Raw genomic sequence first — 72,089 nt, 5'->3', positions numbered from 1 at the left:
ACTCACAGTTTTCGAACTTACTCATATTTTTGACGATTTTGGTAAAGAAGTTGGGTTTTCACTGATATACTTGAAAAGGGGAACTATTTTTGGAAAACTATGAAAAAGCTGAGCATTTTATCTCTGAGTTACTTCTTTATTTATTTGTTTTACGTTGTTATGAACTGTTGTTGGCTATTGGTGTTGGACCCGACCTTTGTTCTATCTTGTCACTACTTTCAACCTAAGGTTAGGTTTGTTACTTATTGAGTACATGGGAGTATGAGCATCTTGAGTGCAGATGTTGACTTATGATGTTGTTGTGTTCGACGGGAGCTGGACTTGAAGACGTACCTGCATTCCGGTTGTAGCTGCCTCTTGTTCATGGTAGCTTTAAATTCATAAAACTTTATTTATGTACTTTTCATACAAATGATGTATTTATTTTATACCAGTTTTATAAATTCTATTCTTAGACGCTAATGATTTGTACTACCAGTCCTTGGGAAATGTATAAGATTAAGATGCTTTCTTTTTTTATTGTTTCATTAAATTCTATTGAAATTGGATAGAGAGTAATTGGCTTACCTAACGGGTTGGGTTAGGTGTCATCACGACTAGTTGGATTTTGGGTCTTGATAGAAGATTCTTCAGGAATAATAAGCTCCTGAAACAATGAGCTCCGAGATGTTAAATCTGGAGCTCATAAAAGAAAATCAAAAGCTTCCAACACAATCGAAGATCTCTTGATTCAAAAGAGGGAGCAAGCGAGCTCCGAGATGTTAAATCTGTTATGTGAGGAACAAGAAGAAAGGGAGAGAGAGAGAGGAAAAGTATATTGAACTTAAAGCTAATTGTATTGACAATGCACTAATTCAATTACTACCTAACTAAAATGTAACTAAATCCATGTGTTTCAATACTTTGCACCTTCCAAACTTTCCATTACCTCTTGAATATTTCCATTCCAGAGGAAGACTGTATATAGCTTCTATATATCCTACATTCCTACTATATATGTTTCCCCTCCAAGCAGTTCTGGGAGGTAAAGTCAAATAAATTAATGGAGGCAAAATACATAAACAGGTTGGTCGAGATATCTCTCTCACACTCCAACTTGCCAGATGACCATACAGACATTTCAACTTAGCACAAATGTATCATGTGGACACCTGTGTCTGTAAGTTTACCTGCGTAAAATACACTCTCTACTGACATGTCAAATCAACAAATGAATTAATGACACGTGTAATTTTAAAATAAAAATATTATCACCTTAATAATAACTTGATTAAAAATACTTAAAAAGAACAATTCTTCCTTCTTCCAACCATACCTGCTGTCATCTTCACCAACGACCCCTCCTTGTCGGGGAAAATTAATTTCTGGCCATTCTTTTCTAATTTTGTCTTCTTCTCTAGAAATTTGATCCTTTTTTTTTCACATTGGAGCTTTCGTCGAAATTTCTTTGAAAGTTCCAAATTTGATACTTCTTCTTTAGATTCACGAAACTTCGCCAGAAAAATGAAGCTTCGTCGGAATTTTTGAGATATAAATCTGATTTTTTTTTTCAGATTTAAGTCACAAAGATTAATTTTGTTATTGTTGAGAAAAAACGAAACTTCTCTGAAAAAAATAAAATTTCGCCAAAAATGTTATTGTTCAGATTTTTTTGCCGAAAATGTTACTGTTTAGATTTTTCTTCTTCTTAGTTTTTTCGTCGGGAATGTCATATGTTTGTTGTTAGTTTTAGGCTGAGAAGATGGTGATGGGTGCAGGTTACATGGTGTTTTTGTGCTTCTTGATGGTAGGCTATAATTATATATTTTAGTCGCTTATCGCACTTTAATTTACTGTACTTTTATTGTGTTTGAGCTTTAATCGCTAGTGTTTTGTACTTATTATTTGTTTTATGCTTTGTAGGAGTGATTCCGAGTTATGTAGATATTTTGGAACTAATTCGAGCTATTTGGAGCTTTGAAGTCTCAGTAAACGACCAAGGGATTAAACTGGGATCGTGTTCGGGGATCGAGGATAAATTCTGGACGTCAAAATTCATGGAAGAAGCAACTGCTAAAGAAATGCACTAGTGCGAGGCAAAGTGCGATGCATTAATGCAAATTTTTGTCAGAAATTTCCAAAGTTCAGAAACTGGGGTTTTGTGGTCTGACAGGAAAAAGCATGGGGTGACGCACAGTGCGATGCATGGAAAGCACTAAGTTTGCAAGTTTTTCTCTTTCGGCTAGGAAAGGGAGATTTTGTCTAGGCCCGACCCTTCTTAGTATAAATACATGAAAAAACGTTATTCGGACTTTGAACATCCTTTAGACCAAGGAAGAACACAAACCACGCCTGGAGGAGGCTTCTAACTAGTTTTTCTTTTCTTCTCTTCTCTTAGTTTCATAATTTATTAGTTCTAGAGTTGTGGGTGCTACATAAACGTTATAGTTTGAAGCCCGAATTGTTCTTATTATTTTATTATATTGGTTTATTTATTCAATCTTGCACTTAATTAGTTGATTGTTTGATCATCAATTGAATACTATCTACAAATTTAGGATTGAACTTGGGAGAGAAAATTTTAGATTGCAAATAAGATTGAATAGAGCAAGTTCTTGAACTCGAGCATCAGGAATGAATTTGCGGTTAGGATAGGGATATACTTAATCTCCTTGCTTTGTTATTATACAGGAATTATTGATGCGTTCTTGTTAATCCTAATTCCATAGGAATATAGGCATTAGGTTAGCTTGAATAGGCGAGTTATACTTCGGGAGAAGGCTACGAGAAATATTAACCCTGTTAACCAATAAACCAGATAAATTAATTAGATGATTTAAGTGAAAAACTCAACGGGATTGTTAGCTAACCCATAGCTCTGAAATATTTTCTCCCATTGAATTCTTCTCTAAGATTGCAGAATTATTTCCTTTAATTTCATAGTTTACTATTCTAGATTAGTTTTAGTTAAATATTCATAACTTTAGAAAACTGCTTGAATAGATTAATTGTCTTAGTTTAATTTAGTTGATAGTTAATCACAAGTCCCTGTCGGTATGATATCTGGACTTACAATCCTATATTACTTTTCAACCACGTATACTTGCATGTGCATTTTGGAGCAACAAGTTTTTGACGTTGTTGTCGAGGACTTAGAAATTAGCTATTTTTCTGGATTAGACTTTTACTGTTATCTTTACTAGTTTTTTTTCTTTTGAAATATTTTATTTTTATAACTATTTGATTTTTCTCTTTAAGTGTTTCTAGTTCTCTCAATATGACATCTGGGGATGAAGTACACAGAGATAAGGTTATTGATGAAGACGCTTGGTTGACGGAAGACTGTTAAGGCCCGTATTTTTGGGCTTGTCATAACGTGACATCTTGGAAGTCTGAATTTGAATATGGGAGTAAGAGTTGGTATTGTGATGAATATTATCGATTAAGGGAATATGTGCAACGGCGTTGTTTGCTAATAACGTTGTTGAATGATTGGTCTAAGAAAAGAGTTGATCGTGCACAAGAAATTGTCAGGTTTGGCTTGGCTGTGCGGAACGTGGATACAGATTTGAGTGCAAAAATTGATGCGTGTAACTCCCAACACTTTAGAGGTGAGTTGTGTAAAGTTGAAAAAGATCTTCAAGGCCAAATTGAGGAGTTAAAACGAGAATACAATCATTAGATCATGTTCTTGTTGATGATGCCGAGGTTGAGGGAGTATATAGTATTGAGGATGTCAAAAATAATGCAGTTTTAGAGTTGGGGCTTGTTGGTCCTCATTCTAAATATTTTTCTACATTATATTTGGATGGAGACATAGAAATAAAGCTTTTGGAGAGATATATAGATGAAGAGCAAGACCCTTACATTATTAAATTTACCATACCAAAAAGGCAAAGCGGCATACATCACTTAAGAGTCAAGAAGTGCAAGATGCGATATCTATTACTTGGTTCCTCTATTTTCATAACCCCACCCCAAGAACGTGGCAGAAAAGTTGATACGAAATTGGGAGCGCAATTCATATCCTCAAAGTGGAGAAAAAAGTGGTGAAAGTGATAGCATCGTGCCATGACTATAAATAATGTGCTTATTGGGAGGCAACCCAATTCTATTGTTTCTTTTTTACTTTTGTTTATTTTTTTTAATTGTGTTATCTTTGTAGTGTTATTTTTGTGTTTTGTAGGAGTAGAAGCATGGAGTCAAAGACAATAGGCATGTGCAAAATCGAGCAGGTGATTGGAGCTATGTGTGGGGTGCCCACACAAAGGACCATACTTGGGGGGAAGTCTGAATACCCGTGAGCTGCTAATTCTTCCGCCTTTGACCTAGGGAGAACACAAACCACAGTTGGAGGAGGCTTCTAACTAGTTTGTCTTCTCTTTTCTTCTCTTAGATTCATAGTTTATTAGTTCTAGAGTTGTGGGTGCTACATGAACATCGTAGTTTGAAGCTTGAATTGTTCTTATTATTTTATCATATTGGTTTATTTATTCAATCTTGCGCTTAATTATTTAATTGCTTGATTACCAGTTAAATACTATCTACAAATTTGGGATTGAACTTGGGAGAGAGAATTTTAGATTGCAAATAAGATTGAATAAACCAAGATCTTGAATGCGAGCATCGGGAACAGATTTGCTGTTAGAATAGGGATATACCTGACCGCCTTGCTTGGTTATTATACATGAATTATTAATGTGTTTTTGTTAATCCTAATTTCATAGAAATATAGGCGTTAGGTTAGCTTTAATAGGCGAGTTGTACTTCGGGAGAAGGCTACGAGCAATGTTAACCCTATTAACCAATAAACCAGATAAATTAGTTAGACGATTTAAGTGGAAAACTCAACGGGGTTGTTAGCTAACCCATAGCTCTGAAATATTTTCTCTCATTGAATTCATCTCTAAGATTGCAGACTTGTTTCCTTTAATTTCATAGTTTACTATTCTAGATTAGTTTTAGTTAAATATTCATACTTTAGAAAATCGCTTGAATAGATTAATTGTCTTAGTTTAATTTAGTTGATAGTTAATCACAAGCCCCTGTGGGTACAATATCTGGACTTACAATCCTATATTACTTGTCGACCACGTATACTTGCATGTGCATTTTAGACTAACACTTCTGTGAGCAAGTTGTTTGGTGGTGATGGGGCGGCTCGTTTTTTGACTTAAAGGGCTTATGTACTTGGCTGTTTTGGGTGTTAGAGTGAAGCTTGGTAAAGCTCATATGGTGGAAGACAAATGGAGAAGATCAAACATGGTGATGGTGGCTATGGCTTGATTAGGGATGAAGAAGGTGGGGTCCACATTAAAAAATTAAAGTAAAAATATAATTTTATGCATTTTCACGCGCTCAAATATGATTGAGACACACTCATTTTAAGTTTCTTCCTTAGTTCTCTGTCACGAACTGGGATCGCTCGCCAGCTAGTGCCCTTGAGTTATTCTCTTCGGTATCGCCTTCTCTCATCGTTAAAGGCGCCGCAAGGCACTCGACTAGAATTTCATTGAAACTTTTGTTTATGTCTAGGATCTTCATAAAGAGTTATTCGGGTGATAACAGAGACAATTTTAGAATATATATTTAGGAGCACTAATTTACTATACAGTTAGATACTCTAACAAATTGATAGTGAATGAAGATATTGCCTTGCCTAATCTAACTAGAAGAAGTTAGACTTATTACTTTATTCAAAGATGGTGGACAACATCTATAAGTCACAAAATGTACAGCAAATTCATATGAATCGGAGGAAAAAACAGAACATCAAACATAGCATCTTTGTGCCATATTCAATAAATTAACTGCATCATCAATCTAATAAAAAATAAACTGTCTCCTTCTCCGTAAGAAGCTCATATTTACAATCAAATTTATAGGCGTTTATGTCTTGTAATTGGCTATGCAAGGGCTTGCTATTCTTCATATACATTAAACGATTGGTGACATGTAACCATTTCAACAGTTGAGGTTAGGATGAGTTTCCTAGGATGACAACTCCATAACAAAGCATCCACAAAAGTTGGGAGCCCTCTACGTGACTTTATATACACATTTAAAACGTTTACTTGGGAGGGTAGCAACTCTGTGGTGAAGTAGCAAATCTTTAATTTTGATCTTATTGCACTTGTGAAAATTAAGGGAAACTTGACCAAGACATTGAGCTTAATAGGAATATCCTCAATTTACGGAACAATGAAGCATTTAAATTGTTCCCGGACTAGAAATCAATACGGATATGTGAGTGCTTCAATTGGCTCGACTCTTTTGCAATTTTAAGCTTAGGAATTTGATCGCCCGTATCCTCAAGTAATACCAAATTTGAAGCATCAATCTCTCCACCTATGTCCTCGCAATCCTTAATCTTCAAGAACCTTAGGGATTGACTATCGCAAATCTTAAATCTTTCCAACCCGTTACAGACATTGTCTAATATTAAACTCTCAAGGGATTGAGATCTAGAAACAAGGTGCTGGAGAAATCCATCAGATATATTCATACCTGATGGCTCTAAAGATTTCAGATTTTGACATTCGACAACATCCAACATAGGAGACTCTTCGAAAGAACCACAACAAAACAAGCGTTCAAGAGTTGGTGCTTGAATTTTAACACGTTGGTTTTCACGTGTCCTAATGGAAACTGACTTGACTTTTTGAAGATTCAACGACTCAATCTTTTCCAACCCCGGACAAAACTATTAAGTAGAGTCTGAAGCATGTTGTCATCCAACCTTACATATAATAGAGAGAGTTTTTTCAAAGAAATGCAGGTCGTCACACCACTAGATAATGAACCCTGCAATCGCAACCCTGTAGAACCAATTCTCTTAAAGATTTTGGTGCCAAGATTTTGAATACATGTAAAGGGTATGACGAGTCAAGCGTGTAGGGTCTCCATACACTATATGTTATATCTTTTATACCATTTTGAAGAGTGATATCAAGCCACTTATCAATCCGAGGGAAAAAAAACTTCATGAGAATAAAATTCTAAACAATTTGAAAATTCAAACATTTCAATAGGGATGTTGTTGTCCTGTATCTCTCCAATATTGTGTCCATTATTTTCGCGTTCTTCTGGTAACGAAATTTGAATTTTAAGTTGGGAAGAGTCAACCAAGCTTGTAGCCGTGTTTTGGAGAGAATACTCATCTTTACTGCTTCTTTAAAACTAGGGTAAGAGACTGTTTTGTGAATCAGACATTCAGGCAATGTTACTCTTGCCATGGTTGTGGCTACAAATTCACTCAGAGAATATAAATTGCGTTCTTTATATAACAAAGTCACACTCCTACAACTACAAGGAAAAGTAATGGAAACCCTTTTTTTAGGCAGAATTCTACCTCCCATAAAACCTTTTGATTTAATTAAGCCAAGTTAGGTGCTATAATTTAAAGGTTTTTGATAATCCCAAAAAACCTTGGACTTGGATTTAAATAGTAACTAGTGAATTAGTCGCGATCAATAAAAAGTTTTAATAATTTTAGAAATCGATCAGTTTGTTTAACTATTACTATTTGAGAAGTTAATAAATAACGTTAGTCTTGTAGTTTCCATCCATCTTCTAAATATATAAATATATTCCAAAAAAAAATTGAAATGAAAATTTAATGTGTTAACTTTAGTACTTGAATCCCAACACATATTTTGGGGAGAAATTCAAAAATAGCCAGATTTACAACTGGTAGTTCAAAAATAGCCCAGTTTCAAAAGTAATCAAAATTTAGCTACTTTTCGTGTAAAGATAAATCTGAGCGAAAACACTGTTCAGAACTTGAAAAATACGCCAGTATATTATACTGGAGTTCCAGCATAAATATGCTTGAACTCCAGCATATTATACTGGAGTTCCAGGATAAGTATGCTGGAACTCCAGCATAATATGATGGAGTTCCAGCAAAACTACACTAGAATTCCAGCATAATATACTGGAGTTCTAGCAAGTATAATTGTCCAGTATAATATGCTGGAGTTTGGAGCACCGATGCTCCAATCTCCAGTATATTATGCTGGAGTTAATACACAGGTGCACTGAACTCCAGTATATTATGTTGGACCGGTCTCTGTTGCAGCAAAATAGTGGCTATTTTTCATTGACTTCGTAAATGCTGACTATTTTTGAATGACCAGTCCGAAAACTGGCTATACCGTGCTATTTTGATCCTCCTTTCAGAATTTAAAAATCACTCCATCCGGTTCGAAATAAATGTCTTATTAACTTATCAAATTTGGTATTTAGAAAACAAAGTATTATCTTCTTTTTTCCTTAACATTTTTACCATTTTCTTTTGTACTTGTTTCTTCCTATTTAATGTATTTTTTCTTTTCACCAAAACAGAATAAGAAAAACGATATTTTTACTATTTTGTTTAGTACTATGTTGTTTTCGTCAAGCTGCTACAGAAAGTCAGAAACAAAAGGTTTTATGGGCCAGAACTTAACAGACTACTTAACTATGGGCCAGAACCAGATAGTCCGGCTAGATAATTAGGAAAGTGCAAGAATGTAAAGCTAGATGTAAAAGAAAAATATCCTGAAAAATAGATTAATAAACTTTAGAAATGAATAAGTGCATTCACTTTGAAATAGAGACAAATTAACTGCATCACCAATCTAATAAAAAATAAACTTTCTCACTCTCCGTAAGGCTCCTTATCGCTAGCTCCCCACTTTTGAGTTCCACAGGTTGATTTTTCCAGTCAAATTTGTAGGCTTTTACTTCTTTTAATTGACTACGCATAGGCTTGCTTTCATGAGAATTAGAATGACTTGAATTCTTCGAATACGTTAAACGATCGATGAAACATATAATCATTTTGACCGTTGATGATAGGTTGAGTCTCTTGGGATGACAACTCCATAGCAAAGCATCTATAAAAGTTGGGCAATTCCCGGATGATTTTATATCTACATCTAAAACGTTCACTTGGGGGAGAGCAACTCTATCGTGCTGTTTCAATTCTTTCCTATTTATCTCATGGCATTTGGAAAAATGAAGGGAAACTTGAGACCAAGAGGTCAAGTTTGACAGGAACCTTCTCAACTCATAAAACCACACAACATTTAAATTGTTCTGACAGTGAAGAACAATCTGTGAGTGCTTCAATTGGCTTGACGTTTTCGTAATTTTGAGCCTTGGAATTTGATCTCCAATATACTCAACTGATTCCAAATTTGGAGTATCAATTTCTCCTACACCCTCACAATCCTCAATCTTCAATACCCTTAGAGATCGACTCAAAATGTTAAACCTTTCCGACCCTTTACCAAGGCACACTATTACCAAATACTCAAGGAATTGGAATCCAGAGATAAGGTGCTCGAGAAAACCACCAGATAGAGTCACATATGATAGTTCTAAAGATTTCAAATTCTTACATTCAACAATATCCAATTTTTCCACAGACAACTGATAATAAGAAAAGTGTTCAAGAGTTGGTGCTTGGATTTTAACACGTTTTCGACTGCTTTTTGTTATGGAAACTGACCTGATCTTTTGAAGATTCCGCAGCTCGATCTTATCCAACCCATAACAACTATCAATGACGAAACTGACAATCAAGGGACAATTAGTGAGTAGAGTTTGAAGCATGCCTTCAGTCAAAAAGATAGATGATAAAGATAGCTTCTCCAAATAAAGGTTCGCCACACCACTAGATAAACAAACACTCCGTAGGTTGCAACGTGTCAGAACCAATTCTTTTAAAGATTTTGCTGCCAAGATTATGAAAATAGGCAAGGGGCATGCTAAGCCATGAAATCTACAATCTTTAACACCATTCTGAAGAGCTATTCCGAGCCACTTCTCAATATCTTCAAGAGAACTAGAATCTGATGATAATTCAAACTTGTCAATAGGGATTTTTCTGTCCCTATATCTCTCCATGACTTTATCCACCATTTTCATGTCGTGGCGATAATCAACTGTGAATTCCAAGTTGGGATGAGTCAACCAGGCTTGTAGCCATGTTTTGGAGAGAATGCTCATCTTAGCTGCTTCTTTAAAAGTAAGGTAGGATACTATTTTGCGAATGAGGCAATCATGCAATACTTCAATTGTAGTTGTCTCCATGGTAGTGTTGATGTGTGCAGATGGCCAATGCAATTACTTCTTTGATTTACTGGTTATTGCTGCATTCTGTAGAGTAAATAATTGTACTTACTTATCAGCTCTTGAGACAATAAATTTTTATAAACAAAATAAGAAATAAATAAAGAGATTTTGAGGCATATGCATCCGTTTTTCAATTATTTTTCTGTAATAACTTATCAATGGTAAATACATGTCAGAGGCATAATGTAGTTGATCTTAAAAACGGAATTAAATTTTAAAAAAAAAAAATACAAAATAAACAAGACTCAACGGGAATTAGCACTTTCTACTTCTCATAATAATATGTAACTTGTACTCCACTTTTCTCATAATAAATATATAAAAAACAAAAATATAAATTTTAAATAATAATCTCAAATAAAGAACAATTATACAATAGAATTTTTAAAAATAATTCCATGTCTTTGTAATAATGGTTTTGCGCCTATTAAAGATTCTAGTATAGCAATAATATGTCTTACATTCATTGGTTTTGTGTAAACGTTGCTTGCTGTAGTAAGTTTTTATGGAACATTGGCTGTATCCTTTTCTTAACCTATGAATGCCAGCCTACAATTAGTGTTCTCTCTTCCTGTAAGTAAACTTCATTTTTCTTTTGATAATGTTTCCACTTTCATCGATAAAGTTACAACATTGGGCGTAGCTAGAAGCCGGGGTATGATCCTACTAACTTTTGCTCAAACAATGTATTTGTGTTAAGAAATTCATTAAAATATTTATAAATATTAAATTTAGAATCCAATTATTAGCACTTGAAGTCATCATTCAAAAATCAAAAACCATAAAGTTGAAATTCTAGCTCAGCACTGTTTTTCACCATATTTTTTTGCTTTAATTTGGAGGCAAGCTAAAACCAACAATGTCATTAATTTGAAAATGGAGGATAGAAACGTCGTCGTCCTCGAGGAAGAGGAACACTGCTGAAAATCCTGCTAAAACATGGTAATTATGCAAGAGCAGGTTGAATACCAGATAATATGGCCAAATATATGAAAAAGATCAAAATTTACAGTCAATAATCCCTTCCCTTTGACAGATTAAAAACAAAAATTTACCTGAAAACACCAATTCAAAAGGGAAAAACAAAATCTTCAACAAAATATACATACCTCTTCAGGTGGATTGGGAAGAAGAGAAGCGGCTGCTGCTAGGTTCTCTGTAATCTCTCGTTTTTCAGATATCTCTGCTTTTTCCCACCTCCTTTTCGCGTGCTCTCTTTATGTAGTGGGTGTGGCATCAAATCATGTGTTGGGATTAATTGGGGAGCAAGGAAAAAGTTATACTCCACTAGATAAGAGAATCAAATAGAAGAGAACAAAAAATGACGTGTGAAATTGTTTAGGGGCAAGAAAGGAATATTGTGAGTGTGTGTGCCTGTGCAATTAGGAATATCTAGCAAAGGATTGTTCCAAAATCGGATAGAGTGGAATCTTTTCTCAATGGCATCATTTAATTGGTTAGTTTCTTTTTCTTTTAGAGTTAAAGTCAAAAGGAAAAAATCACTAACTATTTTTAGACTAAAATAATTAAATGTAATTAACTTATTTATTAAAATACTAGATTAAAAGAAGATATATTTTTGTAATATTCTTTCTTTTTTTGTAAATGCAAACTAAAACTAGTACCAAAAATGTGATTCTTTTTTGTGGTTTTCAATTTTCTCAATTAAAATTCTATAAAAAGGTGAAATAAGTGCCAAACTAGGAAGATTAAACTTAAAATATATCCACATACTAAAAAGTGATGAAAAATTTAAATATTGTCAAAAATTAAGTGCTCACAAGTGATAGAAAATGCAACTTGCAAAATGGATCTTTGTTTCATGAATAAATGAGAGCGATCAAATGGCGGTATAATTTTAAAACACTTTGTTTTATCTTATAAGTAATGCATGTAAATTGATAATAAATTATGAATATATCATCCATATTTAGTTGTTAATCAGAAAACTGTTATGAAACATTTATTCCACAAAATTTTTGGGTTCTGGTTTTAATAAGGAGGGAAGAGGTCTCATACAAGCAGTGCTTGTTGTTTGTTGTGTGAATCAAATTAAAATTTCTCCCTTAGATGAATACATTCACCAACTTTGCACCCTTTAATTCGGCCTTAATTTATTTTTAGGTTTTTATATCTCAATTCCACGTGTAAAATAATTGGCAGCCTCTGATTAGGTCACTAATCCACGTAGTAGCTTGTTTAACTCACCCATTAGACCGGTCAGAAATTTGTGTTTATTAGTTCAAGTTTATACAAGTTGAAATGTCTGTATGTGGACTCCCAAAATTGGAATGCTTACTTGCCAGCTGAGGTCGAGTTTGAGTGCATGTTTATGTATTTGGTCGTAAGTTTGATAAGGCCAAGAAGAAGTTAATAGGTTTTCAATTGCATATTCATGAAACTTTTAAAACGATGCTATGTATTCTCTTGTGTTGATTATATCTTGTTCGATTCTATGGTTTACCCTTAAAATGGATAATAATTGATTTGTATGCGGTTTTAAAAATATGTGGATTGATTCAACACAAATAATCAAGAATGTTAGGTAAATGAGTTAAAGACACAGTGAATAACCAAACAAGTCGCAACGTTATGGCCTAGCTTGAACTTGGGCTGCGCAATAATTTTTGCCCTTGGTTGGGTGAAGCTAGTCAAGAACAAAGAACAAAGAACAAAAATAAAGTAAAAACTTTGTAGTAGCTAGAGGCCGAGAAATAAGTTTGTATTGCCTTAGTATGTGTGTTACAATGTGTCCTATCAAAGAAAAAATTTCCTTTTATATAGTAGGAGAGTTTCATTCCTGGTACAATTCTAAAAAAGGTAAAAATCCTCATTTCTCATCAATTACTAATCCGCTGCCGATGTCAGGCGAGATCTACGCTGTGAAATCTAGTGGGGTACGGATATCACATCCCTATGTTAGTTGTGTCCACCATTGTTGTGTATTCTGAGGTCTCGAAACTTGTTTTGGTTTTGGGGAAGTTTTGTCTTATCAAGCCTGGTGGCGAGCACTCCGTTCGGACCTTAGTACGAGAAGTTCCCATTCGATTCCGATCCCATGTAGTCATGTCCTTGCTTCGTTCGACCCACCGGGAAATCGAGGTGTTCAGTAGTCCTGATTTTACCCGTATATAGATGGTCCCTTTATTTTCCAGAGAGTAGGTTTATTGAAATGATGGGAAACGATAGGTGAACCCCGGTTCCTTCATTCCCATGTTACAACAGAGATGACGGGTAAGCGAAATATCCCATCAGTCGCGTCGTTCTGACTTCGGAACGTGTCGATCATTAGCTAGTTGCCTTAGAATGCGAAACGTCCCGTATTTTTCCCTATAAAAGCTTCGCCTCTCTTCACTTCTTTCAATTTTTGATCTTAGCTCTGATCTTCAAACTTCACAAAGGCGTTCAACTTTCTCAGATCTTCATACCTTTCTTCTTGATTCTTCACATCTCAAACTTAAACCTCCAAGCCTTCATATATTTTCTTGGATTTTCAGCCCAGAACTTAATCTTCTCACTTCTAACCTTCAAATCTTCATACGCCTTTTTCAAATCTCCATATATTTCTTAGTTTGCGATGGCTAAAACTTTCAAATCGGTTCCACAGCAGGCTGCCCCTTTATCTTCTCACCCGACCATAGATGCCGAGGTAGCTACTCCCGAGGTGGCTTCCCCCAAGGTAGATACTCCTGAGGTGGCTTCCCTTGAGGCAACTACTGCTGAGGTGGCTTCCCCCGAGGTAGCTTCTCCCAAGGCCCCATGAAAAGCTTTATACCTGGGGGTTGTTCAATCGCAAATGACTTCAAAGTCGAGAAGGCTTCATCCAAATAGGACTAGGGTAAAAGAGCATGAAGATACATATGCTCCATTACTGAAGACACTCTTCCCATAGTCCGAGAGGACTGTAAATAGGAAGGCAAAGGCGTGGTTGTCCCCGGGCCTGAGGACGATATTACTACTTACGTGGAGAGGCATTTAAGTGTTTACACTTACCCCTTCATGTTGGGCCCGACAGACCTAGTAGTTTTGGCCTTTTGCAAGAGATACGAGGTGTGCCTTAGGCAAATCCATATGTCTCTTTGGAGGATCGTGATCCTTTTATGTTATTTTGTGAACAACACCGAATCTCCTTGGTTCACCCTAGACCATCTGCTCCGTCTGTACAGTCCCCAAATTTTCCGAGGGGGAATAATCAAGCTCACTCGCCGGGCCAGCAAGGCTCCCTTTTCGAGCATTGATGAAGATCGAGACCGAGGCTGGTAGGGGTGTTTTGTTCGGGTAAAAACTGAAGTTTTGATCCCTCCCAAATTCCTACCGTTTCTCGATAAGTGGAATGCATCTCGTAAGTGTAGCCTTTCCTTAAGTGTCAAGTTTCCTTCATTCCCTTTCTCATCGTCGATAGTTGTAGTGGTGTAGTTGTTGCCCGAGTTCCCAATGCAGTTCCCCCGACTTAAGCAGTGGATCAAAGGCATCTGCAAGCAGATGTCATCCTTCGAGCGTGCATAGCACAAACTTTCGAAGGGAAGATGGGAGGCCCGTTCTCATGGTAAGGTTCTCTTATGAATAGTCATTACTATGCCCCATAATTACACAATATTAACCTTTTCTTCTTCCTTCGCAGATTTTGATAAGACCATCGAACTTAGGCCACTCGAAGGGTATGAAGAAGTGCATTTATCCATTGATCTCTCCATTACAGGACAGCCCAGGGCTGCCGCAAAGGAGGACAAGAAGAAAAAGAGAAAGTCCTTGGGCTCCCCGGACCTCGAGGTCAAAATAAAAAAGAGGGCGGCCACCCTGACCCGCAAACCCAAGAAGAATACCAAGTCTAGGGTATCGGACCCTGACTTCCTTTATCGGTTCAGGGATGAGTCCGAAGAAGATGATATCTTTGTCACCCATGGATTGACCCCTACGTCATGCGACCTCTCAAGAAACTGCTCATGTCTTGAAGGAGCCGACTGACGTGATTGATATCATCGAGATGCCCTCCTACACCGAGTCTATACTCAAAGAGTCCCAAACGGGCAAAGAAAAATCAAGTGAAGAAGCACAAGGTGCAGAAAACTCTCTTTACTCCTTGTTTGATAACATGGATATGTCTATATTGGTAGATTTATCTGGGCTGGGCCACCTGGAGATACCGAAGTAGGATGTGCCTTCGAGAGCTGACGGGCTGAGCAGGAGCCCAAGATTGGTGAAGCAGTTCCCTGCGCCAAGCGCGGACCCCGAGCGTAAGAGGACAGTTGTTCTCACAGTCTCGAAGGATGCCCGAGTCCTATCTGCTCCGATAGGCATAGCCCGCTACCTCCTATGTCTGGTAACCGAGGAGGACTAGATAAAGATGAATGAGGTGTGCATGTTGAGTCTCTTCAACGAGGCACAACAAGTATTGAACCGGGTAAGGTTCTAATACCTTCAAAATCCTCTTATGAATCACTTAAAGTTTTCCTTTGATGTTTTTTACTTAATTCACTTTCTTTAGAGGCTTCAATGCTTCACCGCGAGAGCTTCCTCCGATATCGCTTGGAAACCAGCCAGCTCGAGTTTGAACTCAAAGAGCAGGTTCGCAATACGGACATGTATAGGCTTCCGAGCGAGCAACAAGATGAGGCCCTTAAGGACCTCCTGATTCTCCAGGCCGAGCTGGAAAAAACTCGAAAGGAAGCCTCGACCCTGAAACGTGATCATGCCAACCTGGTCAAAAAAGTAAGAGTCTTTGAAGATAGGAATGAGCAGCTTGTTGTGATGACTAACAACACGACTTCGCAGATTCAATAGAAGATGATGGATCTGATCGACCAGTTGTGGGTCGAGATGGACGAGGTCAAGGCCCACACCAAAGTGTGGAAGGGCATGATGGACTGACTAGCCTCGAAAAAGGAGGCTGCAAAGGCAGAGCTAGCATTAGTGGAGAACCAACTCTGGGTGGCGAAAGACAAAGCTGCCAAGTGGTCTAAACTTAATGATGGTCTTCCATCACAACTGAGCTCGGCCTTCGCAGAGTGGGATGCCCTTGGAAGGGAATATGAGGCACTGAAGTCCAAGTTGGACATAACCTCCACGATGCCTAAGAAATGGTGGCCCAATACAAGGTCTATGTGGAGGCAGCTGAGATCCGCCTAAAGACGAAGGCTGAATACATGAGGCGGCTGTCTCTAAGGGAGACCCTCGAAGAGATCCATGCTCGAGGCTTCGACTTATCGGCTGAGATCGAGGAAGCGAATGGACTCACAGCTGAGGCGAAAGAGCTCTGTGAGCTCGAGGATGAAAAAGGCTCTGAAGGATCCGAGGGCTCCGATGATTCCGGGGGTGAAGACTAGGAGTATATGCCTTAGTATCTTTTCAGTTTTTGTTTTTCCTTATATACATTTTTTTCTTTTATTTATAAGCCGTTATGTCGAGCCTTTGTGTGTGTGTGTATATATATATATATATATATATATATATATATATATATATATATATATATATATATATATATATATATATGAAATTTTCCCTTTATGGCAATGTCATGTTTTTACTTTTTTGGCATCTTTTCATAATTTCCATTCTTGTAATGTATTTGATGCCTTAGCATAGAATCAAATGTAGTTATAAGGGGTTGGTTTATCGGAAGTCGGAACAGAGCCTTGACTTGGATACAACTTTGTTTGCTCAAGGCTTCGAAAACTCGGTGTGACTGGAAGTTTTTTCAAGATACTTAAGTGATTTTAGACGATGCTTTTGCCGAGGGTAACCTTTTAGTAGGTTTTGAGTTCTTATAAAGGCCTTACTTTCTGATTACGAGCTTCGAACGTCTTTGAGCCGTTTTTAGGGTGGCCATAGCATTTTGTATTTAGGCACTACCTAATAGGTTTTGTGCCTCTAGGATTTAGTGGCCCGATTTACCCGTACTTTTTTCGGATGATAGTCTTCGATTAGGGGTAGCCCTTGGACTTGTTAGTCACCGAATAAGGGTAGTCTTTGGGCTCAATATCCCCAATAGGGGTAGCCCATGGGCTCTTAGAATTCAATATTGAAGGAACAAGAAAGTGTGTAATAGCAATATGGGACTTTCTTTCATTTTAGTGTGTAAATTACATGATCGAAAGCATGTAAAAGCTTGTATCAAGGCTAAAATGGACTATGTGGGGCACGGTTCATACGATCGTTTGGCCCTTACAATGAATCCTAACCACCGAGCCTTAGCTTCTAACATACAAGGTTTTTTTTCTTGCTAAATTTTCCTTTGCTAAAAACCTTAATCCGAGCGTAATGGCCCGCCAGTATTTGAGGTCGAGCTTGAGAAGGCTCAGATATTGTTGATGCGAAGCGAACGCCCATTGACCGACTATTGAATCTATGCTAGCACGTTTTACTGTTGCCTCATTAAAAACCTTGCCGAAAAGCCCATTTTGGGACAGAAATAGTTCAAGGAAAAAAGAGTATAACGTGTGCTTTCAGTCCTAATATCCATATCCATCCTTGGTCGTTTTCCTACAAATGTTAGTTCGATTCACAAAAGAGTAATTGGGTTCGTACCTTAGCATTAGTACCGCTTTAAGTGCATCACATTCCAGTTATTCGGCAGTTGCACACCATTTTTCTACTTCGCGTTTGTACGAGCCTTTACCGGTAATTCCGACGACTCAATATGGTCCTTCCCAATTCAGTCCCAGCTTCGCCTCGTTCGGGTTCCAGGTGTGTAATGTTACTTTTCTCCACACTAAGTCCCGATATTAAAGTGTCAGAGATTGACTCTTCGGTTGTAGTATCTTTCTATTTGCTATTTCTAGGCAGCTTCCCGCCTTTTATCTAGTAGTTCCAGGCTCGTGATCATGGCCTCGCCATTTGACTCTTCAGTCGCATATCGGAACCTGAGGCTCAGTTCACCCACTTTGACCAGTATTAAGGCTTCAGCTCCGTAAACTAGTGAAAATGGGGTGGCCTTGGTACTAGACTTTGAGGTCGTACTGTATGCCTAAAGACTTTGGGCAGGATTTCCTTCCATTTTCCTTTGGCATTGGCAATCTCTTTTTTAGGTTTTGAAGTATGGTCTTGTTTGTTGATTCCGCCTATCCGTTACCACTAGGGTGGTAAGGTGTTAATAGTATCTTCTTAATCTTGTGATCTTCGAAGAATTTATTTACCTTGCTGTCGATGAATTGTCTCCCATTATTGCAAATGACTTCAGATGCTATCCTGAATCAACATATTATATGGTCCCAAATGAAGCCAATGACTTCTTTTTCCCAGACCTTTTCAACGCTTGAGCATCGACCCCTTTGGAAAAATAATCGATCATGAAAAGTATGAATTGAGCCTTACCGGGTGCCCATGGCAGGGGGCCAATGATATCTATTTATTCCCCACTTCATAAATGGCCACGGGGACAAGACCGAGTAGAGTATCTCTCTCGGTTGATGGATCACCGGTGCATGTCTCTCGCAGTCGTTGCATTTTCGTATGGATCGGTCCAGTAATAGCCGACTGTGATTAATTTCTAAACCAAAGATTCTGCACCCGAATGGTTCCCGCAAGTGCCTTTGTGAACTTCTATCAAGGCATATTCGGTATCTCCCGACCCCAAGCATACGGCTAGTGGGACATCAAATGTTCTTCTGAACAAAGTCCCTTCAATCAAGCTAAATCTGACAGCCTTTAGGCACAAGGCCCTCGATTCTTTGGGATCCAAAGGCAGTTTTCCAATCTTCAAGTAATCTATGTACTTGTTCCTCCAATCCCAAGTTAAACTCGTTGAGTTTACATCGTCGTGGTCTTCTTCTATCACAGATTTCATGAGCTATACTAATGTTCCCGAGGTGAATTCATCAACGTCGACCGGCGACCCTAAATTAGCCAGAGCATCGGCCTCACTGTTCTGATCTCAGGGCACGTGCTGCAAGATCCATTCTCTGAATTGATGTAGGGTTACCTGTAATTTGTCTAAGTACCTACGCATCCATTCCTCTTTTACTTCGAACGTTCTATTGACTTGATTTACTACGAGGAAAGAGTCGCATTTGGCTTCGATTACCTCGGCCCCAAAGCTTTTAGCTAATTCGAGACCCACAATCATGGCATCGTGCTCGGTCTCATTATTAGTCAATTTCACATTTCTAATAGATTGTCTAATTACACTCCCCGTAGGTAATTTCAACACGACGCCGAGTCTGGACCCCTTTGCGTTCGAGGCTCCGTCCATAAAAAATGTCCAGATTCCCAAAGTGGTCCCCGAGGCAGTAATTCCCTTTCGACTTCAGGTATTAGCGCCGGCATATAGTCGGCCACGAAGTCTGCCAAAATTTGAGACTTGATGGCGAAGGGTTGATACTTGATATCGTACCCGATGATTGCGACGACTCATTTGGCCAAACGGCCCGAGAGCTCGGGTTTGTGCATAATTTTCCTTAGTGGGTAGGATGTTACGACACATGTTGGGTGACATTGAAAGTACTGTTTTAACTTTCTGGAGGCGCTTAGAAAAGCGAGCGCCAATTTTTCCAAGTGAGCATACCTTGTTTCACCCTCGCCTAGAGTTCTACTGACATAGTAAATAGAAAATTACGTACTTTCCTCTTCTCGGACCAAGACTCCACTTATCGCCACCTCAGAAACTGACATGTAAAGGTACTGTTGACAATAAATTACGTCGAGAAAATAAAATCAAGACCGAAAAATATTGCAACAATTGTAGTATTTTATTTCGAATATTTTAGTGTTACAATCTCTATGAATCCTCTAATTCTTCTTTTCAATAGTAAATAAATTCAAGGGTCTTTGAGCTTGATCTTTAATCTATGTTTGTTGTCACGAACGATGATCTTAAATTCAACTAGCACGAACTTTGATTTGAAATCTCATTCCTTGAACCTTGATTTGTTCTTCGTTCTTGAGCTTGAACCTAATTTGTTCTTCGTTCCTGAGCTTGAACTTGATTTGTTTTTCGTTCTTGAGCTTAAACTTGATTTGTTGAACTTGAATTGATTGCTTGAAGCTTGAAAGTTGTGGGGAAATTTGCGATGTTTCATCCACGAGCTCTCTCTTGCTTCTTGTTGTAACTTCTGGTGTCTTTTCTGAGTTATGAAGACCCCTATTTATAGTTGTGGAAGGGAGGAGTTGTGATAAGAACGAACACTTTCCGACCAATCAAATTGAAGTGCCGCATTTGATTGGCCAGAACTTGTCCCTTGCACACGTGGCACAATTTCATTGGCCTTTCAGTGTGACTGGACATGCCTTGTCATTTTGACACATGGCATGATCCTATTGGCTCTTCCGTTTGACTTGGCGTGCCACGTCATTTGACACGTGGTACCAAACTGGGCCTCTAGGAAGATGTCATCTTGGGCTTAATGAAGTGGGCTCATCACTTTAGCCCAATTAAATGGACTAGCCCAATGGATTAAGACTTATTTATTTAATCCATTTATATATGACTTATATAATTAATTTATTTATATATTAGTCCATAATATTTATTTGGACCAATATATCTTGAATTTAAAATATAGTCCAAATTATTTTATCGATTTAAATCCGATAAAATTTAAATGCTTATAAATGCCTCTTGCTTCAAAACTTGTCAAGATTCTTAAACTTTTGAAGACTAGGCTTGAAGTAAAAAGAAAAACGCTTCTTTTTAATATTTTTTCATGAAAATGTTCGTCATTAGTTTATTAGATAACGATCATTGTAGATCAAAATATCCAATACTAACTGTGATTAGCCCGAAATAGTGATGACATATATGCCATTTTTTCCTTTTTACACGTTGAAGTGCAAAATAATTTATAGCACTTTAAAAGGAATCTCCTTATCACTGTTGCTAAAGTAAGCCCTGATGGCATTCCTTTTAATTTGTTGTTCCTCATCAAATTGGACTTTATTTTTTAAACGGACCTGGAAACAATTGCTCCTAATTGAGTCCTTTTTGAAGTCTAACTGCCATCCAAGTCCATATTGGAGACAAGTTATTTCCACCGCCTTAGCCCTTATTCCCACATCGACAGCATCATTGTAACATCTTCTTTCAAAGGTCTATATAAACCTGCGTGCTCGTACTTATTAAGCATCCATTCACAGTATTTGCAAGCCATTTGAGTCTATTTTTGTGGATTTGGAAGTATTAACGCAAATGTAGTTTCTTTTTCTTTTCTTGTATTTTTTTTATTTTGTTGTCTTTTTTTCTTTTTTGTAGGTCAAACGAGACGAAGACCTTTAAAAGTTCGTGATGGAGATCTTTAAAATTTGTGGCAGCAAATTATTAAAGTTCGCGATAAAGACCTTTAAAATTTGTTGCGAGGACATATTAAAAATTCGCGTAAAGATCCTTAAAAGCTCGTGGTCAAGACCTTTAAAAGTTTGCGGTAGATACCTTTAAAATTTGCGGCAAAGACCCATAAAAGTTCGTGCAAAGATCCTTAAAAGCTCATGGTCAAAAATCTTAAAAGTTCGCGGTGAAGACATTTAAAAGTTTGCGACGAATACCTTTAAAATTTGCGGGGAAGACCCATAAAAGTTCGTGCGAGGATCCTTAGAAGCTGGTGGTCAAGATCTTTATAAGTTCACAGTGAAGACCTTTAAAAGCACGCAATGAAGACTCCTAAAAACTTGTGGCGAAGATCCATAAAAGTTCGTGGTAGAAATCTTTAAAAGTCGGCAATAGGGACCCTTAAAATTTTCCACGAGCACCTTTAAAAGTTTGAAGCATAAGTCCCAACATTTTTTTCGGATGCCTTTAAAATTCGAAACGAACACCTTTAAAAGCTCGCAACGAAAACTGTTAAAAATTCGGTTGCCTTTAAAAGTTCGAGACAAACACCTTTAAAAGTTCGCAACGAAAATCGTTAAAAACTCGGATGCCTTTAAAAGTTCGCAACGAAAATCGTTAAAAGAAGCCCGACAGAGACATCCTTTTTTAAGGCAGAGGGCGGATTTGGAGACCAACAAACTTGAAGGTTTGGCGAACCTGAAGACATAGAGAATCCCTGGACTTCAATGCAAATACTTGACATCCTCCTAAAATTGGCCATTGAAGATATCACTTTATCATGGAGGGTTGCCCCCTTTAAATCAAATGAGATCAAAGTTCAACAACTGGTAGCTGTTGTTGTAGGAAAACTCCGCTAAAGGCAAAAACTGATCCCACGAGCCTCCAAAGTCAATGACACAAGCTCGGAGCATATCCTCCAAAAGCTGAATAGTCCGCTTGGATTGCCCGTCCGTCTGAGGATGTAAAGCTGTGCTCAACTCAACCCGTATGCCCAACTCTCCCTGAACTGCTCTCCAGAAATGTGAGGTAAACTACATACCTCGATCCGAAATGATAGACATGGGCACACCATGAAGATGAACAATCTCCCGGTTATAGATCTCAGCTAACCTCTCGGAAGAATATGAGACTGCCACATGAATGAAATGTGCTGACTTGGTCAGCCTATCAACAATAACTCACACTGCATCGAACTTCCTCAGAGTCCGTGGGAGTCCAACAACGAAGTCCATAGTGATACGCTCCCACTTCCACTCAGGAATCTCAATCTTCTGGAAAAAACCACCGGGCCTCTGATGCTCGTACTTAACTTGCTGACAGTTCAAACATCGAGCCACATATGCAACAATGTCATTCTTCATTCTCCGCCACCAATAATGTTGCCGCAAATCCTGATACATCTTAGCGACGTCCGGATGAATAGAGTACGGGAACTATGGGCCTCCTCTAATATCAACTCTCGGAGTCCATTCACATTAGGAACACAAACTCGACCTTGCAATCTCAAAACTCCATCATCTCCTAAGGTAACCTACTTGGCACCTCCGTGCTGAACCGTGTCTCTAAGGACACACAAATGAGGATCATTATACTGTCGATCACGGATACGCTCCAATAACGAAGAACGAGCGATTGTGCAAGCTAACACACGGCTGGGCTCAGAAACATCCAACCTCACGAACTGATTGGCCAAATCCTGAACATCCAAAGCAAGCGGTCTCTCACCGACCGGAATATAAGCAAGACTGCCCATACTGGCTGACTTCCTACTCAAAGTATCGGCCACCACATTAACCTTTCCCGGATGATTTAAGATGGTGATATCATAGTCTTTCAACAGCTCCAGCCACCTTCTCTGCCTCAAATTTAGCTCCTTCTGCTTGAACAAGTACTACAGACTCTTGTGATCCGTGAACACCTCACATGCCATGCCATACAGGAGGATGGCATTTCATCTTGATCTTACATTCCTTAATACTTCATTCGAACAATAATTGGCGCAATATGTATCTTTCGAACTTATGCGACTGGACTTAGAATGAAACTCTAAGTCCTTATGTGTCTGTTAGAAGATCTCATTTACCAGTGGAATATAATTGTTGAAATTTGAATGTGGGTCGCTTCAGAGAGCAAGCTTGACTGTTGCGCGAGTGAATTGCGAGAATTGCAGAAGAGTTAAAGTACTAGATGATCTGTGTTTTCGCATGCTTACAAAGGATTCGAGTTAAATCTCACTATGGTATTATGGCATCAATAGAGTACAAGTGTTATGAGTTATTGAGAGTATTTTGATCTATGGCTCCGAGCCAAGTGGGGGAGTCTGCTGTGAGTAGTTGATTGCACAGTTAGGTGCTACGTTGGTTCCAGTTGGAGGCATGCAGGCGAATCAGTTATGGCTTGCGGAAATTGAGACTGGGGATGACTTGAGTAAAGGAAAAAAAATTCTTAACAAGGTATATAATTTGCTTCATACGTGTGTAAGAATCACGGAATGTCTTAAGTTGTTGTTGGTAAAGAATGCTCGGTGCATAGAGCAGGAAGTTGCTTGGATGTGTTGGGATGAGGATTTCATTCTGCAATGTCAGAGTGCTAATGAGGCACAGGCGGTACTGTTCATTTGATCAGGCTAATTGCAGTTTGAATAGGGTGAATGACTCTCAAGAATGGTTCTAATGTATTCAAGATTTTACATATAACTGTTGGGTAAGTTAAAGTTGTATATATGGTTAGAGACTGAGTTCTCATTGGAAGATGTCGAGACTTGTGGTATTTTCTTTACAAATTATGAGATTCTATGTATCAGTACTAGGAAGGTAAAGGTAACAGATTTAGATTTGCAGGAAGTCTCTTCAGAGCAAAGTACCTTGATCGTGGTGCTCATAGGAATATCTGAGAAAGTATTCAAGCGGCTTATGAGCCTTAGACGATGTGACATTATGCTTGGGTCCCGTGTGGTAAGTCTAGGTTGAGGAATTGTGATGTTATAGCAAGAATGAGTATTAAATTGAAGGTAAATCAGAAGGAAATTTAGATAGATGGAATAGTTTGATAGTAGACCGAATCGGTATGGTAAGGATATGATTAATTCCTTGTGTGTGTTCAAGGTAATGAGTTCTTTCAGGTATTTTGCGGCGATGCTCTTAGGTTTTGATGGCTTGATTAGCTTGATCGAGTTAGAAGGATTCAGTCCTGACATGTCTGATTTGTGCAAAGGGAACTCGGAGAGTTCTTGATAGTTTTTACCACAGTTTGGAGATGTATACTTTCTATGGGCATGCGGAGCGAGGAGCATGGGATGTATAGTGAATTTTCTTCTAGATTGGTACCAATAGGAAGTTCTTGACTAGTTGAGTACGTAGATGTTTGTGGCTCGGAAGGAAGATGAAGTTCTCATGTTATCCTGAGATGGTATGGTATATGCGGTAGGTTGTGCAGGATTGACAATTGCGTGTGGAAGGTTATGGTTTAGTTCTAAACGGAAAGTCATGAATTCTTAGGTAGCACGGGCAGTTTCAGATGATTAAGAAAATGGTAGTTCTAATTGGGGTGAATTGACGAGGGTATATGTTTCAGAAAAGACAATGTGATTAGGTTGATGGTACTTCGGTAGTATCGCGGAACTTTCTTGTTAGATCGACTGGTGATATTCGAGTTTTCTTGGTGGCACAGGGAAATTTTTGAGTATCTATCGTGGAATGATTTGGGTATTTGAGGCGTAACATGTATTCGGACGACGAAATTAGGATCGGATATGGTGATTCGTGCGCCATATGGATTTGGAGACAGGGAAGTTCTCACATTCAGGCTATGTTGTGGTTGTGAGTCGTGTGTATCAGCATTGTTTAGTGACTATCAGGGTTTGGAGACCCGAGTAGATCTTTCTTTGCTGGTATGTTAGATGTTGGACGTGATGTTGAAGTTCAGACCAGTTGTCTCCGTGTGGTATCATTCTGGACTATCGCACTAAGGCAGCGCTGTTGGCTATGCTGGAAAATCCACGGGTTGAGTGGCGAGGTTCGATGGATTATGTCCTAGTAGAGTGGTATTATATTTCTAAGGCCCAGCGGACGGCTGGGAAGGAGTGTCTTTCTTATTTGGGCTCTCGTGATGGATGTCAGTATAGGGGCTCCTCATATTGGTCCAGTTCCGGGGGTGAGGAACTTTTCGGATGTGTTTCATGTGGCCGGGCATGTCGCCAGGCAAGGTTGTTGATTTCGGTATTGATTCGATGACGGGCACCAAATAATATTGTTGAGGAATGTGTTGATTCGATTGTTATTGAGCTTATTGGTAATCTGGGATGTCTATGAATTACCTTTCTGTGTTGCGAGATGTATGGTTTGTTGGTTATGGGCACATATGGTGCGTTTCTATTGGGGTTCATAGTCGAAGTCGAGTAGGAAGAGTAATTGGGTGTTGCTCGGTGAATGGCGTATTGGTTATGTCCTATCGGGTTTGCGTGGTATATGTTATTTGCTTCACCGTGGGTATAATGAATTTGCTTTGGTTCCAGACATCATATTATACGTGGTTGTCAATTTCGAGCATGGTGAATTGAGGTGTGTCATGTGGAACAGTGTTTGGATAGGAACGCGCATCTTGCAGCGAAGCTATGTGGAGATATGACCTTGCGGGTTAGATTCAGGTGTTCTATTTCTATGATGTGAGACGGGTCCTCAGCCTTGTGTGGTGATGGTACTAGTGAGCTTGAGGTATAGCTCTTGCATTTGAGTCAGTTTCATGATGTGAGTATGTTCGGATTATTGCTTATTGGTGCGCGGACTGCGCAAGTTGTGGCTTTAGTCTGTGTGGGATTAGATGCGATCGTTGGGGTTTTAATGAATACAAACGAATTCGATTTCAGCATGTTTGAAGGATAATATCAAGGTTTGGCTCAGAAATTTGCTATGGTCCTTGCCAAAGGAGAAGTGACCTTGTGAATGGTTGATCTGAGAAATGGTTATGGTTTATTGCGTATTTCGATTATCATTGGCAGTATATGGAAGTGTTGGAATGAGACTTTAGTTGATAAGAGGTTTTCTATCGGTATTCGGTTGTTATGTGCAGCTGCTATGATTAGAAGTTATCGCTACAAGTGTTTGAGTTATGTGGTATATCATGTGACTGCACCTGAGATAGTAGATATGGTTTGTTACAGCTTGTTCGGACTTATTCACAGTATAAATGTGAGATTCTGATCATATTGAGGATTTTAGAAGTAGAAATGTGGTTCTATGGTTTATGGACTAGGATAGATTGTGAAATTTCAGTTATATTGTGTTATCAAAACTATATGAGATAGGGTGACGTGGGATCACCCCCGGGTATATGCATGGTAAAGTTATTCAGCTACGGGTTGGATTTTAGAACAACTCCGGGTACGTTCGAGGACGAACGTGTGTTTAAGTGGGGGAGGATGTAACGACCCGACCAATCGTTTTGAGATTTTGCACTTTGATCGCCAGTTCTCGGGTATGACTTTCCTCATATGATGTATTATGACTAATGTAGATCGATGGTTTTGGTTTTCAGGAAAATCGAAAGGAATTTGAAAGAACAGTCTCAGATGAAAGCTTTGAATTTGAAAGGTTTGACCAAGAGTTGACTTGTTTGTATATGATCTCGGATCGAAATTTTTATGATTTGGTTAGCTCTGTTAGGTGATTTGTGACTTAGGAGCACGATCAGAATGAGTTTTGGAGTTGTAGAGAAGATTGAGGCTTGAATTGGCGAAGTTGATATTTTGGCGATTTCCGGTGGATAGGCGAGATTTTGATATGGGGTCAGAATGAAATTTCGAGAGTTGAAATAGATCTGTTATGGCATTTGGGATGTGCGTGCAAAGTTTCAGGTCATTCGGACGAGGTTTGGTAGATTTTTTGATCGAAAATGTGTTTTTGGAGTTTTTTGAAAATTTTAAGCTTGAATTCGATGAAAAATAGGTGTTTTGATGTTGTTTATGGCGTTACGAAGGCTGGAACAAGTTTGAATGATGTTTTGGGATTGGTTGGCATGTTTGGTTGAGGTCCCGGGGGCCTCGGGTGAGTTTCAGATGGTTAACGGATAAAAATTTGGGCTTGTGCAGCTGCTGGAAACTTTCTGCTGCACTGTCTGGTTTCCTTCTTCGCGTTCGCGAGAGGGCCTCGCGTTTGCGAAGAGGAAATTATGGACCTACACATTTTGTGCTTTGCGTTCGCGAAGAAGGATTTGGCTTATGAGATTTTGTGCCTCGCATTCGCGAAGAAGAAGGAATTCTGTTGCACAGGTCTTGCTTCGGAGGCTTATATCTCTCAATCTACAATGAATTTGGAGATGCTTCAAAAACAAAAGTTGTAGCTCTTTGAGTCTGGTTTCCAGAAACATATTATATTTGGCATTTGGAGTTGTGTGCAAAACGTTATGACAATTACACTAGAGGTTGTCCAAGCAGAGTTTGGAAAAATGATTTTTGGAATTTTGTTCTTCGCGAACGCGAGAGGAGGACCGCGAACGAGAAGAACAAATCCTTGGGCAGCAGAATAAAGTCCAAACTCGTCTCACTCTTCCGTTTTTGGACAAAGAGAGCTCGGGTAAGGTGATTTTTCGAGGGATTTTCAGAGAAAACAACGGGGTAAGTCTTCTTAACTCAATTTTGGTTAGATTACTTGAATCCATCATTGTATTTAACATTTAATTGATGATTTTAGTTAGTAAAATCTTGAAAACCCTCTTGGATAGAATCGCGGATTTGTGGGTCGAAATGTGATGGGATTTGGAAAATTTTGGTATGGTTAGACTCGTGGGGAGATTAGGAACCCGTTGATGTAAAAATTTCTGAGTTTCAAGAAGTGGGCCTGGGGCTCGGGTTTTGGTAATTTTGGGATTTGTGCCCGTTATTGATTATTTTCACTTGGGCTTTGTTCCATTAGCATATTGTGATGTATTCGTTCTGATGTTGGATAGATTCGACGCGTATGGAGGCCGATTTGAGGGGCAAAGGCGTCGCGAGCTAGGGATTTCGTCCGTTCGTGGTGAGTAATGATTGTAAATAATTTTCTGAGGGTTTGAAACCCCGGATTGCACATCTTAGTGCTATATTGAGGTGAGACACGCTAATGATAAGCGCGGGGTTGTCTTACTATTTGGGGATTGTGACTTGGTCCGTCCCGATTGATGATTTTACTGCATATTTGGCTGAAACCTGTTTGTTAGCATCATGATTTGGGCTGATTGCCATACTTGGGTTTCGTGCCAATTATTTGAACCATTCGGGATTTTTTGTCACTATTTCCTCACTGTATTGATTTATTACTTGAACTCAATCCTGTTGATAATTACTGTTTTACAAACTCAGCCACTTTTATTCGTATCTGAACTTAAATGATATTTCTAAATGATGTTTTGGACTGAGAACTACTGTTTTACTAATGCTCGAGGGGCTTATGTGATTTTTGACTGAGTAAGGCCGAGGGCCTGTGTGAGGAAACTTTTGGATCGGGCTGCACGCCGCAACAGTGAGGTACTGATTGATTATGAGGCCGAGGGCCTGAGATATGTACGCCACGAGGTGACTTGTGATTTATATGAGGCCGCAGGCCTAGATTTGATGCCACGAGATGACTTGATATTGCGCTTGGGCCGTAAGGGATCCCTCCCGGAGTCTGCACACCCCTAGTGAGCACCGTCGATGAAGTATATGGATCGGGCTGCATGCCGCAGCGGTGCTGGTACTGTTCTATGTGTTTACTTTATTTCATTTGTCTGCCATTATTTGTTGTTTGTGCGACTTCATGTGATATCTATCTGATTGCCTGGAATTAACTGTTAATTAAGTGTTGTGCCCCAGGGGCGGATTTCCGTGCTTATCTGCACTATTTGTTTTGCACTCATTTGCGTAACCGTTGAAAAAGTTATTCTTAAAAGAGGTTTAAACTGAGCTAAAATGTTTTTTTCCCAAGGATTTCACATTTTTACTGCTTTTACTCAAAGGGTTTTAGGCTGCTCTCTATAGCATGATGGTTTGTTTTACGTGGTTTCTTACCATTCAGTTATTATTTACCTTTATTACTCACTGAGTTGGAGCATTCACTTTACTCTCTGCACCTCGTGTGCAGATGCAGGTATTTGTTCACCCGGTAGTGAGTTTTGAGCTGGTCGGAGGCTAAGTTATCGGGGTCCAATGAGGTGACTGCTAGCGTTCGCAACACCGCATTTATTCCTTTTGTTTATCAGTCCATTTTTATATGTTTCAGGCTTTGTAGTTGTATTTATACTCTAATAGATGCTCGTGACTTATGACACCCCGGTTTGGGCTGTGTTTGGGTTGTATTCCGCACTTAATAAAGAGATTTTAGACTTAGTTTGTGGTTATCTAATCACGAAAACTGTTTATTAATATTATCTATTCCGAAAAGGCGAAATGGGTTAGTTGACTGGCCTTGTCTTCACGAGAGGCGCCATCACGACCGTATCGAGGTTTGGGTCGTGACACACACACATATTCTGTATGTTATATACAAAACGGAAAAGGGTCCAAAATGCCCCTAAACTAGTGGAAAAGATTTAAAAATACTTTTCATCCACCTATTGGGCTAAAAATACCCCTCCACCTTTTTGGTTCACTTATGTCCTCTGACCATTAGGTCAATGCTGAATTAAAAATAGTTATTATTCTTTTTGTTAAACTTAAAAAAAATATCTTGTACATAAAATATTTTACAAAAGATTTTTGTTTTTTTAAACTAATGCACCAGCAGTCCACTAATTTAGTAACATATTTTTTTCCAGTTTTTACAAAAAACAATTCAGTTTTTACCAAAAAAATTCATTTTTTTCCAGTTTTAAAAGCATTTTTTTGTAAAAACTGAAAAAATGTTTTTAATAAAATATTTTCGTTTTTTAAAAACTGAAAAAAATATTTTCAACAAAATATTTTCATTTTTGAAAAATATTTGTTTTTCTGTTTTTTTTTTTAAAAACGAAAATATTTTTTCTTTAAAAAAAAAGCTGAAAAACGAAAAGAAAACGAATGCTTTAAACAAACTGAAAAAATGAAAAAAAAAATATTTTTCAAAAACGAAAATATTTTGTTTAAAATACTTTTTCAGTTTTTAAAAATTAAAAATATTTTATTTAAAACATTTTTTTTTCTGTTTTTACATTTTTTTTTCAATTTTTACCAAAAAAATGCTTTAAAAAAACTGGAAAAAAATGATTTTTTTTTGTAAAAATTTAAAAAAGAAGGTTTTACAAAATTAGTGGACTAAAAAAAACGAAAATAATTTGCAAAATATTTTTTTTTTAAGTTTTACAAAAAGCATAATAATTATTTTTAATTTAGCATTGACCTAATGGTCAAATGACATAAGTGAACCAAAAAAGTGGATGGAGGGGTATTTTTAGCCCAACATGTGGATGAAGTTTGTAAACCTTTTCCAATAGTTTAAGAGCATTTTGAACCCTTTTGCGTATACAAAAATTATTTAAATTTTATATACTTTTTCGGCTATTAACTTGGCACTTATTTGCTAACATAAAAAGCTCGAATTGCAAACGAATCCATACTGCTACAATATCAAAGAATCCCTCACCAGCAACCGAACCAAAAAACTGAGCAGCAATGCTCATTTTTCCTCTAACTCTGTTTCTTGTTTTGCAGGTTCAAAATCATTCTCCTCAGCCACTCATTTGATCTGTCTCCTAGGAGTGGTATTAGCACATATGGTGCTCATTCTCTTGGAGACATATCAATGGAAAGTCTTTGACCATCTCAGCAAAATCATCAACACTCAGATGGCCATACAGTCTCCAAGCTCAACCACCAGAAAAGCAGTAGTCACATATGCAGAACCTGCAGAAACTACTGCAATCTGTGACTGCAACACCAGCACCACATGTATCCAATCCCTCTCCTTCCCTCTTTGCAATACCATAATGCAGCAGTATAGGGTATCATTTACCTGCAACTATGGCCCTTTACAGTTATCTTATGCAGACCCTCCCAGAAACAACAATACTACTGACTGCAGTCTCCACAAGAACCTGCAGTCAGTGACATCAGTTCCCACACCCCAATACCAAACACCCATAACCACTCTGAAAACCAAAAGGATGATCAAGCGCAGGAAAGGGCTGATAAACTGGATAGGTCAACTGTTTAAGCTTCACAAAACTCCTAGAAACCACAAGAACCTAGGAAAACCAACAGAAGTAGCACAGGTTATCAGACAGTCATCTCCAACATGCAACCCAATGCGCAGATATCATCACCCATCCAACATAAGACACCAGTCACTCAACTCTCACAGGACCACCACCAGACACAAATCTATTTTGTCTCCCCATAACCCTTGTTTCCAAAATACCCCCAGAAAACACAAGAACCTGGGAGTACACCACCATATTTTCCACATTGTTTCTCCTAGTACACATAAGAACCTGGGAGCAACAGCTTTTTCACTAACATGTTTGCTTCATTTTGCAGGTACCACTGTCGGATCCAAAATACTGAGGCAATTACAAGGAGTGGTATTAGCATCTCATATGCTCAACCTACTACAATTGCATCTGTAAATATGGACTGACCATGATAGCTCCCATTTTATAAGAAGACCACATGAAGGCCTTCTGAAATTGAGCAGCAACAATCCAAGCTCCTAGCAAATGTCTACTCAACTGGCCAACACACTTCCACAGATCCAGAACTCCATCAACTCCATAGAACCCCATCAGAACACTTCTAGGGAATCAGACCTAGTTCACTGCACCAGATCAGCCAGGAACTCACAACATGCCATCCTGAAGAAAGTAGAAGCAACAAGGTGCTTGCTCTTTTCTGTCAAGACTGTCGGGAAACAACTCACTAGCCTAGTACATTGGCACCTTTTTGTCAATTTTCTTGGCTTTCTTTGGCATCAATATCAAAGCAAAGTTGAAGATAATACCCCCATCATCACATGTATTTTGTCATAATCCTTAAGGCTCTTCTGCACCTCTATATGTGTAGAAGTTTTTGTAAATGGAAACAGTCTTTCCAACTCAATTCCTTAGTAAGTTTAGGATCATTTGTACTTTTTGTATAGTTAACCTGGTTTACCTCATCTTGTTTTGTCAGTCCAATTGACTACTAGTTTTATAGTCAATTGGGACATCAATATAGGTCTAACTCATCATAGCTTACAAGTGTCATTTGATCATCAAGTGTTGATGACCAAATGACCATGTCCATGTACTATATTTCTGGAGGTCAGTGTTTAATCAAAAAATGGGATTTCGGTCAAAGCTTTAATTTAGAAGAACTCGGGTTACTAATAATCAAAAGAATATATGAAAGAAAGTAATTTGGCTAGCAATAAGATAATCAGAAGAAAAGCAAGTAAATCGGTATATTCAGATAGTTTTTTGTGTCCCTACAATTGATCCGTTCTCTCCCTTTTATAGTTATTTTGGAGATATGTGTTTTGCCTTTGTCATAATAAGGCCATTATGGACAATTAAAGACATTAAATGCTACGTTACATAATCATTGTATTTAATACAGATTATCTAACGTTTTTAGTATTTAAGGCTCATTAAATATTGCATCTGTACTCCCATGTAGTGTCAGATTTATTCCCCTTGATTTTTGAACTTAAATAAGTATGAGCGCTGAGTCTTTTGGATAACCGCTCGTGCATCTTCCTTTGCCTCTGCTCGTATCTGTTGCAACTCGTGCCTCTTTGCCAGTTGTAACTCTTTGACCAATCTATGTGTCATGACACGTCATATTTATACCACTTTAATATGTAAACTCAATTTTTTCCAATACAGATAGTCCCCCCACTTGCCATTTATTCATAGATTGAATATTTAGGAAGTGAATTTCATTAAAATGAGGATTTTTGTCACCATTAATGCTATGACAGAATCGATGTTTCAATTGTCACTTCCATTTAATGCTCTTCACACGTGTCACCTTTTCATTAGTTGTGCAGTTTTGCAGCACTTTTTAAGGCTTTTTCATGGCTTCACTATTTACGAAGCGTCATTTATCATTATTATGGTCCTTCCATCATTACACCTTTTCCTTTGGCGGTTGCTTATCAGTATAAATATAACTTCCTTCTTTGTCTTTACCATATAAAGTTTTCAGAACATCCAATTTTCTCAAATCTCCGTTTGCTTCTTCATCGTATCATCATGTATTCATCAAACCCTAACCCTAGAAGGGTTCCCATTGTTGATACCTTCCCTGATGCCCCCAGTAGGAGCAGAAGAGGAGGTAGGCTTCGTGTTTAGGATCTGCACGCGGTTATTCTATTCCGTCACCTAGTTCTGGCCCTTCTTCTAGAACTAGAGGTTCTCTTTCACAAAGATCTTCTTCTAGGGGTAAAGAATTTTCTGAACCTCTTCGTGAGCCTTCAGTAGAAGAGATAGTTCCTGCGGAACTGTTTTTTTTATCATGATAGAGAGTCTCTTAAAAACCAAGTATCTTCTTTAGATTGTGCTGATATCTATCCCACTTAAATTACTGAAGGTTTGATTTCTATAGTTCGTAGAGACTGCCATTGGAGTCATGATTTTCCTATTATCATTCCCAATCCGAATCAAAGAATTACTTCCTACTTAACCAGATTTTCCTTTGTTTATACATACCCGTTCACTTTAGGATTTAAACCAGCTATTGACCTTGTTATCCTTGAGTTCTGTTATTTTTTTGATGTTTGCTTAGGTCAAATTGGCCCAATAATATGGAGGGCTGTTGCCTGTTTGAGGCATTTGACCAACACAACCAATGTGCCTTTTACTTTCCCACATCTGATCCACCTTTACTCCCCTAGACTCTTTTGCAATGGTTTTTTTACACTAGTATCCAGGAGCAAAAGAGTTTTGGTAAGCCCTGAAGATGACAAAGACCGTGGCTGGTATGCCAGGTTTGTTGCTGCCCCCAATATTGGTTTAGTGGGTGATGAGAACGTTCCCTTACCTAAGAGGTGGAATTTTGTACGTGAGTCTCCTGACTTTCTCGTACCTTTTTCTTCAAGTTTGTTGATTTTTCTTCTAATTTTGCTTTTCTTTTTCAGCAACCATGGGAGTTGTGGAACATGTTCCCAATTTCTGTGATTGGGTAGACAAGCTATTGAAGATTGCTCCAATAGATGGTAGATCTTGGAAGACCCTTTCCCAACGATTTGGTTGGAAAGTAAAAACTCATGGTAAGAGCTTTTATTTTATTTTACCTTACATATATTTTTTATTTCTCTGAACTAATTTCAATCCTTCTTTTTATCAGGATTTGCTATTCGAGGAGTTACTACCGAGGCTGCCGCGTCTTATCATATCTCTTTGGAAAGGGCCCAAGAAATAATCTTGAGTTCTTCACCGAAGAGAAAAACCATTGATGAAGAAGATTCTGAAGAAGAGGAAGACGGGGGCTCTTTGGTAACAAGGCCACGGGCCCGAAGACGCATCATTTCTGGTGATGAAGAAGAAGCATCCCCTCGCCATTCTATTCCCCTTACCGAGTCTGTTGAGGCCCCGGTAGTGATTCCTGACGATGATGTTGCTCTCGTTGCTGCTCATGACTCTGTTGAGTAGCTTTTTATCAGCGGGTTTGGTGGTGAAGGCTTAGGCTCAGTTTTGGATGAAGCACCTCTGGCTTCTTTTTCTACACCCGTATTTGTGACTCCTTCTTTGCTGATTTCAGCTGTTTCCGTTCCTCTCCAGACTGTCTTTACTACTTCTACTGTTCCTACTTCAACAATTCCTCCCCCAATCATTCATCGTGCTAAAGTTGGCTCCTCAAGTAGGAGTGGTGCTATGAGGCAAGTGATCATTGAAGTCCCCGCTGAGGGCAATCTCTAAAGGAAATCGGGTCAAGCAGATGTATGGCTAAAGCCCTTAATTGGACCATTTGAAAGAGCCAAGATAGAGAGCCATAGCTCCTTGACTTTGATGAATAATATTGTGCACGCTTCTTTAAAGGTATTCCCCTTCTCTTTTTCCGTTTGTTGTGCTTTAAAATTTTTCTATCTTTGAGATTCTCATTTCCCTTCCTTTTCTTTTTTTATAGGCCAATCTTATCGGCACAGAGATGATGAAAAGGGTTTCCCTCTCAGAGTAATTAGTGTGTGATTCTCAATTAGAGGCGTTCCATTGGAAGGAACAATATGAAAGCCTTCAGATTGATGTGGAGTACTTAGAAGAAAGTAAGAGTACCTTGGAGCAACAGGTACGGGCCTTGACTTCAGAGTTGGCAGTTGAAAAGGCTTCCTCAAGTCAAGCGGATAAAGAAAAGGCTCATCTTGAAACCTCTTTCTCCGAGCAGCTGTCCATGGCAAGTGAAGAGATTAGAGAGTTGAAGGCTCTCTTGGGTGAGAAAGAGGCTTATGCTGGAGAGCTCGTGCAGAATTTGACTCAAGCACAAGAAGACCTCTGAGCTTCTTCTGATAAGGTTTGTGCCTTGGAAAGTTCCCATGCCTCTCTTCAAGCTTCTTACACTTTTGCCTTGGCTGAAAATGAGAAATTAAAGAATGAAATTGCTGAGTGGGAAAGGGATTAGGAAATCCTTGAGGATAAATCTGCCATTGAAGTGAGTTGGGCGTTTTTGAATTCTCGCCGTGATACCCTAGTTGAAGCTATCCAAGAGACTTTTAACTTGGAATCTGAGTTAGCTAAAATCAATGAAAATATTGAGAAGGCTCAGCAAACTCAAGATTTTCCTTCTCGCATGACCGAAGCTTCCGTGAATATTGAAGTTGATACAGGTATCTCAACTCCTTCAAGCCCATTTGAGCCCGCTGCTGTTGATGCACCAACTTTAGTTCCTACATATTCTTAGTGATAAGTTTAAGTCATTTGAATTTCTTTGTGTTGTTTTGTTTTTTGGGAAAATTATGGTAAAACCCTTGGTCTCATTTGAAGGTTTATTTTGGAAATTCAAGTCCTCAGACCTTTCATGGGGCAATTTGTATAAACAATTCGTAGTTTATGACTAAGTTCATACTTAGTCTTAAGCTTTTTAATATTAAGAAGTTTTCTCGTTACTATCTTGAACTTCCGTTTAGTTTATTCTTGCCTTTATTTCTAAGGACTTATAGAATAATTTGCATTTTTATTCTTTAAAAATGCTTCTATTAACTTCATGAATATTTACATTAATCATGAATTTTATAAAAGAGGCCCCTTTTATATTCAACACTTAATGAAAAGACGTCTCAACTTCATAATGGTATTAACAAACGATAAAAGAAATAGAAATACACATGTTTCTTTGAAATAACTTTGACAAGTTTTTATTTGAACTTTGTCTAGTTTTGACTAACACTTTACACATATTTGAATTACATCTATAACTTTCTCGTAACTGTTTTTCTTGTAACAGATTTAAAAAAGAAAAATAAACACGAGGTTTTTATCTATAACCCGTTTCAGTACATAGCCTTTACCCTAACTATGGTAAGGTTTTTCTTTGGCCTTAGCTCGTGACTTTGCTCTGTACTTGACTCATTCAATGAGTGAAATTTTCAGGGCTTGATCTTCTTTGCCTTCCTTATACACATGCCCGTGTATATTATGTAGTCCCCCAAGTGTTTGAGCGTTGAAGTATGAAGCCTCGAGCACTTGAGTGTTCCTCTCATTTGGTCCTTTCCCTGTAAAGGAAAAACATACGGGACTCGGAGCTATGATTATAGATGAAAACTGCTTAACCCGTTTGAATTTCTATCAGAATAATTGTAACCCTAAGACAGGAAGTTTAATTTATTTCACGTGCCTTGCAGATCGTAACTCATCATTTAGTACGGGTTAGCGTTTTGCCTATCATCTAAAATCGTTAGTAAAATTTTAACAATTCAAAAATTAAATTTTAAAATATGGATACCTGACCGTGGGTATTCTTCAGAAATAATATCTCTTCAGATGAACAACATTCCAATGTGAAGGTAGTATCTTGCCATCCATTGTTTCTAACTCGTATGCTCCTTTACATGCAATATCATGAATTCTATAGGGTCCTTCCCATGTTGGACTTAATTTCCCTGAGTTAACCGCCTTCGTAGATTGAAAAACCTTTTTGAGCATGAAGTCCCCAATTTTGAAGAATCTGAGGCGTGCTTTTCTGTTGTAGTATCGTTCTATGACCTGCTTCTGTGCTACCATTCTTGTTAGTGCAACTTCTCTTCTTCCTTCAAGTAAATCAAGATTTACACGCATTTCGTCGTCATTAGATTCTTCTGTCGCCCGTGTGAATCGTGTACTCAACTCTCTTATCTCAACTGGAATTAAAGCTTCAGCTCCATGAACCAATGAAAATGGTGTTTCTCCTGTACTTATTTTTGCTGTTGTGCAATATGCCCATAAAACACCAGGTAACACTTCTGGCCAATTACCTTTGGATTCCTCTAAACGCTTCTTTAAATTGTTGATAATGACTTTGTTTGTTGACTCAGCTTGCCCATTACCCACCGAATGATAAGGTGTAGACGTAATCCTTTTAGTCTGCCAACTTTGAAAGAATTCTGTGATTTGAGTGCCTATAAACTGAGGACCATTATCACACACGATCTTCTTTGGCAAACCGAATCGACATATGATATTCCACCAAATGAAATCTTTAACTTCCTTTTCTCGCACCTGTTTAAATGCTCCTACCTCTAACCATTTAGTAAAATAATTAGTGAGTACGAGCAAAAATTTTACCCGTCCTTTTGCTTGCGGTAGTGGACCCACGATATCCATCCCCCATTTCATAAATGGCCACGGTGCAATGACCGGATGTAATAACTCCGCGGGCCTATGCATATTATTATCGTACCTTTGGCATTTATCACATTTAGCCACAAAACTTTCCGCTTCTTCTTCCATTTTGGGCCAATAATAATCTGCCCTAATTAAGGTTCTTACCAATGAACTTCCTCCTGTGTGTTCCTACAATGCCCCTCGTGTATTTCTCTCATTACGTTTTCCGTCTGAGAAGGTCCGAGGCATCTTGCTAAGGGACCACCGAACATTTTTCGGTAAAGATTGCATTGCTTTAAGCAATACCGAGCAGCCTTTTTCGAACCGCATGAGCTTTTTTCTTATCTTTAGGGAGGGTACCATACTGCAAAAAGCAACAATATCGTTCCTCCAATCCCAAGTTAAGTTATTAAAATTTACCTCATTCTTATCAAGGTTGAGAACTGAATGAAACAAATGAATAGCTGAAGCATTTTCATTGCTTGCCATGTCTTCCGCTGATCACCGCCAAATCCACACTACCAAAAAGTAGGAAGAGAGGGTCACAATAACTTTTACCCGATATGAGGGTCGGGATCGATTTCCACAGGGAGCTAGGAATGTAGTCGAGTATCTATCTAGACTGGAGTTGTGTAATTGTTCCAAATGTCACTTCCAAACATCTTTTGAATTTTCTTTAACAAACTAATATTATCAATTGCTAATTAGAACTAAATTATGCTAATAAGAAAATTGCTAGAGTTGAATCTAATGGGTAGAAAGGAACTAGGATAGTAACTTTCACCTAGGTGGCTAATTGACGGGTAAATACTTCTAAGGTTCGATTGACATGATTGGGGAAATATGCTATAACTGTTGCATAATTTTACCCACTCTCACACCTCTCGGTAGAGAGAGTGATTTTTCCCAATTGACTCTCTCTAGACCAAATGGGTAGGCAAATTAGCTCAAACAACTAGGGTTCAAGTTGGGAATTACTCTCTCGAGGTTTAACCCTTTAATTGGGACTATCAATTCTCTTGAGTCCATCCCAATTCCTTGTTGGGTCAATTTTGGAGACTTAGGCTCTCTTTCTCAAGAAGAGCCAAGTCAACTTAGCACAAACCAATGTTTGCAACCACCAACTCATAAATTAAACCATAAAATTGATCCAAATAACAAACACCCATAGTCAATCTAACAATAGATGTCAACACCCATCAATTACCCACACTAGGGTTGAGCCACAACCCTAGCTAATGGGTTTAGCTACTCATGCTTGAAGGAGAAAATAGAGAACTAGATGAAGAACAAGACATATTAATTTAAAAGCTAATGTAAATACAGAGAATCTATCGTAAAATTTAAGTTAAGATGCCAAAAATGGCTACACAATTGCTTCTCATGAGCGTAACTACGTTCTGGAAATAACTGATGACCTAAAAATGGCAAAATGTTCTATTTATACTAGGCTAGAAAAACTGGACAAAAATACTCCTGCGGAGTCAGCTCGGGCCGCATAAAATGGACCACGGCTGCGCTAGGATCTTGGACTTCAATTCTGGGCTCTTTGAACTTGGGCTCCGCGGACCGCGTAGAATGGACCGCGGCCGCGTAGATCTCTAATGCGGTCCGCATAAGTATGACTGCGGACCGCATAGCTTGAACCATGGCAATTTTCACCTCTCTGAATCTCTCTTTCGCGGACCGCGAAATGTGTACTGCAGCCGCGTTACCTGAAGCCCATTTTTGCCAACTCTCTAAACCACCTAGTGCGGACCGCACAAAGTCGAATGCGGCTGCACTAGGCCTTTTTTTTCCAGATTGCCTTGTCTTTGATACTTGAACAGGTTTCACTCATTTTGAGCCGATGTTTGACATTTCGTCACTTTGTCGATCAAACCTGCAATCAAGCACAACTTATGAGCCTTTTAGGACTATTTTGTAACAATTTATATTCAAATCATAAGCAAGAAGGAGTATGAAACATGTTAAAATCCCTAGTTATTAACTCCCCCAAACTTAAGCATTTGCTTGTCCTCAAGCAAACAAAATAAGACCTACCCCTTAAGGGAAAATTCAAGTATTTCTAGCTATCCTAAAGTAACCTCAACAAGCATCAAATAGGACTAACAATTGCCCTCAATACGAATGAATCATTAACAACATTTAAACTTTGAAAAACCATGGATCAAGTGTGACACCAGAGCATCAAGAGTTGACTCATTACGTCAAAGAACTCTCTCAATTATTTTGGTCATTGTGGAACCCAAACTCACACATCCTCAACTCTCCCTAAGCAAACTTCACATTTTTAGAGTATTAGCTCACAAACCGAGGTTAATGGGAATTCACTCGTCTCTCTCAAGGAAAGGTCACAAGTCCGACTCTAAGTACCATATGCTTGCCCCTCATGTAAGTATCCACTAATGCAAGCGTCATTCAACTCAAGATCATATAGGGATTTTGTGGAGTCAATGTGAAGGATTTTGGTTCAGGGTAGGGAATGTTTTGGTCAAAATGGGTTCCATCTTCCCTTAAGCACTTCTTTTATTCATTTGGCACAATTCTCTTGACTCTTTGAGTATCTCACTTATTTCTAAGGGTTAGAGAGACACATTGTCTCTCTTTCTTATGCAATTCAAAACGTTTCTCCTTTTTCAACTTTTTTCACACCTTTTTCTCTTTTGTTTTTCTTGAATCCCTTTTTATTCTTTTTCACATTAAGCTTTCTTTTTGTCTTTTTCTTTTTTTCATTGCCTTCCTTTTCTTCACTTTTGTACCTTTTACCACTTTGTTCCCTTTCTCGTCTCTCCCACAAAACTTAGACTTTTGCCATTGCTCAAGGAAAGATCGGGTGCCAAGAGAGGGTATATTTTCGAACGGGTATAGGCTTATAGATTGGTTCTTGGAAGAAAGAGGTTTAAGGCTCAAAAGGGTTAACTAGGGATTATATCATTGTTAGGCTATGGAATTGTTCAACTATCATTTGGATCAAGGAGAGCCTATAATCACTTCTCAAGTCAAATTTCACTTAATATTTCGCCTCAACAGACATTCAGGGCAAGTTCTATACCATTAGCTCGAGACTTGGACTCACAATTCGATTTCTCACCACACAAGCTCAAGGATTGCTAAAGACATAGAGTCAGGGGCCCACAACAACATAAGACATGATTTGGTCACATAATGGTCCCGAAAGACCACATGATGATTGTTTGGTCAATACAAGAGTCTCAAGCTCACGACTTTCACCATTCTAAACACAACATTTTGTTCTTTGACCATGGGATCAAAGGAAAATATGCTAGGCCCAAGTGAAGCTTTGCTTGAGGTACCCTTAACTACAAACTACCAAAAACAAAAACAAAAAAACGGACTCAAACCCTTAAGAGGGTTGTTATGCCATCCATCATCGGGAAGAGCCACCCGGTTCACACAATACTCTACTTTTGGAAAGAACCGTGGCATTAAGAAAACCAAAGGCTTATTGAAAGCGCCAAAAACGAAACAAAAAGCTACGAGCCTATACAACTACTAAATAGAAAATAGAATGAATATGTACAATAGAGGATTTGAATATACAACGGAGGATAAATATATACAATAATGTAAACTTTATATACAGACCAAAGGAAAGATAAAAAGTGCGATAAAAGTAACTAAATGTAAAGTTATATACAGACCAATAGAAAATCAAAAAGTCATAAACTAAATTAGTATATATATATACAATCATCCAAGGATAAAATGTAGGACGCACCCCCTCAAATAAAAGCTGGCATTGTCCCCAATTCCAACTAAACAAATAAGCACCAAAAAGTATAAGGAAAGGGTATGAGGACTCCCTAAGCCGTGTCCATCTGCATAGGATCATCAGTGGTCCCCGGGTCCTCTGTATGCATGGGAACCTCAGACTGGTTCCCGGTATCCTGCTGCTCAGTTACTGGGACTGGGGCCTGGACCTGGACATGTTGTATATCATGTACATCCTGTGGCTGGCTGGAGGAGGCCTCCGGTGGGTCCGCCAACTGGATGATGGCCTCATATGCACTAGGGAGATTCCTCTTCTTCTTTGGAGGCCTCTGTGTCTGCTCCTGCTGTGGATCTGCTGCTGGTACTGCTGTTGGAGCTAGATCCTCAAATAGCAAGTCTAAAGGCAGCTGGTCTGCCTTCAGTTTGTCCACATCCACTCTAAGCTCCTTCACAGACTCCTTGGAAGCCCGTGTTTTGTGCAACTTCTTGTGCTCCCTGGAAAGATCCTTCAACGCCTTGCCATGTGAATCCACTGCCTTAGCCAAGGCAGCCTGAGAATCAAGGATCTTCTGCTGGTTGGCAAGAATATCCTTAAGTGAATCCTCGATAGACTGGGGCACCTGCACTGGCTGTGGTGCCGACAGAGCCTCAATGGTGGAGGTCAATGTAGACAACTTGGACGAAGCAGTTGCCATCCAGTTGTTCAAGCTATGAAGTGTTTGGCTCAGCTGGTGGGTAGTGTTAAGACGGGCCCGAGAAAATGGAATCCCCGGGCCAGCTGAAGTAGAGGGACCAGCAGTAGTGGAAGGTTTGGGAGGCATGTCAGCAACTGTGGAGGCAGGCTCAGTGGAGATAGGCTCAGTGGAGGGCTCTACCGCAACCGGCTCTTCAAACTGGCCAATTGGGGCAGAAGCAGGCGGCTTGTAATTCTTATCCTTGGGGTTGTCTGACCCCTTCAAACTATACCACAAAAATGAAGCCATAGGTTTGACGTTGATGTCAAAAGGTCTCTTCTCCACCTTCAGGTCCCGAAAATACATAGTGAGGGTGTTGGGAAAAGGGTAGTTCCGGTCATGCTCAACCCCCACTGAAGGTATAACGCAGGACATCACATTCCCCACGTTGACATGGTATCCCTCCATAATCGATGCAACTAGAATAGCCCGGGCAAGTGGAAGATTTTGATTATGTGTAGTGGGATCAAGACGGCTGCATACAAAAGTCAATCACCCCTAGCCTCAAAGTTAAAGGTCCTCCGAAGGATTTTGGCACCTACTGTCAACCACTCTGGAATAGTACTCGGGATTGCCAGGTATGTAGCAAACCATGGACGAACCTCCTTGCCCATTGCCAACTTTTCATTGTAAAGGGACTCATCTTCTTCATTGAAGCCTAGGTATTCATTCAGCGCCTTCCCGGTAAACACCACATTTTTGTTTCGCACCTTGGTCACTTTGGTGCCCTTCAAGATGTGGGCCACATTTCTATAAAACTCCTTGACCACGTGCTCATTCGCCTTCACACAATCATCTATAAAGTGCTCCCAACCCACTCGAGCTCGAAACTGTCTATGCACATTGGGGTAGAATGTCTCTGTCAATGAAGCTCCTCTCAAGAATCAACTTTCGTGATGGCCACCATTCCCTAAACTTGTGGAACGCCACCTGGCTGACGAATCTATCTTCCCAAACAGCAGGATTTTTAGTTCGGTAAACACCCCTAACCTGAGGCACACCACCCCCAGGTACCTCCTCATCTCCCTCATCCTCTCCGTCTGCACTCTCCCCAGATAATGAAGCTGTGGGGGAGGTGGAGTACTCGCCACTGCCAACTGCTGAGCCCTCAGACGACTTAATGGAGACATGATCTACTGCTTGGGCAGTAGGTGTTGCACATTTATATTATTCATATGGTGAGGAAGTATGATAAAGTACGAAGGGTGATGCCGTGCACATTTATATTATTCATATGGTGAGGTAGAGTGATAAAGCACGAAGGGTGATTCCGTGCACATTTATATTATTCATATAGTAAGGAAGAGTGATAAAGCACAAAGGGTGATGCCGTGCACATTTCTATTTTTGATTGCATGTGAGGGTTGAGAGTAAAAGTACGAAGGGTCATGCCGTGTATCTTCTGTTTGTTGTGTTTATTTATTGATTATCTATTCATGTGTACTAGCTGCTTAAATTACTTTACTGCTGCGATTCTGTATGCTGGAACCCCCATAGCATGTTCCCCCTTCCCGTTCACTTCTGCTTAGTTTTTATTATTTGTTATCATATCATTCTCCCGGGCTAGTCAGGGACATATTCAGGCACAGAATCAGAGTAAATATCCTGGGAAGGCATGTACTCACTCCCCCCGGTCACAAGCTCTATCAGCAGCTTTAATTGCTTTCCGCAACTATTTAATACTTTCTCTCACTTGGGGAGTGCGTTTGATCATCTTCTTGCCCTTGCCTCTCCGGGAGGATTCACCTCTCCCAGGTTGTTTTGAGCCTCTTCCTCTTTGAGTAACCATTGTCTGCAAGTACAAGCATCTAACTTTTTTAGTATCAGCAGAGATAGTGAAACAGATGTGGAAAATGAATTGCAGAACAGAAGCCACAAGTTGCATAAAATGTTGCAGAAATAGTGCAGCGCGGGCCGCACAAAAAGGAGTGCAGCCTCACTAGGGGCACCGCGGACCACATAAAAGCAACCCCGGTCCGCACTGAGGCAAGGTCTATAAAACCACTTCTCTGAATCTAACCACCGCGGCCATGGTGGTCCAGTGCAGACCACATAAAATGCAATGCAACCGCACTGGGTAAGAGTTCAAATTCTTGAAAACATTCTCACCGCGTTTCGCACAAAGAATTATTGCGGACCGCATCACAGCACCGCGAACCGCACAAGGATGACCGCAGTCCGCGGAGGGTGCTAAGTCAAGGCACTGAGTTAGGGTTCTCAAATCTTGCAATTAGCTCAAATCTTGCAATTAACGTCCCTACTCAATTACCCATTTAATTACACTCACAAAGCACACAAAGATTAACAGTTAAACCAAACTAGCCTAGAAATTTAAGAATTACGGGAAGAAGAAGAAACTACAGGCTAATGGACATGAAAATAAAATGAAATTATAAAATTAAACAAATAAAAATGAGTGAAATGTTACCAGATGTGGATATAGAATGCAAAGAATCAATCTAAGCAAGGATTTATGTGAAAAGAGAGGGTGAATAGTAGATTTTAGGTCTTTGAGAGTTAATTTTTTCGAAAAGGGTAACCGGTGACCCCTATGGTCTATTTATAGAAAACATGTGGGACCCAGTCTTACTACCAGCATGGCCATACAAAATGAACCGCGGACCGCGCTGGGTTTCTTCAGAAGAAGTCTGAGAAGGCAACCTCTGCGGTCCAAACAAAACAGACCGCTACCGCGGAGGTCCACTGCGGTCTGCACAAAATGCCGTACGGCTACGGTGGCAAACATCAGAGAGTATCCCATTTAGCCTTCACCAGTACGGACCACACAAAGTGCAATGCGGCCGCACTGGCAACTTCAGAGACTGTTCAATTTTTCCAAAATATTTTGCACTATATCAACACAATCCCTGCAACATCTCACAAACAATTAGCTCAAAAATCGATCATACACTACAAAGAAAATCAAAGAAAACAAGAAGAAAAAGACATGGGTTGCCTTCCAAGAAGCACCTGATTTAGCGGCGCGGCACGACGCATGTTACCATCACATCACTTTAGATGAAGAAGTGCCACCACGTGGCTGTCATCAAATTTTCCAAGATAATGCTTGACTCGATGCCCATTAACTCTGGAAACTTCACCATTTTTGTTCCTTAGATCAAGAGTACCAAATGGGGTCACGAACACAACTTCAAATGGATCACTCCACTTTGACTTGAGCTTACCCAAAAACAGACGTAACCGGGAATTGAACAAGAGAAACCATATCTCCAACCTTGAACTCCTTACCCCGAGCATATTTGTCGTGAAGGTACATCATTTTGTTCTTATACAAGGGTGAACTTGAGCAGGCATGGAATCTAAACTTATCGAGCTCATTGAGTTGTTCAACACGAAGATTTGCAGCAACATCCCATTCCAAATTCAATTTCCTCAAAGCCCACATGGCCTTGTGCTCTAACTCAACCGGAAGATGACAAGCTTTTCCAAACACCAACTGATACGGAGACATACCAATCAGAGTTTTGTAAGTCGTCCGATGAGCCCGTAGAGCGTCATCCAACTTTTTCGACCAATCGGTCCTATTGGAATTGACAGTCTTTGACAAGATGCTCTTAATTTTCTTGTTAAAGACTTCCACTTGACCACTAGCTTGAGGATGATAGGGGGTAGAAACCTTATGATTGACACCATACTTGGAAAGAAATATGTCGAAAGCTTTATTGCAAAAGTGAGACCCCCCATCACTAATAATCGCACGAGGAGTGCCAAACCTTGTGAAGATGCTCTTTTTAAGAAATGCAACAACACTTCGGGCTTCATTGTTAGGCAAAGCCACAGCTTCAACCCATTTTGAGACATAGTCAACCTCCACGAGAATATAAGTATTCCCACAAGAACTAACAAATGGACCCATGAAATCGATGCCCCAAACATCAAAGATATCCACTTCAAGAATGGTATTGAGAGGCATCTCACCCCTTTTTGAAATTCCGCCCGCTCTTTGGCACTCATCATACCTCTTCACCAAATCGCCCGCATCTTTGAACAAGGTGGGCCAATATAATCCACAACTAAGAACTTTTGAGGCAGTCCTCACCCCACCATGATGGCCACCGTAGGGTGAAGAATGGCAAGCCTCTAAGATACTCAATTGTTCTTCCTCCGGGACACATCTACGAATCACACCATCCATGCAAATCTTGAACAAGTATGGCTCATCCCAATAAAAATCCAAACTATCCCGCTTGAGTTTCTTCCTTTGGTTAGAAGAGAGCTCATACAGGATTATTCCGGTCACAAGGTAATTGGCAACATCGGAAAACCATGGCATATCCTTCATTGACACCGCAAGGAGTTGTTCGTCGGGAAATGAATCATTGATCTCAAGGCCATCACAAGGCCTCCCCTCCTCCTCCAAACGGGACAAGTGGTTCGCCACTTGATTCTCACTACCTTTCCGGTCCACAATTTCTAGATCAAACTCTTGGAGTAGTAGCACCCATCTCATAAATCTTGCCTTGGAGTCTTTCTTTGTCATAAAGTACCTAAGGGTGGCATGATCGGTGTGCACTATAACTTTGGCCCCCATAAGATAAGGTTGAAACTTTTCCATAGCAAACACAATAGCCAACAACTCTTTCTCGGTGACTGTATAGTTCCTTTAAGCCTCATTCATGGTTTTGCTTGCGTAGTACACCGGATGAAATATCTTGTTGATAGTTTGGCCCAAAATAACCCCAACCGCAACGTCACTAGCATCACACATGAGCTCGAAAGGCAAGCTCCAATTTGGTGCAGTAATGATAGGGGTAGTGGTCAACTTGAGCTTGAGAAACTCAAAAGCTTGCATACACCCCTCATCGAACACAAACTTTGCATCCTTTTCTAGCAACTTGCACAAGGGGTTTACCACTTTTGAAAAATCTTTTATAAACCTTCGGTAAAAATCCGTGTGACCAAGAAAACTCCTCACCCCTTTGACAGAAATGGGGGGGGGGAGCCTTGAAATCACCTCTATCTTAGCTTTGTCAACTTCAATCCCCCTCTTTGAAATTTTATGACCCAACACTATACCCTCTTCTACCATAAAATGACATTTTCCCAATTGAGTACAAGGTTGGTGTCTTCACACCGGGTTGGTGTCTTCACACCGGGCCAAAACTCTATCCAAATTTCCCAAACACTCATCAAAGGAATACCCAACCACACTGAAATCATCCATGAAAACCTCCAAGATATCCTCACCATGTCGGTGAAAATAGCCATCATGCATCGTTAGAAGGTCGCCGGAGCATTACACAATCCGAACGACATTCGAGAGAAAGTGAATGTGCCATACAGATAGGTAAAAGTTGTCTTCTCTTGATCCTCTGGGGAAATTAAAATTTGATTGTACCTCGAGTAACCATCCAAAAAGCAATAAAAAGCACGCCCCACGAGACGATCTAGCATTTGGTCAAGGAATGACAATGAGAAATGATCCTTTTGAGTCACCTTGTTTAGCTTCCGGTAATCCATACACACTCTCCACCCGGTGACCGTCCGAGTAGGAATAAGTTCATTGTTGTCATTGGTCACCACAGTCATGCCACGCTTCTTCGGCACACGTTGTACCGGAGAAGTCCATGAGCTATCAGAAATGGGGTACACAACCCCGACATCCAACCATTTAATAACCTCTTTCTTCACCACTTCTTGCATAGCCTCGTTCAATCTTCTTTGATGCTCCAAGGAAGGCTTTGAATCATACTCCAAGATAATTTTATGCATATAGAATGCAGGGCTTATTCCCCATAGAGTACATCTAATTGCCCTTTTTTGCTTTTGAAGAACCGCCAAGGTGGCTTCAACTTGCATGTTAGTAAGGCTAGAAGAAAGAATAACTGGTAAAGTAGAATTTGAGCCTAAGAATTCATACCTGAGGTGTGGAGGAAGTGGTTTCAACTCCAACACTGGTGGCTCCTCAATTAATGGCTTTGTTGGTGGAGTTTTCTGATTTTCAAGATCCAAAGATAATTTCCTTAGCTCATAAGAATAAGAGCCCATCCCATGTAGGGCATTCACGCACTCCACTCTATTAGCATCATCATTGACATCCATATTTAAGAGCACTGCTTCAAGAGGATCTTCCACGTTGATCATAGCACTGGTATCATCCACAATCACAACTGTGACAAGGTCTACAAATGAGCACAACTTGGTGCTATTGGGTTGCTTCATAGATTTGCAAACGTGGAAAATGACCTTTTCATCTCCCACTCGGAAAGTGAGCTCACCTAATTCAACATCAACCAATGCCTTCCCCGTTGCAAGGAAAGGTCTGCCCAAGACAATAGAAACCTCATAGTCCACCTCACAATCCAAAATGACAAAGTCAGCCGGCAAAATGAATTTGTTCATCCGGACAAGCACATTATCAATAATGCCCAAAGGTCGCTTCATCGATCGATCCACCATTTAAAGTCTCATTGAGGTTGGCCTAGGTTGCCCTATACCCAAAGTTTTGAAGACCGAGTAGGGTATCAAATTGATACTAACTCCCAAGTCACATAGAGCCTTGGCAAAATCTGCACTCCCAATGGTGCAAGGAATGGTAAAAGCACCGTGATCTTCAAGCTTCAGGGCCATTGAATGCACTACAACACCAAATTGGTGAGTCATATTTATAGTTTCACAATCCATAGAATGCTTCTTTGTAACCAAGTCTTTCATGAATTTTGAATAACCCGTCATTTGTTCAAATGCCTCCACCAGAGGCACATTAATAGATAAGCTCTTCATCATGTCAATGAATTTTTTAAACTGATTATCATTCTTCTGCTTAGCGAGCCTTTGAGAATAAGGTGGAGGTGGTCTTGGCAAAGGAGCCTTGGCTTTTGGCACAACTGGCTTCGGTATGTCAATTATGTGTTACCTAGACGGGTTCACATCATTTTGGGTTTCTACCTCGACTTCTTCAATATCAATCCACACTTCATTGTTCACATTTTCATCTACCACATCTTCAACTACCAAAGGGACTTCGTCATCTTACAACTCAACATCATCATCCACGACTTGCTTTTGCTTAGAGGCATGCACATCACCGCCTCTCCCACTTCTTGTTGTGACCACATAACATGATTGTTCCCACCGTTTGGGTTCACTACCGTATCACTTGGTAGAGCACTCTTCGGGCGAGTATTCAATGACTGAGAGATTTGGCCTAATTGCACCTCCAAGTTTCGGATATAGGTGTTGTGAGAAGCTAATTGTGCATCAGAATCCGCATTCCTCTTCATCATCTGCTCGAACATCATTTCAATTCTACCCATATCATTACCAGAAGAACTAGGACCTTGAGAAGGGAAAGAGGGTGGATTGTTCGGTTGTTGGTACATTGGGGGCCTTTGAAATCCTTGCCCCCGGTTGCCTTGGTTTCCATTGTTGTTCCACCTGCCTTATTGCTATTGTTTCCCCAGTTGTTGTTATTTCCATTCCAATTGCCTTGGTTGTTGTTTTGATTACCCTAGTTGTTGTTTTGGTTGTTGTTGTTCCAATTACCACCACCTTGTTGTTGATTGCCCCAATTTCCTTGGGGTCGACATTGTTGGTTTGAAGAGTTGCCTCTATTGCCTTGATAGTTGTTAACATGTTGTACCTCTTCACTTTGGTCATCATAACCATCATTTTGACACCCATCATATTCATCAACAAATTGCTCAGAATTTCCTTGATTTTGTTGCCTCATTTGCCTTCTCTTGTTGACAAGCATACTAACACCCTCCATGGCATTCACTTGGCGAGGATTCTGAACTTGTTGCAACTATGCCTTAGCCAATTAATTCATCGTAGTAGTAAGCTTAGCTATCGTTTGCCCGTGATCATGTAATTCCTTGTGCAAATGAATAACCGTAGGATCATCTTGAGGCACATTCGCTCTACATTGCCATGCTGAAGAAGTATCCGCCATTTCATCAAGTACATCACATGCCTCCTCATAAGAAAGCTTCATAAAATTGCCCCCGTCCAATTGGTTAACAATGCATTGATTTGTAGTATTTATGCCCCGGTAGAAGGTTTGTTGGATCATGGCCTCGGTCATATCATTATTTGGCACTCCTTCACCATCGTTCTATACCGTTCCCAAATCTCATGCAAAGGTTCCGTTGGCTCTTGCTTGAAGGCTAATATTTCATCTCGAAGTGCCTCCATATGACTAGGAGAGAAGAATTTGGCAATAAACGTATCCGCCAACTCATCCCAAGTTATGAGAACGGGAAAAGTCTCAATCTCAACACATCCTCGGATACATTCGTCTGTTTGCTCCATCAGCATGTATCTACGAACCCCTTGATATGTTTGTAGGCATTTTGATTTGCAACACCCGTGAAGTACCCACACTGCTCAAGTAAGGTCAACATCACATTGGTTATCTGAAAGTTGCCCGCCCGGATTCGGGGTGGGACAATACCACTTGCGTAGCCCTGGTTCGGTAATACTCTGGGAGCCACTCTTGGAGGAATTGGGGAAGGGTCTGGAATATTGTCATTTGGATTTTTCGTGCGGGGGAGGTGAAAAGTCTTCCCTGGGTATGGTGTTTAGTGTCACGCTTTCGATTTCTGCCTCTCCATTGACCTTGAGGTGCAAGAGGCACCTCATCTTGCTCAAGATCATCTACCTCCTCCCCCGCTATCATATTTTCAAGAGGATTATTAGCGTTGTTTAAAGCCATGTTGGTACCTGAGTAATGACACAAACAAGTAAGTAACAAAGAAGGAAAGAAGAACAATACACAAAACTAACTAAATAGATAGCCAAAACTGTTAGCTCCCCGACAACGGCGCCAAAAAGTGATCACCGCCAACTCCACACTACCAAAAAGTAGGAAGAGAGGGTCGCAATAGCTTTTACCCGATATGAGGGTCGGTATCGATTTCCATAGGGAGCTAGGAATGGAGTCGAGTATCTATCTAGACTAGAGTTGTGTAATTGTTCCAAATGTCACTTCCAAACATCTTTTGAATTTTCTTTAACAAACTAATATTATCAATTGCTAATTAGAACTAAATTATGCTAATAAGAAAATTGCTAGAGTTGAATCTAATAGGTAGAAAGGCACTAGGGTAGTAACTTTCACCTAGGTGACTAATTGACGGGTAAATGCTTCTAAGGTTTGATTGACATGATTGGGGAAATATGCTATAACCGTTGTACAATTTTACCCACTCTCATACCTCTCGATAGAGAGAGTGATTTTGCCCAATTGACTCTATTTGGACCAAATGGGTAGGCAAATTAGCTCAAGCAACTAGGGTTCAAGTTGGGTAATTACTCTCTCGAGGTTTAACCCTTTAATTGGGACTATCAATTCTCTTGAGTCCATCCCAATTTCTTGTTGGGTTAATTTTGGAGACTTAGGCTCTCTTTCTCAAGAAGAGCCAAGTCAACTTAGCACAAACCAGTATTTGCAACCACTAATTTATAGATTAAACCATAAAATTGACCCAAATAACAAACACCCATAGTCAATCTAACAATAGATGGCAACACCCATCAATTACCCCACACTAGGGTTGGGCCACAACCCTAGCTAATGGGTTTAGCTACTCATGCTTGAAGGAGAAAATAGAGAAATAGATAAATAACAAGACATATTAATTTAAAAGCTAATGTAAATACAGAGAATCTATCGTAAAATCTAAGTTAAGATTCCAAAAATGACTACACAATAGCTTCTTACGAGCGCAACTACGTTCTGGAAATAACTGATGAGCTAAAAATGGCAAAATGTTCTATTTATACTAGGATGGAAAAACTGGACAAAAATACCACTGCGAGGTCAACGCGGGACGCATAAAATGGACCGTAGCCGCGCTGGGATCTTGGACTTCAATTCTGGGCTCTCTGAACTCGGGCTATGCAGACCACGTAGAATGGACTGTGGCCGCGTAGATCTCTAATGTGGTCCGCACAAGTATGACTACAGACCGCGGAGCTTGAACCATGGCAAATTTCACCTCTCTGAATCTCTCTTCCGCGGACTGCACATAATGATAGCGTGGCCGCGGAGCCTTCACCATAGACCGCGAAATGTGTACTGCGGCCGCATTACCTGAAGCCCATTTTTGCCATCTCTCTGAGCCACCTAGTGCGGACCGCACAAAGTCGAATGCGGCCGCACTAGGCCTTTTTTTCCAGATTGCCTTGTCTTTGATACTTGAGTAGGTTTCACTCCTTTGAGCCGATCTTTGGCATTTCGTCACTTTGTCGATCAAACCTGCAATCAAGCACAACTTATGAGCCTTTTGGGACTATTTTGTAACAATTTATAATCAAAGCATAAGCAAGAAGGAGCATGAAACACGTTAAAATCTCTAGTTATCAGCCGCGGATGCAAGATTATCTAGGGCATCGGCTTCAACATTTTCATCTCTTGGTATTCGTGTTACTTTCCAAGTTTGAAATTGCTTTATCAAACCCTTTACCTTCTCTAAGTATTGCTGCATCCTTGCTTCCCTGGCCGTATAAGTCCCCAGCATTTGATTAACTACGAGATGTGAATCGCTTTTGATTATAATCTAATTTATGCCAAGTTCTCGTGATAGTTCTACATCTGCAATCACAGCTTCATACTCTGCCTCATTGTTAGTTATAGAATGACATTTTATGGCTTATCAAATGGTTTCACCCGTAGATGGTACCAAAACAATCCCTAAACCAGCAGCCTTTACGTTAGATGAACCATCAGTAAACAAGGTCCAAGTTCCTGGGTTAGCTCCGTTGAATACCTGCAACTCTTTTTCTACTTCTAATTGCATCCCTTGGATAAAATCAGCCACGAAATCAGCTAACACATGAGATTTTATAGCAGTTCTAGGTTAGTAGGTGATATCATATTCACTTAATTCTATAGCCCATTTAGCTAACCTACCTAACAATTCATGCTTATGTAATATATTGCGTAATGGATAAGCAGTTACTACAACAATAGGATGACATTGAAAATAAGGCCTTAATTTTCTAGGTGCCATGATTAATGAAAGTGCAAGCTTTTCCAATTGAGGGTACCGTGTCTCCGCATCTAACAAAGATTTGCTAACATAATATATCGGAGATTGTTTACCTTGGTCCTCACGGACTAAAACAGCACTTACCGCTACTTCTAAAACAACAAGGTAGATGAGCAGTCTTTCCCCAGCCTTTGGTTTTGCGAGCAATGATGGATTTGATACGTATGTTTTCAAATTTTTGAGTGCCTGCTGACATTCCTCGTTCCATTCAAAGTGATCTTGCTTTTTAAGAGCTGAAAAGAATTTAAAGCACTTTTCTGATGATTTAGAAATGAATCTTCCCAAGGCTGCAATTCTTCCTGTCAACCTCTGCACTTCTTTTTTGCTTGAAAACATATCAGAAATTTCTTCAATGGCCTTAATCTGTGCGAGATTCACTTCAATACCGCGGTTAGAAACAAGAAAACCCAAAAACTTACGTGACGCGTCACCAAATGCACATTTTTCTGGATTAATTTCATATTAAATTTGCTCAAAATTTGAAATGTATCAGACAAGTGTGATATATGATCTCTCGAATGCTACGTTTTAACGAGCATATTGTCTATATAAACCTCCATGGTTTTTCCAGATGTTCTTGAAACATTTTAGTAACCAGCCTTTGATATTTTACACCAGCATTTTTGAGACCAAAAGGCATTACTTTATAATAGTAAGTCCTCCTGTCTGTTATGAATGAAGTTTTTTCCTCATCTACCGGATCCATTTTTATCTGATTGTACCCTGAATATGCATCTAAAAAACTTAATAGTCCATGCCATGCAGTAGCATCAATTAGCTGATCTATATGTGGTAGTGGAAAAAAATCTTTAGGACAAGCTTTATTAAGGTCTGTGTAATCCACACAAACTCGCCACTTACCATTCTTTTTGGAACTATAACAATATTGGCTAACCAATTAGGATACTTTACCTCGTGAATGGATCCAATCTTTAGCAACTTTTGAACCTCTTCTTGAATCACCTGATTCTTGAAAGTTCCTTGCTTTCTTTTCTTTTGTGTGACAGGAGGGTACATTGGGTCTTCATTCAATTTGTGAGTCATTACCTCCGGTGGTTTTCCTGTCATGTCAGAGTGGGACCAAGCAAAACAGTCCACGTTAGTTTTCAAAAATTCAATTAACTTACCTCTCATGCCTTGGCTTAGATTGGCCCCTACGTAGACTTTCTTATCAGGCCATTGTTCAAATAACACCATAGCCTCCAATTCTTCAATTGTTGTTTTTGATATTTTCATTTTCTTCTAGTTCTTGCATGGTATCAAGCCTTGAATCCACATCTGTCCGCCCTTGTTCAATTGAGGTTTCTGCTGTGGTGCCGTCAACTGTCTTCTGTGATTGCTATTTTTCTTATTTTTTTGTTCTTGAATCTGCTACAGAGTTGATGCTCCTGGATATATGTTGATCCCCGCGAATTTGACATATTCTCCATAGTGATAGAAATTTAATAACTTGATGCAAGGTTGAAGGAACGACATCCATTTCATGGATCCATGGTCTCTCAAGGATCATATTGTAAGCCATCTCCATATTTACTACTTGAAACTTTGTATCTTTGACAACTCCTTCTGCGAATGTGGTGACTGTTACCTCTCCTTTCGTCACAATACTAGAATTGTCAAATCCAGATAAAGTATGCATCTTTGGTATTAATTTTTCCTCAGCTTGCATCTCACATAATACTCTTAGCAAAATAATATTCATGGAACTACCTGGATTAGTCAAAACTCGTTTCACATCAGTATCATGTATCATATTACCAGGGCATCGTTATTAGGAGATAATACGCCATCCGCATCAACATTATCAAATGTAATGTTGTCTTCCTCTAATACATGTCGCACCCGTTTCCCTTGGGTAATTGTGACTTTGGAAGTTTTATTAGCTGCAGTGTATGTTACGCCATTGAAGTCTTCACCCCCGCTTATAGCGTTGACGATTCTTTTGGGAGAAGGTGGTTTAGGGGGTTCCTGCCTATTCTTCAAGTAAGCTTGCTTACCTTTCTTACTGAATAACTCAGTGAGATACCCTTGTTTTAATAAATGATCAACTTCACTTTGTAAAAATCTACAGTCTGCTATTTTATGCCCGTGATCATTATGAAACTCACACCAATGATCAAGGTTGCGCCTGTTTGGATTCGATCTCATCTCTTTTGGATACCGTACCTTGTCACCCATGCTTCTCAAAACAGCTACAAGCTCGTAAGTGCTCACATTGAAATTTTAACTGCCAAATCTCGCCTTCAAATTTCTATCATCATCTCGTGACTCATGGGTGTTTCGATCATTCCTAAACCTTGATGAAGAGCCTGACTCTCTATTCTTTGATCTGTGATCATACATTTGATTGTCCTGTTTTGACCGTGAATCTTTTCCTGCAGGTCCCATGTATGGCTCGTACCTGTTTTTACCAGACATTTTTTCGGTGTCCGCCCATCTCGAACTTACTTTTTCTTCTTTTTGGAATTGTGGAACAATATCTTCTTCTATCCTTAGCTTCGTGCTATATCTGTTGTAAACGTCATTCCATGTTGTAGCTGGGAATTCACGAAGACTTTCCTTGAGTCGCCTCGTAACTTCTGAGCTCTTTTCATTCAAATTACTTGTGAAAGCTATAGCTGCCCAATTATCAGGTACATGCAGTAATGTCATTCTTTCACGTTGGAATCTGTCCACGAACTCCCTAAGCAATTCTGAGTCCCCTTGCTTGATCTTGAAAATATCTTCCATTCTTTTTTCAACTTTTTGAGCTCCTGAATGTGCTTTGATGAAAGAATCTGCAAGCTCAGCAAAAGAATTTATAGAATTTTCGGGTAAAAGAGAATACCATGTTAATGCACCCTTGGTGAGTGTTTCACCGAATATTTTGACTAATACTGATTCAATCTCCTGCTTGGTCAAGTCGTTGCCTTTTACGCCTGTTGTGAATGCAGTCATGTGGTCTCATGGGTCTGTTGTTCTATCGTATTTTGGAATATCAGGCATTTTGAATTTTTATGAAATTGGGAGGGGAGCAGCACTTGGCTTCCAGGGTTGTTGCGAATATTTTTCCGTATCTATCCCTTTGATTACGAGCGACACCCCAGGTATTTGCTCTATGCTGTCACTCTGCTCCTTGAGCTATTTCTGCAATATTAGTACTAAATTTTGTAAATCAGAAATGACTAAGTTACCTGGTTCTCCCTGCTGTGATTCACTAGGGGTACCACCACTACCTGAATTAACAAGCCTGGAACGAGGGTTCTCCAAAGGGTTGTTATTTGGAGTGGGTGTGGGTGGTGCAACAGGTAACTGGCTAGCAAAAGCCTCAAGAGATTTATTGACCTGTGCATCAATTAGTTTCTGCAAAGCTTTATCGATAGCTTCAACATTTTCAAATTGAGTGTTTCCATTTGTATGAGATCCATCAGGAGAGCCTTTATGAGACCGCCGAGGAGAGCCTCGTGGAGAAGGGACCGAGGTTTGATTATCCTGAAGTTGTTGGTTTCCTTGGTTTCCTTGAATGTTGTCATTGTTGTTCGACATGGTTGATGCAACAAGGAAAGTTAAGCTAAAAGAGGATAGATTATCAGATTCCCGGTATCAGAACCAATTTGCTTAACCAAAAAATGGGATTTCGGTCAAAGCTTTAATTTAGAAGAACTCGGATTACTGATAATCAAAAGAATATGTGAAAGAAAGTAATTTGGCTAGCAATAAGATAATCAAAAGAAAAGCAAGTAAATCGGTATATTCAGATAGTATTTCATGTCCCTACAATTGATCCGTTCTCTCCCTTTTATAGCTATTTTGGAGATATGCATTTTGCCTTTGTCATAATAAGGCCATTATGGACAATTAAAGACATTAAATGTTACGTTACATAATCATTGTATTTAATGCAGATTCTCTAATATTTTTAGTATTTAAGGCTCATTAAATATTGTATATGTACTCCCATGTAGTGTCAGATTCATTCCCCTTAATTTTTGGACTTAAATAAGTACGAGCGCTGAGTCTTTTCGATAACCGCTCATGCCTCTTCCTTTGCCTCTACTCGTATCTGTTGCAACTCGTGACTCTTTGCCAGTTGTAACTCTTTGACCAGTCTATGTGTCATGACACGTCATCTTTACACCACTTTAATATGTAAACTCAATATTTCCAATACAGTCAGGTCTATGCCCCCCTCCTCTGTTGTACTTTCTTTCTTCGATATGAAAATCAGCCCTAGGCACAATGTCTAGTGGATTCATCAAAAAAAAATGAATCCACATTATTTCTTATTTCTTCCAAATAATTACAATATAATATAAGCAAAGGTAGCGTTTAACTTCCACCAGCAAGGAGTATAAAGTTACATGCACGCGAATCCACATATTTTACAAGGTGTAGGGAGGGGAATATTAAGAAACGTGAATCCACATATTTTACAAGGTGCAGGGAGGGGAATATTAAGAGACGTAATTGTAAAGAAACTTATGTAAGCACAAGTACCTCATTGTGATACAAAAACAAGGAGATAATCAAGCCTAGTAGATTTGCAGTCACAAGCTTATTCCGTTAAACTATAGAAATTAGTAAGTGTATTTCAATTTGAAACAGAGACAAATTAATTGCAACACCAATCTAACAAAAAATAAACTCTCTCCTTCCCTGTAAGGCTCCTTATTGCTAGCTCTCCACTTCTGAGTTCCACATGTTGACTTTTCGAATCAAATTTGTATGCTTTTACTTCTTTTAATTGAAAATGCCAAGGCTTGCTTACTTGAGAAGTAGACTGGCTCGGATTCTTTATATATATCAAACAATCGGTAAAACATGTAATCATTTCACTTGTTAATCGCAGGTTGAGTTTCTTAGGACGATAACTCCATAGCAAAGCATCCACAACTGTTGGGCACTTTCATTGCATTTGTAAAACTCAAGGGTGTAACAACCTAGCCGGTCGTTTTGAGAGTTGTAGCCCCGTTGCCCTATTTAGTGCTCCTTTTGTGCTCCACAGCAGTTATATGACTTACCTGGTTAGTTGGTTCGGGTCCGGAGAGATTTCAGAGTGAATTGAGACACTTAGTCTCTTAATTGAAAGCTTAAGTTGGAAAAGTTGACCGGACATTAACTTATGTGTAAACGACCTCAGATTTAAATTATTATGGTTCCGTTAGCTCCGTTAGGTGATTTTGGACTAGGAGCGCATTCGGATTATGATTTGGAGGTCCGTAGCAGAATTAGACTTGAAATGGCGGCGAAAGTTTGAATTTTGGAAGTTTGACCGGGAGTAGACTTTTTGATATCAGGGTCAGATTGGATTTTCGGAAGTTGGGGTACGTTTGTGGTATGATTTATGACTTGTGTGCAAAATTTGAGGTCAATCGAACGTGATTTGATAGGTTTCGGCGTCGTTTGTAGAATTTGGAAATTTCAAAGTTCATTAGGCTTGAATCCACATGCAATTTGTATTTTTGATGTTGTTTGAGGTGATTTGAGGGTTCAACTAAGTTCGTATGATGTTTTGGGACTTGATGGTATGTTTGGTTGAGGTCTCGGGGGCCTCGGGTGAGTTTCAGGTGGTTAACGGATCATTTTTGGACATAGCTTGATAGCTGAAGACTACTGGTGTTCTGCAATTCTGGTTTCCTTGTACGTATCAAATGAATTGATTCGCGATTGCATAAGTTTATTTGGGGCAGAGGTAATTTTGTTCTTTGTGGTCGCAGAGTCAGGAACACGATCGCGTAAGTATGCTAAGTTGTGCTTCGCGTATGCATGGCTAAGGCCGCATTCGCGTAGAAGGATTTGAGCAGAAGAGGATGTCAGGCAATTGCTCTATACGATCACGTGAAGTAGGATGTGATCATGTAGTGATCCGTGATTGCATGGGGGATTCCGCATTCACGTAGGGTTAAATTATGGGGCAGCATAGTTGTGCTTTGCGATCACGAAGAATGTTCCACGACCGTGATGAAGTTATATCTGGGCAGATTTAAAAGATTCAAAACGAGGGTTTCGAGTTCATATCATAAAATTAAAGTGGGAGCTCGGTAGAAGGCGATTTTTGGAGAGATTCTTGCGTGGGTGTTTGGGGTAAGTGATTCTTGCCTAATTGTCAAATTTCATGATTATGCCTTTAATTTCATCATCTAATTTGTGATTTGTTATCATATTTGACTAAATTTGGTATAGTTAGATTGATGAGTGGATGGGCTTTCGGGTATTGTGACCTTTGTCATATTTCGAGACATGGTCCAGGGGGCGGGTTTGAGTCGATTTCGTATTTTTTGCTATAATTTCGTATTTTTCTTGTGAAATTGATTCCTTTAGTCTATATTAATAGTATTGTACTATTTGTGGCTAGATTTGGGACGTTCGAAGATCAATTTGAGAGGCACAGGCGTGTTGGAGTAGAGTTTTGCTCAGATTGAGGTAAGTAACACTTTCAAACTTGGTTCTAAGGGTTCGAAACCCCGAATTATGTGTTAAGTGATTGGTATTGAGGTGACGCATATGCCAACTGATGGGCGTGCGGGAGTGCACTATGAGAATTGTGATCTGATTGGTTCCATGGCACTATATAGTGGTTCTATCTTGTTGATATCCGTATTTTCATCATGTGATAAAGTAATTGAGCTGTCGATCATACTAGATATCATGGTTAGGCTTTATGCCGATACTGTTGGGACCCATAGTGGTCGTTTCTTGCTGTCATCTTACTGATTTCATTGATATTTTGTATTCAGTCATAGTCATTCATTTCATATCATATCTCAGTCTCAGTTGTTATTTTTTTGATACATCATATCATTGTTTTCATGCTAGTTTCATGACATTGTGAGCCAGTGTGTGAGACTGGAGAGATTGATGATTGAGTGAGACCGAGATCCTGATTTTGAGTGGCATTTATGGGATCGGGCTGCACGCCGCAACAGTTATACTTATTTATGATAGTGCTTGGGCTGAAGAAGCCCCTCCGGAGTCTATATACACCCCAGTAAGCGCAGTTGATATTATTGAGAGATAGATCTTCCCTGGAGATGGATCTTGTCCGAAGCATTATATACCTGGAGATGGATCTTCTCCATGGGCTGGATTGGCCCTGCTCGGTACTGGGTGACTGATAGTCAGTGATGTATATATATTCCGGGATGGATCTTCCGTGGGACATATAGAGTACCGAGTGAGCATTGAGAGTGTGAGCACATGAGGCTATCAGCATGGTGCATCACATACAGCATGTGCATTGGCATGTAGAAGTACAAGAGTTATATTCTTCATATTACTCAGATTTGATCTATTTTACTGTTTTGAGTTATCTATTGAACTCGCAAGCATGCCTATGTTTTTGCACTATTATTTCTATATTTATTTGTGCCGGTTGAGTTCGTCCACTACCTTTCAGTCCAAAGGGTGGATTTGTTACTTATTGAGTTGGTTGTACGCATGCTACACGCTGCACCCTGCACCTCGTGTGCAGATCCAGGTGCTTCTGGTCACGGCGGCCACTGATTGAGGAGTCAGGATTCGAAGAGTATCGAGGTAGCTGCATGGTGTTCGCAAGCCTTACCCTCCTTCATTATCTCTATCTGTATTTCAGTTCTTATTCTCTAGACATTGTAGTAGACTATATTCTGGTATAGATGCTCATGTACTCGGTGACACCCCGGTTTTGGGATACATTGTACTATATTTCAGATTTATTTCTGTCTCAAAAAGGCTTTTCTTAAATATTAATTGCTTCCGTCTTTATTTTCAAAGCTTTTTACTGTGTTGAGATGTTGAGTAATGGCTTGACTAGTTCCATAATAGACGCCATCACGACGGTTGGTTTTTGGGTCATGATAAAGGGAAACGTGAGTCCAAGAGGTAGCATTTGATAGAAATTTCCTCAACTTACAAAACTATGCAACATTTAATTTGTTGAAGTAGCATAGATGGATTTTTGAGTGCTTCAATTGGCTTGACTCTTTTGCAATTTTAAGCTCGGGAACCTTTCCTTCATAATCTAGTGATACCAAATTTGGCGCATCAATCTCCTCTATGCCCGTACAGGACTGAATCTTTAAGACCTTCAATGATTGACTCAGGCAAATGTTTAACCTTTCCAACCATTTATAAACATGAGCTTATATCAAACTCTCGATTAATTGAGATGTAAAAATAAGATGCTGGAAAAATCCATTAGATATCCTTACCCATGATAGAACTAAAGATTTCAGATTCTAAGATTCAACAATATCCAATTCTTCCAATGAATAACTATAATATAACATGTGTTCAAGAGTTGGTGCTTGGATTTTAACACGTTGGTTTCCAAGTATCCTAATGTAACGACCCGACCGGTTGTTTTAAGAATTAACGCTCCGGTACCCTATTAATTGCTTTCCCCGTATTTGTTTCTGCTATTGTGAGTTTCCAGGAGGATTTATTTGGAGTTTCGAAGAGTTTTGAGACACTTAGTCCCTAAATGAGAGCTTAAGTTTTAGAATTTAGACCGTAAATAGAGCAGTATAAAGACGGCCTCAGAGGGGTTCTGTCGGCTCCATTAGCTCCGTTGGGTGATTTCGGGCTTAAAGGCATGTTCGGATTGTGGTTTGGAGGTTCGTAGCTAAATTAGGCTTGAAATGTCGAAAGTTGAATTTTTGAAGTTTCCGGTTCGATAGTGAGATTTTGACCCAAGGGTCGGAATAAAATTTCGGAAGTTGGAGTAGCTCCGTAGTATTAAATGTGACGTGTGTGCAAAATTTCAGGTCATTCGGACGAGGTTTGATAGACTTTTTGATCGAAAGCATATTTTGAGAGTTTTGAAGTTCTTAGGCTTGAATCTGATGCTAATTGATTGATTCGATGTTGTTTGAGGTGTTTTGGAGATTTGTATAAGTTTGGATAATGGTATATGATTTTTTCGTGCCTTTGGTTGAGGTCCCGGGGTCCTCGGGATGATTTCGGGTGGTTAACGGGAAGTTGGAAATTTGGAGTTACAGCTGAAGTTCTTTGGGCTGCTGTCATAACCGCATCTGCGGTTGAGAGGCCACAGATGCAACTCCCATAGATGCGAAATTTAAGCCACAAAAGCGGCCAGATAAGGAAAATCAAGGAGTCGCAGGTGCGGGAAAGTTCACGCACCTGTGTGACCGCAGATGCGCTTGGTAGGTTGCAAGTGTGGATTTGGGGAAATTAACGAGTTTCACAGGTGCGGTCATTTTTCCGTAGATAGAAGCGGGTTTACTGGGCAGAAAATAGCAATTTCGAGAGTTTAGTTTCAAAAGTTGAAAAATTGATTTGAAGCTCGGGAGAGGGCGATTTTGGGAGGAATTTGAAGAGGAAATCAGTGGGTAACGATTTCTAATCCCTTTCTAGTTGCATTCTTATAATCTAATCTTAGTTTTGTCATTTAATTTCGGATTGGAGAGGAAAATTGGGGAAAATTGGAAGAAAGTCCTTAGACCTAGATTTCGAGTTTTGATTGGGAAGTTGACATTTGATTTTGATAATTTTGGTATGCATGAACTCGTGGGAGTACGAGGATTCTGAAAATATAAATTTTACCCAATTCCGAGACGTGGACCCGAGAGGCGTTTTGGTCATTTTATCTAATTTCGCATATTAGCCTAGAATTTATTTGTAGAATCAGTTACTTGAAGTGTTATTTACATTATGAAATTGAATTGAATAGATTTGAGCCATTTGAGTCGAGTACTCGTGGGAAGAACGTGGTTTCAGATTGATTTTGAGCTGGTTCGAGGTAAGTGGCTTGTCTAACCTTGTGTGGGGGACTTCTTCTTAGGATTTGGTATTGTTGATAACTGAAATGTCGTTACGTGAGGTGACGAGTGCATACTTGTGCTAATTGTTGAAAATTCGATTTTCACTAAGTAATTAAAAATTGTGTTTCTCCTCCTGTTATTACTACTTGCAATTTAAGCCTGTTGTTAGCTTAGGGAAGCATGTCTAAGTGACTTAGTTGCTTTATTTGCTCAAACTGCTTTACTTGAACTCTGTGCAGCATGCTAGGCTAGAATTACCTGTTTGCCTTGATATGTAATTGACATTTGCTGAATATTCTTCATGTTGCTGCTGTGTATTTACATTTGGGACTACGGATGCGGGATTCCGATAGATTTCCCTTGTATGTTTATTTGGGACTACGGATGTGGGATTCCGGTAGATCCCCTTACACAGTTATATAGAACTACGGGACTGTATCCGATAGATTCCTCTAGTACTGAGTTGGGGACTACGGATCGGGATTCCGGTCCGTGCACTGTTAGTTGGACTACGGGACGAGATCCCGGGAGATCCTTCGGATATATACGATGGACTACGGGATGGTATCCGGGAGATCCACTGGATGGTTATATTTGGGACTACAGGACGGTATCCTAGAAGATCCCCGGTTGTTATCTCTGAGTTAAGCTGCATTCCTTTCTGTGATTTCTTTGTTTTTGTTATAGTTGTTGTTGTTCTTTCTATCCTGTGTTATTGCTTACTGTTGCACCTAATGTGTTCTCCTATACTGTTATACCTTATATTTCATTTAACCTTAGTAGGGCCTGACCTTCCTCGTCACTACTCGATCGAGGTTAGGCTTGACACTTATTGAGTACCGCTATGGTGTACTCATGCCCTTTCTGCGCATGTTTTTTATGTGCAGATCCAGGTTCTTCCACTCAGTCTTATCATCCTTGAGGTGAGGCGCTTCTGTAGAGACTTCGAGGAATATCTGCCGCGTCCGCAGACTGATGAGTCCCTTTCTATCTTTCTGTAATATTATAGCCCTTCAATATTTCCTTTTTGTTAGACATTTCTGGAGTTAGAGCTTCTTATGTATCTCTTTGCTTGTGATTTATGGGGTCCCGGATTTTGGGAAGTGTTAGGTTGATATTCTTGTACTGGTGTATGCCAGATCTTGATCTCCAAAGACCAGATCTTGATCTCCGTTCTGAAGTGCAATATCAAACAACTTATCAATCAAAAGGGGAACGTCATGATAATCGCCAGAGAATAATTTGAACTTCTCTATAGGGATTTTTCCGTCCCTGTATCTCTCCATGATGCTATCCACTATTTTCATATTGTCTTTGGATAACTAATATTGAATTCCAAGTTGGGATGAGTCAACCAGGCTTGTATCCATGTTTTGGAAAGAATGCTCATCTTGGTGCTTCTTTAAAACTAAGGTAAGAGAATATGTTGTGAATGAGGCAATCAAGCAATATGTCTATTGTGTCTCTCTTCATGCTGAAAGTTTTCTCATTATTGTGCATCCGTTCCTTAAGAACCCGTCTGCAAAAATCGCTAATCAGCTCTTCATCTTGCTTTAGCAGTTTCCACTCGACTCTTTTGGTGAATTCCAACATTTTTTCCTTCTGATATTGAGTGAATTTAGTCCTGGATTGTTTATTATATAGGTTATGGTTTCGTGAAGTGTCACACTTCTATGTAAGGAAAAGTATATAAAAACCTATATTGGGAATCTTATTTCTAACGAGTTTACATAATTTATCCTCCTTTTCTTAATTAATTACAGGATATCCCCAAACTTTTCCGACTGGCAAAAGATTCTAAATACCCCCAACCCTTCCCAACTCTTGGGACCAAGCTTGTCCAAGAGAACTAAAAGGTTAGCATACTTGTTTTATAACAACAATAACAAACCCAGTGCAATTCTATATAGTAGAATCTGGGAAGGGTAAAGTTTACGCCGACCTTAGCCCTACCTTGTGAAAGTAGAGAGGCTATCTTTGAAAACCCCCGCATAAAGAAAAAAGAAAAAGAAACAGACATAACAATATGAACAACAACGAGATAGGTGATAAAGTGATCTAGAGAGAATAATCGAAGCAAATGAAACAACAAATAGTAAAAGAAATCTGATATACAAGACAAATACTAAAGCAACCGTCATTTAAAGGAGACACTCCTGCCTATAAACTAACCTCATACTTGCATTATATGTAATTAAAACATTATTACGAAAAAAAATTATTAATTCCGTTCTAATTTAAATGATTTTTATGCAGCGAACTGTTATTAATTACAACCATGTATGTGACCAAAGTTAAAAAAAATGCACTGAATAATTGAAAGAAATAATGAAGTATGATATCTAAAAGATAATGATTAGAACTATGAATTTTGGATTGCGTGGATATGTATAATTGTTATGGTGGTACCTTAAGCCTTAAAGGATAGTTTATAGTCGTTATAAGGTTAAACGCAGGAGTAGGAGCTGATGTTTCAATATTATAGATATATAGCTTAGTCTAATTACTTTCTAGCTAGGTAAAACTTTTGCTTAAGTCACTCAATCAAAAAGAGCCACAAAGTTGGTAGTTAGGGGAATAAAAGTTGTTAGAATACTATTGTACTTGTGCTTGATTGTAATTGGAATTGGGGATGATGAAAAGTTTATAGAAATTTCCCCCACTATTAGGGGTATGAATGGTATATTTCGTGGTTGTTTTACATTGTTTCAAAAAATTTATCCCATATAATTTTTTGGTACTGTGTATAACCAAAATATAATCTTTTGAAATCATCCCAATCATCTTAATTTCTCTTCAGTATCGGTACTATTTGATTAATTTTCAATACTTATTTTGAAAACGTCTTATAAGATTCACACTATTTTTAGGATATCTTATTTGTTATGCAAGATAATAACTAGCTTCCAAGTCAGAATTGATCAAAGATTTGATCAGGTATTGCAGCTCGTGACTGAATGAATCTTTTATTCTGAAGATCTAAGATTAAAAGTAGGAGTAAAAAAGCAGGACTTGTAGCATTACCAAAGCAATATAAATAGCTACTTTTATGTGATAGTAAATAAATTTGTTTGCTTAGTGAGGTAGACGCACGCTAATGCCGGTCACGACCACCAAAGGCGGAGCCAAAATTTAAAGTTTATGAGCTCTGAACTTACCGTTGAACCCACAGTTTGTTTTGGCTACTGGGTTTATAATCAAATATTCATATATATATATTTAATAGATTTTTAATACAAATACGAGGTATAAGAAAAAGTTATTGAGTCCACATGAACTAGTAGTTGATACTCTAGCTCAGCCCCTGATGGCCACTCGAGTTGGGTTGTTGCAAGGTCCTTCAGGAAACTTTAGATTGTGCGTCTTAGCTTGAATCTGATACGGGAAAACAGAGTGTGCTTATACTAAAGGTCTGCGACTCAAGTATTGCAGCTTCTTCTTATCTATAATAGCAGAGGAACCTGATCCAGATTACCCTAAAAAAAGGTGTTTAATGGTTCTATACTCCTACCAAATAAGAAAAGATGCAAAGAATGAATGAAAATGAAAAGTCTAAAACAACACTATATGCAACATAACTTCTCTTTTCAAGATTTTACGTGGAACTCTCTGTCACAACCCAAATCTCCCTCCGTAGGAGGTCGTGATGGCACCTAGTCTTAAGGACTAGGTAAGCCTAACATTTACTGAAAATAATAATAAAATAAATAAAGATTGGCAATTTCAAAGTTAGAAATCTCTATACAAGTCTTACAATCACAAAACCGATAGTACAAGTCATAAGCTCTACAGAGTTTGCTAGAAATCTCTAAATACAACTGTTTCAAGATAAGGATAAACAGTGTAAAACAAAACAATATCAGAAGGTGACTCCGAAGCCTGCGAACGCAACAACAGATTTACCTTGAGTAGTCTCCTCAGCAAAAATTCGCATAGCTAGCTAACGATCGACGGACTTCGAAGTACCTGGATCTACACAAAAATTGTGCAGAAGCGTAGTATGAGTACACCACAGCGGTAACCAGTAAGTATCAAAACTAACCTCAGTGGAGTAGTGACGAGGGACAGTAAAGACACCTAATGGACTTAATAACCTGAGCGAATATAAGTGTAGAACTAACAGAATATGTTATCTCTATAAAACTACGCATAATGACAACGATAATATAGTACTTGCAATAAGGAATAGAAACAACAATTAGTAGCAGAACACAATAAGTAATAACACCGTAGAGTAAGGCGAACACAGTCTAAGTACAGTGAACACAATTTAAAATAAGGGCAAGTAGAAACTAGATGAAAATAACCACTTTCACATCAGAATTTATCCTATAATCTCCACGAGGTATCAAACCTCAAAATATTCATAACTCACGGGTCCCAAATTGTGAACCCTAACACTTGGCATCTTGTGCCTTCATTACAACCAATAACTGCACGGACGACACATGTGCCAATAGAACCCTTCTCACATAGAGACAATAGACGAGGGTGTATAGAAATGATTGATAACATCAGAATCCGTTTTCTTGAATCGGTAGGGGTGATTAACTACGTGTATGCTTGTGTCAATGTTCTATCACAATTCTAGTCAGCAAGTAAGAGTAGAGACAATGAATGACACATAAGAAACGATCACCACAGAATGAACACGACATAAATCACATAGGGTAGGCACACCAATGCATAATATAACAACAATAAAAATGTCCCCAGGCCATCGCAAGTCATTACAATCAATCTCCGACATAGCCCACCTTATCTCAACACGTGTGCAATAATAAAGTAAATGCTCGTCTTATCTCGCCACACATACATAGTAATATTCCCACCTTGTCTCGCCACATGCGCAAACACATAGATATAGACCGCCTTGTCATGCCGCATGTGCATAATCAACAGTAACAATAGTACGACAGAAACCTCGTATAACACAACCCCAACCGCACGGCAGAAACCTCGTGCATAATAATAACAACCGCACGACAGAAACCTCGTGCATCACAACACCGAGTACAACAGCTACAATGACAATAACACAAGAGTACGACAAGTAAATCAATTCAAGAGATTTCGATCACAAAGAAACAGTAGAACTAGTTTACAAAGAATAACACCAATAGAGAATACTAGTCATAATAAGAATAGCTCAATAACAGAGAAAAATAATATGTAACAATGATCCCACAAAGTACAGTTCAACAACAAGGGAGATAACACGAGTCAATAATTCCAAATAAGTATAAATCAACTAAGATGTACGATATCTAAACTTCTTTTAATGTTGAGCAATTACGAAAGAGATACATCAAATTTAATTAAGGATAAGCAGCGTAAAGATAATCATAACCTCAATTAAGGATGAACAATTACAGAAGAGATAATTATACTTTCAATTAAGGAGAAGCAATTAGGGAGGGATATAATGGCAATAGAAGAGGTAACAACAATTATACTTTCAATTAAGGAAAAGAGATTAGGGAGGGATAGCATGGAAATAGAAGAGGTAACAACTTCAGTTAAGTCATATAAGAGTTAAATAGGCAATAAGAGTGGATCATGAAGCAATTAATTCCAATTAAATCATGTAGAGGTGAAACTAGTAAATAGGAAACTTAATCATAATAAAAACAACTTCATACTCAGTGAATATAAGGATCTAAGAACCCTAAAAGGCCAACTTTTCACAAATAATCCCGAGCACGTACTCATCACCTCGCGTGCACAGACTTTACATAATACAATTAGCATAGAAGACTCTAATCCTAAGGGGTAGTTCCCCCACACGAAGTTAGACAAGATACTTACCTCAAACCAGACAGACCGATACTCTAAAATGAACTTCTCGGAGTGAAATAACCTCCGGACGATTCAAATCTAGCCAAAATAACTTCAAAGCACAAATAAAAATCATAAGAAACCATTCCGAGTAGTAAAGCTTCAATCTTTATCAAAAACTAAAAATCAACCCAAAAGTCGACCCTCAGTCCCGCACATCGAAATCCGACAAATTTCACAAAATTCGAGCACTCATTCCGATACGAGTTCAAGCATACCAAAGTTATCGAATTCGGATACTATTTCGTCCCTCAAATCATCATCTTACATTTTAAAAAATTTCTTCAAAATTCCCATTTTTTTCCTCAACTCAAAACACTAATTAAATGATAAAAATAAAGATAGAATAATGGAATATAATAAATTCTATGTGAAGAATACTTACCCAATCAGTTTGCATGAAAAACCCACAAAGAATCGCTCAAAACTTAGCTCTAGAACTCCAAAAATATTGAAAATGGCTAACCCTCAGAATAGAATACTATATATTCTGCGCAGGTGTTAAAGCATCGCAATCATGGAAATATAATCATGATTGCGAAGAGGAAATAAGGGCTGCCATAGATTTGCACTACGCGGTCGCGAATAAGGCATTGCGATCGCAGAGAAGAAAGGGTACTGCCCCACAAAATGCACTATGCGAACGTGGATATGCGGATGCAAACGCGGAGAAGCAAAAGTCACATGTCTGCGTTAGCGGACTTATCTATGCAAGCGCGAAGAGGAAAATGGCCACCAGCACCTAGTTCTACTACGCAAACACGAAGAGGTAGCAGCGAACGCGAAGAAGGGAAAGGCAAACTTACGCGATCACGGATAGAGTCATGCGAACGTGAAGAGCAAATATAATTCATCCTCCAAATAACACTACGAAAACGTGGAGGAAATGACGCGAACACGATTAAGGAAACCAGACACCAGCAGTTAAGCAGTTCAAACATAGAAGGAAATGGCCCGTAGCCTACTGAAACACACCCGAGGCCCCCTGGACCCCATCTAAACACACCAACAAATTCCATAACGTAACATGGACTCGCTTGAGGTCTCAAATCACATCAAATAATGTTGAAACTACGAATCGCACCATGAATCAAACTTATAAACTTTCAAATTAGCAATCACAATTTTTCACTACCAAAGTCAAAAACCGTACAACAAATTCACATGAACTAAGGAGATGGTGTTGTGATTCTCGGATCAATATGAAGATTATTTGGGAGGAAAAACAACTCTATTTCACAAGAATAAAATTATAGAGAATTTACACCAAGAATTTCTCTCTACAAAAAAACCTCACCAAACTCTCTTTTTGTTCTCACAATCTCTTCCTGGATTGTATTTCAATCTCTCTGGATTGATGTTTCTGTGTAAACCATAAGGCTCTATTTATAGCCTTAAAGAAGGTGGTTGGTGGTTGAATTCTTCATTCAACAATGGAGGCTTCAACAATGGTGGCTTCTAGAATAGGTTGGTGGCTTCAACAATGGTGGGATTCTAGAATTGGTAGTTGGCAGCAGCTGAACTTATCAATTCTCCCCCTTCAGCTGCATTCCAACGCAGCTACTATTTGAAAGTTATTCCAACTATGTCTCTGCACAGCTCTAACTTTTCTTGAGTGACCACCTTTGTTAACATGTCTGCTGGATTCTCCTTCGTATGGATCTTCACTAGTTTCAACAGTTGTTGATTCATCACCTCGCGTATCCAGTGATAGCGAATGTCGATGTGCTTTGTCCGAGAATGATACATTGAGTTTTTGCTTAAATCAATTGCACTTTGACTATCACAATGTATCTTATACTCTGTTTGATTTATCCCTAGTTCTTGGAGAAACCGCTTTAGCCACAACATTTCTTTTCCAGCTTCCGCTACAGCAATATACTCTGCTTCAGTTGTGGATAGTGCAACACACTTCTGCAATCTTGACTGCCATGACACAGCTCCCCCTGCAAAAGTATAAACATATCCTGAGGTTGATTTTCTTCCATCAGGATCTCCGGCCATATCTGAATCTGTATAGCCTTCCAAGACTGGATCAGCTCCCCCAAAGCACAGAACTTGATTTTGAAGTACCTTTAAGATACCTGAAAATCCACTTAACTGCCTCCCAATGTTTCTTTCCAGGGTTAGAAAGAAAACGACTTACCACACCTACCGCATGTGCGATATCTGGCCTCGTGCAAACCATGGCATACATCAGGCTTCCAACTGCTGAAGAATATGGAATTGTAGACATCTCCTCAATCTCTTTCTTGGATGAGGGGCACAAACTCTTGCTCAACTTGAAGTGATTTGCCAAAGGGACACCTACCGGTTTGGCATTACTCATATTGAACCGTTTGATCACCCGTTCAATGTAATTTTCTTGAGATAGCCATAACTTCTTGTTTCTCCTATCTCGAGTTATCTGCAATCCCAAAATATGTTGAGCTGGACCTAAGTCTTTCATTTCAAAGGACTTAGAGAGTTCTTTCTTCAACTGTCTAATTTTTGTTGCATCTTGTCCGACGATCAACATGTCGTCTACATAAAGTAGAAGTACAACAAAATTGCCATCCGAAAATCTCTGAATGTAAACACACTGATCTTGCAGCAGTCCTTTTATATCCTTGACTTACCATAAATGAGTCAAACCTTTTGTACCACTGCCTCGGTGCTTGCTTTAGGCCATATAAACTTTTCGTAAGCTTATAGACGAGGTTTTCTTTTCCTGAAACCTCAAAACCTTCCGGCTGCTCCATATAGATTTCTTCATTTAGATCACCATGAAGAAATGCTGTCTTGACATCCATTTGTTCAAGCTCCAAATTCAAACTGGCTACCAATCCAAGGATGATGCGGATTGAAGTCAATTTTACAACTGGTGAAAATATTTCATCAAAGTCAATTCCCTTTTTCTGTAGGAATCCTTTGACTACTAACCGGGCTTTGTGCTTCACCACCTTTCCGCTGCCATCTTTCTTCAGCTTGA

General features: G+C 39.2%; 2 protein-coding genes across 2 annotated transcripts; both read right to left on the bottom strand.

The window, feature by feature from the left end:
* Positions 1-8,505: 8,505 nt before the first annotated feature.
* On the bottom strand, positions 8,506-11,407 carry LOC104224250 (F-box protein At4g09920-like). Its single transcript, XM_009775857.2, has 2 exons — positions 11,211-11,407; positions 8,506-10,125 (listed from the first exon to the last, which is right to left on the bottom strand). The coding sequence occupies exon 2, from the start codon at positions 10,057-10,059 to the stop codon at positions 8,593-8,595; it is 1,467 nt and encodes a 488-aa protein (XP_009774159.1). The 5' UTR covers positions 10,060-10,125; positions 11,211-11,407; the 3' UTR covers positions 8,506-8,592.
* Positions 11,408-35,997: 24,590 nt separating this feature from the next.
* On the bottom strand, positions 35,998-38,545 carry LOC138887009 (uncharacterized). The gene is made up of 3 exons (XM_070168717.1): positions 38,477-38,545; positions 37,388-37,951; positions 35,998-36,144 (listed from the first exon to the last, which is right to left on the bottom strand). The coding sequence occupies exons 1-3, from the start codon at positions 38,543-38,545 to the stop codon at positions 35,998-36,000; spliced, it is 780 nt and encodes a 259-aa protein (XP_070024818.1).
* Between the last annotated feature and the right edge of the window lie 33,544 nt (positions 38,546-72,089).

The sequence above is a fragment of the Nicotiana sylvestris genome, chromosome 3, assembly GCF_000393655.2.
Source record: "Nicotiana sylvestris chromosome 3, ASM39365v2, whole genome shotgun sequence".
NCBI classification, from domain to species: Eukaryota; Viridiplantae; Streptophyta; class Magnoliopsida; order Solanales; family Solanaceae; genus Nicotiana; species Nicotiana sylvestris.
This window is presented reverse-complemented; position numbering and strand designations above follow the sequence as displayed.

Bases quoted from the DNA above. Each gene is read 5' to 3' on its own strand.
- LOC138887009 (XM_070168717.1), bottom strand. From the start codon at position 38,545: ATGGCAAGCAATGAAAATGCTTCAGCTATTCATTTGTTTCATTCAGTT. The intron at 37,952-38,476 runs GTAAATTTTAAT...GCATTTAAACAG, and splicing joins TCAACCTTGATAAGAATGAG to GTGCGAGAAAAGGAAGTTAA. The intron at 36,145-37,387 runs GTTTTTCAATCT...AAGAATATGTAG, and splicing joins GGGACTTCATGCTCAAAAAG to GAACTAAAGTTGGTGCATCA.
- LOC104224250 (XM_009775857.2), bottom strand. From the start codon at position 10,059: ATGGAGACAACTACAATTGAAGTATTGCATGATTGCCTCATTCGCAAA.